Source organism: Trichosurus vulpecula, chromosome 3 (genome assembly GCF_011100635.1).
Source record: "Trichosurus vulpecula isolate mTriVul1 chromosome 3, mTriVul1.pri, whole genome shotgun sequence".
In the NCBI taxonomy this organism is placed as follows: domain Eukaryota; kingdom Metazoa; phylum Chordata; class Mammalia; order Diprotodontia; family Phalangeridae; genus Trichosurus; species Trichosurus vulpecula.
The window spans coordinates 402,777,534-402,849,622 of NC_050575.1; the positions used below are offsets into that span (position 1 = coordinate 402,777,534).

General features: G+C 40.6%; 3 protein-coding genes and 1 pseudogene across 3 annotated transcripts in view; all 4 read left to right on the plus strand.

Moving 5' to 3' along the window:
* Nucleotides 1–275: 275 nt before the first annotated feature.
* On the plus strand, nt 276–35,456 carry LOC118842724 (zinc finger protein 665-like). Its single transcript, XM_036750100.1, has 7 exons — nt 276–381; nt 7,839–7,965; nt 9,303–9,395; nt 32,710–33,177; nt 33,256–34,456; nt 34,830–35,277; nt 35,361–35,456. Exons 1-7 carry the CDS (start codon nt 334–336, stop codon nt 35,454–35,456), a joined length of 2,481 nt encoding a protein of 826 aa, XP_036605995.1. The 5' UTR covers nt 276–333.
* LOC118841326 (zinc finger protein 665-like) lies at nt 14,211–15,797 on the plus strand. Its single transcript, XM_036748705.1, has 2 exons — nt 14,211–15,474; nt 15,562–15,797. Exons 1-2 carry the CDS (start codon nt 14,211–14,213, stop codon nt 15,729–15,731), a joined length of 1,434 nt encoding a protein of 477 aa, XP_036604600.1. The 3' UTR covers nt 15,732–15,797.
* A 23,570-nt stretch (nt 35,457–59,026) lies between the features above and the next one.
* On the plus strand, nt 59,027–61,964 carry LOC118842725 (annotated as a pseudogene).
* Nucleotides 61,965–71,205: 9,241 nt separating this feature from the next.
* LOC118841743 (interleukin enhancer-binding factor 2-like) overlaps nt 71,206–72,089 on the plus strand; it is a 1,324-nt gene continuing 440 nt past the window's right edge. Inside the window, exon 1 of the mRNA XM_036749336.1 lies at nt 71,206–72,089. This exon is cut by the window's right edge and continues 440 nt beyond it. Coding sequence (XP_036605231.1) covers nt 71,269–72,089 — 821 coding nt within the window. The 5' untranslated portion in view covers nt 71,206–71,268.

Consider the following 72,089-nt stretch of genomic DNA (forward strand, 5'->3'; position numbering starts at 1 on the left):
TGGGGGTCCAGGTCCCATACCCAGTTAGAGGAAGATATCTTATTCAGGAGCCACTGAGGCTCTGACTGTTCTCGTCCCTTCTGGGATCCCAAGCCCCTTCTGCCTCTTGGTTATCTGAAGGAGAATGGGGGAAAGGAATGGGAAAGAAGAGGAGTAGGAGAGGGTGGGACCATCTTCTTTTCCAGGCTGGACCCTATCTGGGGGTTTCATTCTCTGTCCTGAGGGCAGGGCCTCACCCTCTCTAAATCCGTGTAGACCAGCATCTTGCCTGGGGATCCTTCTCCCTCCCCTGCTGAGTCTGCAGAAGACCAAGGCCTGGCCCAAGCAGGGAGCATGGAGCCAGAGGGAATGGTCCCTGGGAGCTGCAGACCCCCACCCCAGGTGAGTGCACTCTGTCTACAGACTTGACCAACATCCCCAAAAGAGGCCACTTCCAGAGACAAAGAGCATTGTCTATGATGCTGGCAATCCCCTACCTATGGATTGTTTCTTTGCCAAAACAGGCAGGAAATTGAAAACAGTAGTCACAGCACCACCCTGTTCTCTGTGCTTTGAACTGATTCATGGCACATTGGCATCACAATCACTACCTCGTACCCCCACCCCTAATTGTTGCCCTCCTCTGTGCAGGTTTTTCTTTAAGTTTTTTCTCATGATCCCTGTCACAAGGAAGACCACTTCACACATTCCTCTCTGTTCTGTAGGGGTCTTGTCTTTGCTCCTTTATCCATGCCTAGCACCCCTGCCCCACATGTCCATAGAACTGCTTCCCCCTCTGCCTTTGCCTCTTTGGCCCAAATCTCCTTGCCAGACCTGGAAGACAGGATGCTTTGCTTATTCTCCAGGGTATAAGCTGCATAAACAGCTCTGTCTGGTGCATCCATCTGGTGCACACTGACTGGCCCCTGTCTTGTAGCTGGTTTGACTCTCAAGGCCACACTGAGCAGGCAGTGAGGGGTGAAGGGAGCAAATACTATGAGAAGGAGCTGGGGATGTTCCTGACCTCCTGCATACTCTGGTCCAGTGTTTCTGGAAAATATGGAAACTCAAGAAAACAGGTTAAGTTGGCTTGTGGGTAACATTCACATGGAGAAAGGCCCTTACCAGAGATATCTGGAGGAGGCCAAAGAAAAGAATACCTTCTTAAGGCCCTTACCAGAGGTATCTGGAGGAGGCCAAAGAAAAGAATAACTTCTTTAGCTGTTAGTTAATTAGCATTTGTTAAGGGCCTAGTACTTCCCTTGAGAGGATATGGGGAAAGGGCCAAGTTGGGGAACTATTCAAAGTTCTGGGAGTTTTCTTTTTCAATGGTAGAAAGGGGGATACTGAAGGAAATGGTCAGTTCTTGTCAAGGAGGTGTGTTGACCTGAAAGTTTCGTTGAAGGAGGCAAACAGGCTAGGTGATATGTGAATCCATATTGTTTATTCCCTTAAAGCTAGCAGATACATACATGTATAAAGCCAGAGAAAGTCTGACTTCCTAAACAGAAGAATGAGAAGGTTTAAGTACATTTTCAGAATAGTCACAACTCAGCATGCCTGTGTTACTCAATTTTATGATCTCCATGTATGTTTAACCATGAGAGAAGAAAAGGACTTTTCTAAATTGAATAGGTTGTAAATACAATAAGACAAGAGAGTTGACAAGGGTCAGTTGAAACTACAACCCAGTGTTTCTGTGTTTAACATTCCATAACATTGTATATTGCCCATAAAATATTAAGTAAGATAGTTTCTTGGGTTAAGGGTCTCATCCTTAATGCCTAATAGACAGAGGAAAGAATGTTCTTTTTTTTTTTCAAGTTCTTATTTTTTCTTTTTTTTGAAATTTATTTAATATATTTAGTTTTCAGCACTGATTTTCACAAAAGTTTGAAGTACAAATTTTTTTCCCTGTTTCTATCCTCCCCCCACTCCAAGATGGTGTATATTCTGGTTGCCCCATTCCTCAGTCAGGCCTCCCATCTGTCACCCCACTCCCCTCCCATCCCCCTTTCTCTTCTTCTCTTGTAGGGCAAGATAAATTTCTGTGCCCCATTGCCTGTGTTTCTTATTTCCTAGTTGCATGCAAAAACTTTTTTTGTTGTTGTTGTATTTGAACGCCTGTTTTTAAAACTGAGCTCCAAATTCTCTCCCCTCTTCCCTCCCCACCCACCCTCCCTAAGAAGGCAAGCAATTCAACATAGGCCACATGAGTATCATTATGTAAAAGCCTTCCACAATACTCATGTTGTGAGAGATTAACTATGTTTTGCTCCTTCCTAACCTATCCCCCTTTATTGAATTTTCTCCCTTGACCCTGTCCCTTTTCAAAAATGTTTGTTTTTGATTACCTCCTCCCCCCTCCCCCGGCTGCCCTCATTTCTGTCATCCTCCTTTTTTTTTTATCCTCTTCCTCCTTCTTTCCTGTGGGGTAAGATACTCAATTGAGTGTGTATGGTATTCCTTCCTCAGGTCAAATCTGATGAGAGCAAGATTTACTCATTCCCCCTCACCTGCCCCCTCTTCCCTTCCTGTAGAAGCACTTTTTCTTGCCACTTTTATGCAAGATGATTTAGCCCATTCTGTCTCTCCCTTTCTCCCTCTCTCAATATTTTCCTCTCTTATCCCTTAAATTGATTTTATTTTTTTAGATATCATCCCTTCATATTCAACGCACCTTGTGCCCTTTATGTGTGTGTATATATATGTTTACATATATATGCATGCATACCTACATATATACACACATAGACACATATGTACATATATGTATATGCATATTCCTTTCAGCTACTATGATATTGAGGTCTCATGAATCATACACATCATCTTTCTATGTAGGAATGTAAACAAAACAGTTCAACTTTAGTAAGTCCCTTATGATTTCTCTTTCTTGTTTACCTTTTCATGCTTCTCTTGATTCTTGTGTTTGATTATACTCAGTTTTTGTGAGCATGTGATGCTTGGTCATGATCCTAGTTCCTTTGTCTTGCTGAAGATCACATTCCACACCCTCTGATTATTTTTAATGTAAAAGCTACTCACTTTTGTGTTAGCCTGGATGTGGCTCCATGACATTTAAATTGCTTCTTTCTGTCTGCTAGTACTCTTTTCTCCTGGATGTGGGAGCTCTGGAATTTGGTTGTAATATTCCTGGGAGTTTCCATTTTGGATCTTTTTTAGGAGGTGATTGGTGGATTCTTTCAATTACCCCCTGGCTCTTAAGAGATCAGTTCTCCTTTCTTTGATAATGTCTTTGCCAAGAAATTAGCAAATGGGGTCATGGAGGATCAGACATGACTGAAGCAACTGAACAACAATAATCACATCTATATAGAATGTATTGTAGAGTATTGTGTAAGATGTAGGTACAATCCTAATTTCCTTCCTCACTGCTTTCCAGTTTTCTCAGCAGTTTTTTTTTAACTATATAACGGGTTTTACCCTAAGTATTCTTTTTTCCACTTTATCAATCATGGAGTTACTGAGTTCTAATGATTCTGAATCTCCTTTGTTTAATCTGTTCCATTCATTTATCTCCCTCTTCCCCTCTCTCTCTCTCTCTCTCTCCCTGTCTCTCTCTCTCTCTCTCTCTCTCTTTCTCTCTCTCTGTCTTTCCCCCCAGTACCACAGGATTTTGATGACCAATGCTGTATACTCTAGTGTGATGTCTGGAAGTGCTCTTACACCTCTGTCCTTAATTCTAATCATCATTCCCCTTTATATTATTGTAGGTCTTTCATTTTTCGAAATGAATTTTGTTATTTTCTTCAGCCCTGTGAAACATCTCCTTCATAATTTTGTTGTTATTATCGATGTTGTGGTTCAGTCATATCTAAATCTTTGTGACCCCATTTGGCGTTTTCTTGGCAGAGATATTGGAGTGTTTGTTTTTCTTTCTCCAGCTCATTTTTCAGATGAGGATACTCAGGGAAAGGGAGTTTAAATGACCTGCCCAGGACTACATAGCTAATAAGGGTCTGAGGCTGAATTTGAACTCAGATTCCTGACTCAGGCCCAACATTCTATCCACTCTGCCTGCTAGCTGCCCCCATAATTTCAATAGGATAGTATTAAATGTGTAAGTATCATTGTTCCATCACCATTTGAGCTTGAATCTTTTGTTGTTCCTGAACCCATTTCCATTCTTATTTTATTATGGCGTGAAAGGATATATTGATAATTTCTGCTTTTTTACATTCTGCCCTAGTCCATGGTTAATTTTTGCAAAAGTTTCATTGGGTGCACAGAAACAAAAATGTCTTCAGTTCTGTTTTTCTTTCTAAAAATACTTGACTCTTTTTTAGCATTGAACATTCATCCCCTTTTGTCCCACATCGCTAAGCTCCTATTTGGAGGACAAATCTCCCTGGGCTCCATACTGGGCTTCACTGCTCTCTGGAACATATTCTTCTATTACCTTCTCATTTCTAGTGGGTTTGGAATAGTCTTGCATATTTCTCTGTCCTTTCCATTGTATTTGAAAGTCTTTCCTCGGATGGTTTTTAGAACTCTCCTAGCATCAAGGACCTGACCGTCTAAAAGAGGAAAACAACAGAAAAAAAATGATGAAAACAGGTTGGAGTGTGGAGCAGATACCCCAGTTCAGGTTCTCAGAGAAGTCCCAAAGATGTTGAGCCAGATGAGAAATGAGATTTGTGAAATGAGCTTTCTCCTTAAATGGAGGTTTGGAGTTCATGGTGAGAGGTGGATGTGGGAGGCTTGCAAAGGAAACAGATTTTGCATAGCTTTTGCTGGGTGTGAGTTAGGGAGTCAGAGATCAGTTCTGAATCTATGAGGACAGCCTTCCTGCAATGAAAGCCCATTTGATGAGTACTATGAAATGAAGAGTAGTGACTCAAGAGAGCCCAGTGCAAAACAAGAATTATAAATTCTTGGGAATCTTAAAGGTCAAAAAAATACCTTAATTGTTCCAAAGTAAAATAATAAATTAAAGGAAGTTAGAAGTGAGATGTTGAAAAATGGACCGTAATTAAGGTGTTTTCAAAAAGAAAACACATTGATAAAACATAAAAGACAGTGTTGTACATATGATGGAAAATTATTCCCAAATATCAGAATTTTTGATAAAGTGTATCATATCCTAATGGTGGAAATGGAAGGCCCTCACATTCCAAGCACCTTGGCCAAACACAAATTGTGCATGTAGCAGATTGGAAATATAGATGACTGATCCCAAGTATCAAGGCATTTTCCAATTTAGCCCACCTCTCCTATATATGGTCCATTCTCCTGACTTTTGTCCTTCCAAGTTTCCAGAGTTCTAGAGGTATGTTTAGATCTTCTTTTTCTCTGGAGGAAAATGTCAATATCTTTCTCATGCATTAGCTGAAATACAACCTATATTGATTAAATTTAGCTTTTAATGTATGAAGGAGCCCTCCATAATTACTCTTGTTTCTATGTAACTAAATAACAGTATATGGATCAGTTCTCTGATGCTTCTGCTAATTTTGGTCTGGCAACAACACCAAGAAAAAGGTTTTCTGAATGGTCAAGGATATCGAGGGAATAGATAGGAAGAAAAAAAAAAAACAAGGGAGGCAGTGTAATCATACCAAATCTCAAATTCTGTTATAAAGCCATAATTATCAAAACATTCTGGTTCTGGTTAAGAAATCAAGTGATGGATCAGTGGCCTAGATTAGGCATAAATTACCTTATAGTAAATGATCCTGGCAATCTGGTATATGATAAACAGAAAGATCTTAGCTTTTGAAACAAAAACTCATTATTTCACAAAAACTTCTGGGAAAACTGGAAAACACTATAGAAGAAACTAGATATACACCCACATCTCACAATGTATACCAGAATAAAGGCCAAATGGGTACATGATTTAAACATAAAGGGTAATACCATAAATAAATTAGGAGAGCATGGAATCATTTATCTGTCCTGTCTATGCATAAGATAAGAATTTATGAACAAACAAGTGATAGAGAATAATACAAAATGTAAAATCCCTAATTTTCATCACATAAAATTAAAAAAGTTTTAACACAAACAAAACTAGTGCAAACAAAACTATAAGGAAAGTAGAGATGTGGGGAAATTTTTTTTCCAACAAGTATCTCTGATAAAGGTTTCATTTCTTCAAAATATAGAGAACTGAGTCTAATTTATTGAAATACAAGTCATTCCCCAAACAATAAATGGTCAAAGGTTATAAACAGGTAGTTTTCAGAATAAGAAATCAAAGGCATCTATAATCATATGAAAAAAGGCTCTAAATCACAATTGGTTAGAGAAATGCAAATTAAAACAACTCTGAGGCACCAACTCATACCTATGAGATTGGCTACTATGTTACAAAAGGAAAATGATGGAGGTTGGAGGAGATGGTAGAATTAGGAAGTGATCCAATCATTCTAGAGAGCCATTTGGACCTGTGCCCAAAGGACTATACAAGTGTGCATAGCCTTTGATCCAACAACACCACTGCCAGGTTTATAGCCCAAAGACATCAAAATAAAGAGGAAAGGCCCTTTTTGTACAAAAATATTTGCAGCAGCTCTTTTTGTGGTGGCTATGAAAGGGAAATTGAAGAGATGCCCATCAATTTGAGAATGGCTAAACAATCTGTAGTATATGATTGTAATGGAGTATTGTTGTGCTATTAGAAATGGTAAAGGTGATGATTTCAGAAAAACCTGGAAAGACTTAGTTGAACTGATGCAACATGAAGTGACCAGAACTAGGAGAACATTATATACAGCAAGAGCAATATTGTTCAATAAAGAACTGCGAATGACTTAGCTATTCTCAGCAATACAATGATCCAAGAAAATCTCAAAGGACTAATGAGGAAGCATACTACCTGCCTCCAGAGAAAGAACTGATACTGTTTGTATACAGACTGGGGCCTGCTATTTTTCTCCATCTTTCTTACATTCTTTTTTTCAAGTCATTCTGTACAAAGTAAGTAATACGGAAATGTTTTACATGGTTGCACATGTATAACCTATATCTTTTTGCTTACTATGTAAATTGGGGGTGAAAGGATAGAAGACACATTGTACTTTAACCCTGACATAGTGATGTCATTTTGGTCCACTTTGAGCACCAAAAACAACAAAAATGACCAACCATGTAACTAAATATTATAGTAAGGAAATACATGGTATTGACAAAGGAAAGCAATCATAAAGTGAAGGCGTAAGATGTTTTGTCCATGACATAGAATATTCAGGTACCCTCAAGCCCTCAGTTTAACAACAGATAACTCTCCTTCACTTGGCCAGAAAGTCTCATCTCCCTCAGTTCAGTCCAGATTGTAATTTGTGTGTCTTATGAATCATTTTCATGTCTTATCTAGATAAGACTTTGTTTGAGGGTCTTTGGAAATTAACTAGATCTTTTCTTTTACTTTCCTCTCTTTTCTATAATCAAACATTATGCTCCTGCCCTCCTCCCAAAATTACTGTACTTGACTGCTTCTCACAAAATTCACAGAATTTTATTTATACGGTATTGCTTTTATCAGTATTGATAAGGAAGAACTTTTACATCATCTTCTCTGTTTCTCCTCCAGAAATCCTTCTACCTAAGAGATAAAACACATACTTTGTCCCAGATGCTATAGAGAGACACATTCCACAGTAAGACATTCCTCCACTTTATTCCAATTGATCATATCAAATACTTTTCCCAATATTTCCCTGAGCTCTTAATGACTATGATTTAAGTGTTGATTCTGATACTCTACAAGGCTATGACTTTTAGGTAAATCCCCTTTCTGTGCTTCAGTTTCCTCTTCTCACTGGATGAGGGTTAGACTGCATGAATTCTGGAGTCTTTTTCAGGTCGAAATCTTGTGACTCTTGCTAGTTTAGGAGTTGGTGACATTCCAGGATGTGGCTGTAGACTTCACCCCAGAGGAGTTGAGCCTGTTAGACCGTCCTCAGAAGGAGTTGTACAAGGAGGTCATGTTGGAGAATGCCCAGAACTTGCACTTCGTGGGTAAGGACATTTGCCCTAGTCACTCTGAATGTGCTATCAAAGGGAATATCCTCATCAATCAGTGTGCTGGCTTTGGAGCATTTATCCGTTACCAGAAAGGGAAAAGTGCTGATGTCCTGTATCCTAGAGACAGGGTCCTCCTGTTCCGTGGTTTTCCTATAAAAGGTCAATACATTGTGTGAAGACAATATGAAGGTTTCCATGTTGCTCCTGAAGCTCCTGAGTCTCTTGTCAGTTCTAGGTAGTTTGAGGTCAAAGATGAGATGAATGTTGAAGCATCTGAGATGTAGAACTAATCCCTTGGGTTATTTAGTCCAACTCTTCCTGGACATGAATTTTGTCTGCCAAATCTCTAAAAACTGCTTGACCAGCTTTTCTTAGCAACCACTTCCTTTTTGGGACGGGCCAAGTATTTAGGATATCCTTCTTTTTGAGAAGCATGCAATTTGTAGCTCACAGCTCCTAGTTGTACTTAGTCTCACACATTTGTCCTTAATCTTCCTTTCCTTTGTCTCCACATTCCAGCAGAGATGGTGGGAAAGGAAGGGAATAAGGCTTTCTCTTCACCTGCTGTTCACCAGCTGTTGTGCTAAGTGCTTTCTTTAAAATATTATGTTATTTGGTGATATTATTATTCCCTTTTGACCTTTGAGAAAACGGAAGCAAACAGAGGTTAAGTGACTTTTCCAAAGGCACACAGCTAATAAATTGTCTGAGGCTAGATTTAGACCCTGGCATTTCTGACTCCAGGCCCAGGGCTCTTTCTATTGCACTACCAGCTCCCTCTAATTTCTAGATAATGGAAACTATGAAGAAAGTGCACCAAGATCAAATTTTCTCATTCCACATTGGCTCCATGACCTTCTCCCCCACATCTCCCCAAAGCTCCCCAAAATAAATGTAATTTAAACCATGCTTAAGGACTTCTGGGGACCATCCTGTGTTCCTTGCTTGCATGCCACTATCAATGGCAGGAAGAACAGACTGGCCAAAAATCAGAATTTGAGTAACTAAGGTTCATTGAGTTCCTGAACAGGCAGTGACTCCCTGAGTGAACAGTAGCAAGGTTTTTATAGGTTTCAGGGAGTGAGGAGTTGGGTAGGAGACAGAGCCAAAGCTGATTCATCAAGGACAAATTTGCTGGAGCTGAAGGCTGATCTGGTACATCCTATTTTGGTTACATGAATTACAGCCATGAATGGGAGAATAAGTCAGATATGTGTTAATATGATGGAGTGATCCTCAAAACGGAGTAGCTTTGTATGTACACTGTTTTCGCTAAAGACAACTAAATTCCAAGTTTTTGTCCATGCTCATCCCTGATTCCCCATACTCAGGGATTCCAGTTCCCAGAGAATATTTGATGTATTCTGAGGAAAGTGAAGCACCATGGATGCTGGAAGAAGAAGGCCAGCAGAGCTGCTGTCCAGGTGAGTGAGGTGAAAGCAGGTATGTGAGAGGTGTGAGTACAATAGGCTTCTGAGTGTTGTAGCAAAGGCAGTGCTGGATTTGAGTGCAGAACACCTGACTTGGAATTGTTTTTCTGACATTTTCAGCCTGTGGACAAGTCACTAAACCCCACGGTGTCTCAATTTCAGCTTTTGTAAAAAAAGGAAGTGGGACGCCATGGGAATTAAGCTCTCTCCCAGTTACAAATCTATGATCCTAAAAAAAGTCATTGTTTGGAAATTGGGGCCCTGGAACTTCCCAGAAAGTGCAAAAGGGGGTTAGGCTTTCCAATATGGGCTCTTTCTTAGACTTTCTTTAAGTCAGTGAACATTTGTGAAGTTCCTGCCTTGTTCCAGACCCTCTGCTAAGCCCCAGGGATATAAAGAGATACAAGGATCATCCCCTACTCTCTTGGAGTTCAGACTGTTGTGGCAGATGACATGCCAACATTAATGTAGAATCCTGTTATGGACAAGAGAAATTGGAGCTCATTGGGACAGTGAAGGCACTAAAGTGAAGGAGGACTGCAAGGTGGGCTGTAGCTGTGGCTTCAGGGAAGGCAGGGTGAGCATTCTAGGTGTGGAGATGACATAGAAAACCACAGGGTCAGGAGGTGGAGTGTCCTGTTCACAGAACAGAAGGGAGGCCCACACTTCTGGATTATAGTATGTTTGGTATGGATATGAGTTGAAAGAAAATTAGCAGGTTAGGAGAGGGTTAGGTGATTAAGAGCCATAGAGAGGATTTTATATTTGATTCTTTTCCCAGGGAGCCACTGGAGGTTGTTGAGGACATGGTGACATGGTCAGTCTAGAACTTTAGGATAAATGGTGGAGGCATGACCAGAGTCGGGGGAGACTTAAGGCAGCTGGAGCAAGTAGCAGTTTCTTGTAACACGTCAGGTAACAAGCAGTAGCAGTGCTGGGAGAGAAGGGGTGTATGGGAAAGGTGTTACCTGGGTGGAATCATAGGACTGTGCAGCAGATTGAATATTGGGCTCAAGAGTGTGTGTTAGCTTGAAGGATTAGGAGGATGCCTTGGACAGCATTAGGAACGTAGGAAGATGGCAAGGATGGGGGAAAGAAAATGAGTTTGTTTTGTGGAACAATGAGAGGAGTGTCACTAAAAGAGAGAGAAAGGAGGGTGATTGACTGTTAAAGGCTGCAGAGAAGGCAAGAAGAAAGAGGGTGAAGAAATGGTCAGTGGATTTAGCAACTTTGAGGTTTTGGGTAAATTTGGAGAGAGGAATTTCAGTTGAAGAAGAAATTGGGAGCTAGGTTGCAGAGAATTTAAGAGAAAACAGGAAAGGAGGTGGAGGCACCACTTGTAACTAGGTATGTCCAGCTGTTTAGCTAAAAAATGTAAGAAAGATATTAGAAACCATGTCTTGGGTTGAATGGATCAAGTGATTGTGTTTTTAGGATTAGAGAGAGATGGTTTTATTTGTGGTGTCAGAAAGGAAAAAAAAAGTATTTAATATATGGGAAATGAGAATAAGATAACTTTTGATAAGTATCCAGTTCTTTCAATAAACACAAGACAGATTTCTCTGCTGAGAAGGTGAGTGGGAGGTGAACAGTGGGAGCAGGTAGTGAGGGATTGTTGGGAAAAAATGAAAAGAATTGGAAAAGCTGCTGTGGTGAAGGAGATGGGGAGTCAGTTATGTGGTTTTCTGTCATTTCAGTCATTTCTGACTCTTCATGTTGCCATTTGGGGTTTTCTTAGCAAAGATCCTGGAGTCATTTGCCATTTCCTTTACAGTCTCATTTTACACATGAGGAAACCAAGGCCAAGAGGCCTGAGTCACTTGAACAGGATCTCAAAGCTAGTAAGTGTGTGAGGCTGGATTTAAACTTGGTCTTCCTAACCAGTGCTCTCTCCAGCCTACCATGTAGCTGCCCCAAGGGAGTTAGTTAGGAAGATGTCAAAGAATACCCTTGCCACAGTGAGGTGTAGCCTGAACTTACAGAGGGTAAATTTGTAGTGGACCCAGGCAGCCTGGTTTTATGCTTTTTTCTCTTTTCATTCAGCAGCATCTAAGGACTAGCAAAGGCTGTTGCCTGACTTAGAATTAATCTAAGGCTCTTCTCTACACAAATTATCAAGCTGTGTCCCTCCTTTGATCTCTGAGGCTCAGTCTTTGGGCCATTCTTGGAGAATGGTTGGCCAGATTCATTGAGTTGACAGGCACTCTGAGTCTGGGGAAGTGGGAAGTAGAAATTCCCAGGTGTTTCATAGTATGGGTTGCTTCAGGAGCCTAAAAAAAGTGTCTGGCATCTTCACTATTGGTCTGGTTAAGTCCCATCAGTGTTAGAATGAGACCAAGATCACTCAAATAGGAGATAAGGTGCTTGAAAGAGACAGAAACAGGGCTGAGGCCAGAAGCTGCATTTGCCAAGTAAGACAGACCAGAGGTAGAAGCTTGGCCCTGGTGTCAGCCTTGGGTCCAGTCAGCCAGTCAATAAGTATGGATTAAGCACCTCCAGCTTTCTAGGCCCCTCGCCAAGCTTTGAGAAGGGAAATGCCAATCCCTGCTGTCAAGGAGCTCCCAATCTGGCATACAAACATGGAGATGGTTGAGAATATGCAACAGATGAGGAAGCTTGGTCTTAGCTGAGCCAGTGAAAGCAGAGTGTTTTGGAGTGTAAAGACATCTACTTGAGTGGGCCACAGTGGGATATAAGAGAACTCAAGGAGTGAAGCTAGTAATAGTTTAAGAAGGAGAATAGAATTAGGGACGAAAGAGTCAGAATGAAAAGAAGAATGAGAAAAATTTCAGGTACCCCTCAGAGATATTGCAGATTCAGGTCCAGAGTTCTGCAGTAAAGTGAATATTGCAATCAAGTGAGTGACCAGAATTTTTGGTTTTTCAGTTCATACAAAAGTTATGTTTGCAACAAATTTTTGTGTATTACATACACAATACTTTTTTGTTTTTGAAAAGTACATATTTTAATTTAAAAATATTTTATTGGTAATTAAAGCTTGCTATCATCTGAGTCTTCAGTGAAACTTAATCTTCTTGCTGGTGGAGGCTCTGGCCCAATTCATGGCACCTGACTGATCAGGGTGGTAGTTGCTCAAAGTTGTAGGTTGCCATGTGAATTTCTTTTTTTTTTTAATGTTTATTTTTTTTATTTAATATATTTAGTTTTCAGCATTGATTTTCACAAGAGTTTGAATTACAAATTTTCTCCCCATTTCTACCCTCCTCCCCACTCCAAGATGGCATATATTCTGGTTGCCCTGTTCCCCAGTCAGCCCTCCCTTCTGTCACCCCACTCCCCTCCCCTTTCCCCTTCCTTTCCTGTAGAGCAAGATGAATTTCTACCCCCCATTGCCTATGTATCTTATTTTCTAGTTGCATGCAAGAACTTTTTTTTTTTGGTTTTTGAACATCTGTTTTTAAAACTTTGAGTTCCAGATTCTCTCCCCTCTTCCCTTCCCAGCCACCCTCCCTAAGAAGTCAAGCAATTCAACATAGGCCACATGTGTATCTTTATGTATAACCCTTCCACAATAGTCATGTTGTGAAAGACTAACTATATTTTGCTCCTTCCTAACCTATCCCCCTTTATTGAGTTTTCTCCCTTGACTGTGTCCCCTTTAGAAAGTGTTTGTTTTTGATTACCTCCACCCCCATCTGCCCTCCCTTCTATAATCCTCCCCCTTTTTTTTTATCTTCTTCCTTCTTCTTTCCTGTGGGGTAAGATACCCAATTGAGTATGTATGCTCTCTCATGAGAGCAAGATTCACTCATTCCTCCCTCACCTGTCTTCTCTTCTCTTCCTGCAGAACTGCTTTTTCTTGCCACTTTTATGCGAGATAATTTACCCCATTCTATCTCTCCCTATGTCCCTCTCTCAATATATTCCTCTCTAATCCCTTAATTTGATTTTATTTCCTTTAGATATCTTCCCTTCATCTTCAACTCAGCCTGTACCCCCTCTCTCTCTCTCTCTGTGTATATATATACACATACATACATATTTGCTATGTGAATTTCTTAAAATAAGGCAAGAGTGAAGTTTGCCACAGAGATTGACTCTTGTTTTCCCTTGAAATTACAGCTTCATTGTAGGGTTATGAATTGGACTAATTTCAATATTTTTCTGTCTCAGGAAATTAGGAAGACCCAAAAAGAGGGAGAGAAAAGTCAAGAATGCAAAACTAAAATTTTTTTTTCCTAAACAAAACAGAACAAATGTAAGGGCAATCAAGAAAGACCATCTAATTCCATGGAGAGAACATCCCCATTTGCATGGTTCGACGTCTAGTTACACCTGCAGGGTTATTGGTCAGGTCACTCAGCTATTCTGAGCTCATGGCCTGAGTTGAGAATATAATAAGCATGCTGGGTCTTCCAGTGTCACAGGTATTTGTAGGGATCCCATGTGATTGTGTATGAAGTTCTTTGTAAGTTATCTTGCAGATGGGAGCTAATGGCACTTTCAAATGATTTATTCTGTCCACTTCACTTTGAAGACTTTTCACCTGGGGAAGTAGGACATACCTCAGTTAGTTTACTTTCTTGCTATGGAGGGAAAGGATTATAATTATATGTGTGTGTACATGTGTCTGTATGTATTTTTTGCTGTTTTTTTCTTGTAGAAGGAGAGATTAGACCTGAAATGAGAGAGCCTACTGGAAAGCTGAGGATTTCTGTAAAAGAAAGTCACAAAGAAAGCTTCATGTGTGATGATCCCTGTGACTTCACTGGGAGAAAAATCTGTGCTGTATTTCACAGAATCCACAGAGGAAAGAAATCTTATAATTATCATCATTGTGGGAAAGACATGAATCAACAGTCATCCCTGATTTGCCAACAAAAAATTCATACTGGAGAAAAACCATACGAGTGTCACAAATGTGCTGAACCTTTCAGTGAACACTCATCCTTCATTATTCATCACAGTGTTGACAGCGGCAAGAAACCTTATGAATGTAATCAGAGTGGAAAGGCTTGGAGTTACAGCTCTAGTCTTGCTGTACATCAGAGCATCTGCACTGGAGAGAAACCATATGAATGTGATAAATATGGAAAGGCTTTCACAGAGAGCTGCAATCTTGGTGTACATCAGAGAATCCACAACCTGCAGAAACCTTATGAATGTAATCAGTGTGGAAAGGCTTTCACACAGAGCTCCAGTCTTGCTGTACATCAGAGAATCCACACTGGTGAGAAACCATATGAATGTAATGAATGTGGAAAGGCTTTCAGAGAGAGCTCCACTCTTGCTAAGCACCAGAGAATCCACACTGGAGAGAAACCTTATGAATGTAATCAATGTGGAAAGTCTTTCAGAATCAGCTCCAATCTTGCTGCACATCAGAGAATACACACTGGGGAGAAACATTATGAATGTAATCAATGTGGAAAAGCTTTCAGAATCAACTCCAAACTTGCTGCACATCAGAGAATCCACACTGGGGAGAAACCTTATGAATGTGATCAATGTGGAAAGGCTTTCAGAATCAACTCCCAACTTGTTGCACATCAGAGAATCCACACTGGAGGGAAACCTTATGAATGTAATCAATGTGGAAAGGCTTTCAGAGAGAGCTCCACTCTTGCTAAGCATCAGAGAATCCACACTGGGGAGAAACCTTATGAATGTAATCAGTGTGGAAAGGCTTTCACAGATAGCTCCAATCTTGCTAAGCATCAGAGAATCCACACTGGGGAGAAACCTTATGAATGTGATCAATGTGGAAAGACTTTTAGAATCAACTACAGTCTTGCTGTACATCAGAGAATCCACTCTGGGGAGAAACCTTATGAATGTAATCAATGTGGAAAGGCTTTCAGAATCAACTGGAAACTTGCTGCACATCAGAGAATCCACACTGGGGAGAAACCTTATGAATGTGATCAATGTGGAAAAGCTTTCACACAGAGCTTCAAACTTGCTGCACACAAGAGAATCCACACTGGGGAGAAACCTTATGAATGTAATCAATGTGGAAAAGCTTTCAGAATCAACTCCAAACTTGCTGCACATCAGAGAATCCACACTGGGGAGAAACCTTATAAATGTGATCAATGTGGAAAGGCTTTCAGTGTAAGGTATAGTCTCGCTGTACATCAGAGAATCCATGCTGGAGATATACCTTAGTAATGTAATCTGTGTGTAAAGGCTTTCACAGATTGCTGCAGTCTTACTGCGCATCAGAGAAGCCACACTGGGGAGAAACCTTATGAATGTAATCAATGTGGAAAGGCTTTCAGAGAGAAATCCAAATTTGCCCTACATCAGGGAGTGCACAATGGGGAGAAACCTTATGAATGTAATCAATGTGGAACGGCTTTCACATAGAATTCCAGTCTTGATCGACATCAGAGAATGCACATTGTAGAGAAACCTAATGCCATAAAAACTTATGTAGACTCTCACTTTAGTATACAAATGTGATGCAAGCAAAGACCAAGAGCCATAATTTCTGGATTTAATTAATTAATGATTAATGATTAATTAGATTAATTAATACATGAGCTCTCCCCAAGGTAGGGAAGAGAGAATGTGCGAGAATGCAGAAGGAAAGAGATGTGGAAGTGCTTCTGTTAAGAAGCAGATAGGGATGCAATAGATTACAGTTAACCTTACACATCACAACTTTCTTCTTGGCAGTTTCAATATAGAGTAGTTCAGCATCAGAAATTAAGTGGGAATTTTGTGGAAAGCACAGATGACACACAAAGAATGGGAGATGACACAGAGCTATGACCAAATCCTTAATCCAAATTTTAAGGTACTGCAAACACCCCATAGAAGAAAATGAGGAAATTCAGACTTCATCTCTGGTACTAATAGAAGGACTAAAATATTTCATGCAGATTTAGCAGATTGCTGGGGTGTAGCGCCCCTAGTCTCCATTATGTGGAAGGTATAACGGTAATTATAAATCAATGACAGGATTGCCTTTTGGGCAGTGATTGCTCATAATATGAATAAACAGAATAAGATAAAGAATAATAACTAGGGAGATTCAGGTTTTAGTTCTTGGGAATCTAAAAAATTAAGAAAAGTCTAATAAATTAATTGTACAGAAGCCCAATAATATAAATATAAATATTAAGGAAGTTACAAGTGAAATATAGATTAAAATGTAACATAAATCAGATATTTTAATAAGAAATCAAAATGCAAAAAAGTGCAAAGAGATTTTTATTGACAAGAAAGGAATAGAACTTTGAATAAAGTGAATCTTATCATTCTGTTTGAAATGGAAGAGCACCATATGCCAAGTACTTTGACCAAGTCTGTGTCTCCTGGTATCAGGTTTGAAAAATAGGTGAGCCCTCCCAAACATTAAAGGATTTGCAGAAGTGGCCACTCTCTTATACTATGCATCAGCCTGAGTCTTGACTCCTGATCCTAATCTTCTAGATTTCTGGCAACTAGTTTAAGTAATTGTTTTTCATAAATATGCTGTCCAAGTCTTTTCTATGCATTAGCTCTCACCCCAATTGATAAAATATTACATTTTTAATGATTGAACCCTTCTTTCCCCACATTGTTACTCTCAATTCTCTATTAATATTAAAGTGACTGAAATGTGGGGATTAAAAATTACCCAACCTAACAGAAATTGAGGTAGAGCTCTGACTCAACGGCACTTTATTAAAGGGCTTGTGGCCTTCTCTAATGAAGTGGACCTCCAATCATCTTCCCTCTCTCAGATGTCCCCTTCCTCCTGGGCCTTCATTTTATAGTGCTTGATATCCAGACAATATAGGTACAGGTGACTAAAACTATACAGTCTTATTGGTAGCTAGACCCTACCCTTGACACTCCAGGAAGGTCTACACAAAATACAGAATCCCATTGGTTATGAGGAACATTTTATACCATTTTATATCATTTTTGTAATTTCGATAAAGGCCAGGGCCTGAAACAATGATCAACTGGAAGAAGAGCCTGGACCTGGGCTTCTTTGTTCTCTGAAGTTTGCTCAGGGAATACCTTTTTCTTTTGTCAACACGGCCAGATTGGGCTAACCTAAGAACTTTCTTTCCCGTGTTAAGTATGAAAAGGATGAGACCCTAATCCCAAGAAACTACCTCGCCTAATATTTTATGGGCATTTATGGAATGTTAATGGTAAATTAAACACGAAAATGCTGGGTTGTAGTTTTACCTGGTGCTTGTCAAGACTCTTATTGTACTTACAACCTATTCCATTAAGGAAAATCCTTGTCTTATATCATGGTTAAGCATTGTGGAACATTTTATACCATTTTATATCATTTTTGCAATTTCAATAAGACCCAGAGCCTGAATTAATGATCAGCTGGAAGAGCCTGAACCTGGAGTTCTTTGTTCTCTATAGTTTGCTCAGAGAATATCTTTTCTGGGTCAACCAGGCCAGATCCAGCTGACCTAAGAACATTCCTTCCCCTGTTAATCATTAAGGGATGAGACCCTAATCCTGAGAGACAACCTCACTTAATATTCTACGGGTGTATAAACCCATTCCATTAAGGGTCTTGTGGTTAAACATACATGGGGATCATAAAATTGAGTAACATGCTGAATTGTGATGGCTCAAAAAAATATAGAAACCTGTTCATTCCTCTGTACAAGTCAGTCAGACTCTCTCTGGCTCAATCCATGATCATGTCTGTCCACTATGCTTAAATGGAATGAATGAATAAATGCCTAAGCAATAGAAATTTTTCTATCCCCTGGTCTGTTTGCCTCCTTTAAGCAAACTTTCAGGGTGGAGAGTTAAAAAATGACAACAAATGACAAATCATCACCTGGTCAGTCACCCTCTGCCTGTTTGCACCTGGTAGCCCTCATGTCCTGGCAATAGGGGAGGTGCTGAGATGTGATGGCCTATCCCATTTTACTGCCCTGAATCTAGCCAGATTGTCTTTATGTCATTACAACATACATCCATAAAAGCTGGCTTCATCTTGAATTCCTTCCTGACCTAAGGGGATCAACTCCTCAATGTGTTTCTACCTTGAAGTAGTATACTAGGCTCCTTTTAATTGTCCATGTTTTACATTTTGCCTTTTTAATTAGGGTGAAAGCCTAAATGGAGAATTTACCAGGTCCTTTGTACTTTTCTCAAAGAGTAAATTATTATTGTTCATTTTAAAGCAAAAAATACCCAATTAAATAGAGAACAGTTTGGAAACATTGTAACCACAGTCTTACAACTGAATTGATGATTTCCCAGCATTCAGATCTAAACACCAAGTCCTTTTCTAAGAGTACAATTGCATATCTGTCTCGAAATCTTTTTTTCAAATTAAGACCATGTATATGATGGTTCCCTCAAATCCCCAAATGAGACAAATTTGGACCGTAATAACAACATAAACAATGTTACAATGTTAACACATGAAACCAAATTGCCCTCATCATTCATTCGTTTGATTAACTTGGTTAGAATTATCTTTGATGTTTGACGTTCTAGGCTGATTACAGGCAGAGACGGGAATTCTGATCCAGTTACATTTGATTCTTATTCCTTCACCTCCTAAACACAATCCCTTAAATGTCGGATTTTAAGTGTACTTAGCTGGTCAAATACCCCATTTATTCTGCTGGGATCCGACTTTAAAGGAGCCACATTCTAATTTAAATTAGGAGAAATGTGCTAATCAAACTGACCATTTGGTGAACAACCTGCATTCTGAAGCAAAGCTCTGTTTGGCTGTTAATGCCTTGCTTGCCTGGAAATCTCCAGGTTGCCTCTTCCTTGTTTTCCCCCTCCCAACTCCTAAAGTCCTGAATCTTTCCTCCAAAGAGAAATCAGGTGGTAGGGTGATGGGGGAAGAGGAGTTCTCAGAAATGACCAGCAGGGAGTGTGGTGGCCGAGCTTTGGGGTGGAGTTTGGACGCTTGGGAGGAGTCTAGGGCCAAAGAGAGGCAATCCCAGTGGCGGGGCGCAGGCATTCCTGGTGATGGAAGGCAGGGCTTGGGGAGGAGACCAAGAAAGTGTCCTGCGCACCTGGCCCTGGGCGGGATTGGAGGAAACCTCCTTTACTGCAGCCTCAGAGGCTGGGAGGACCCTTCCAGAGTGGGCTGGCTGAAAACCGGAAGTTGTGCTGAGCCTGCTCCGCCTTCTGCGGTTGGAGCTGAACTTTCTTTGCCTGACCTGGAGCTGAGCTGTCACTGCCTTCTTCGGTCAGAGCTGAGACCACACTGTCTTCACTTGGACCTGTGATCTCTGCTTTCTGGGTGCAGGTCCCAGGTAGGTCTGAGCCAGCCCCTCACACACCTTTTGGCTTCTGCTTGCTGTTTATACCATTGGGTCTCATGCTCCTCCTCTGACCCTGTGGTGAGTCTAGCTCCAGGTCCACGTGGAGCAATCCTCCCTCCCTGTCATGGCTACTGGACAAGCTTCCCGCTGCTAACTCCTTTCCAGACTCCCAATGGCTTCTCAAAAGTCTGGGGTCACCCTCCCCAGATTTGATTGGGTCCCCTTTTCCCAAAATTCAGACCTTACCTGCACGGTCCCAGGAATCCTGCCTTAAGTGAAAGACAAGTGAAGCGCTTGAGTGAACCTCAAATGCAAGGGTAAAGGGCCACCATGAAAGGACAATGGAAAGGATTATTGAGTATGTAGGTGGGGATGTGTAGGAAATTTCTGGATCTGGGTGGCTTTTTGGGGGTCTAGGTCCCATACCCAGTTAGAGGGAGATATCTTATTCAGGAGCCACTGAGGCTCTGACTGTTCTCGTCCTTTCCGGCATCCCAAGCCCCTTCTGCCTTTTGGTTCTCTGAAGGAGAATGAGGTAAAGGAAGGGGAAAGAAGAGGAGTAGGAGAGGATGGGACCATCTTCTTTTCTAGGCTGGACCCTACCTCGGGGTATCATTCTCTGTCCTGAGAGCAGGGCCTCACCCTTTCTAAATCCGTGTAGACCAGCATCTTGCCTGGGGATCCTTCTCCCTCCCCTGCTGAGTCTGCAGAAGACCAAGGTCTGGCCCAAGCAGGGAGCATGGAGCCAGAGGGAATGGTCCCTGGGAGCTGCAGACCCCCACCCCAGGTGAGTGCACTCTGTCTACAGACTTGACCAACATCCCCAAAAGAGGCCACTTCCAGAGACAAAGAGCATTGTCTGTGATGCTGGCAATCCCCTACCTATGGATTGTTTCTTTGCCAAAACAGGCAGGAAATTGAAAACAGTAGTCACACCACCACCCTGTTCTCTGTACTTTGAACTGATTCATGGCACATTGGCATTACAATCACTACCTCGCACCCACACCCCTTTTTGTTGTCCTCCTCTGTGCAGGTTTTTCTTTAAGTATTTTCTCATGATCCCTGTCACAAGGAAGACCACTTCACTCATTCCTTTCTGTTCTGTAGGGGTCTTGTCTTTGCTCCTTTATCCATGCCTAGCACCCCTGCCCCACATGTCCATAGAACTGCTTCCCCCTCCCCCTTTGCCTCTTTGGCCCAAATCTCCCTGCCAGACCTGGAAGACAGGATGCTTTGCTTATCCTCCAGGGTATAAGCTGCATAAACAGCTCTGTCTGGTGCGTCCATCTGGTGCACACTGACTGGCCCCTGTCTTGTAGCTGGTTTGACTCTCAAGGCCACACTGAGCAGGCAGTGAGGGGTGAAGGGAGCAAATACTATGAGAAGGAGCTGGGGATGTTCCTGACCTCCTGCATACTCTGGTCCAGTGTTTCTGGAAAATATGGAAACTCAAGAAAACAGGTTAAGTTGGCTTTTTGGTAACATTCACATGGTGAAAGGCCCTTACCAGAGATATCTGGAGGAGGCCAAAGAAAAGAATACCTTCTTAAGGCCCTTACCAGAGATATCTGGAGGAGGCCAAAGAAAAGAATACCTTCTTAAATTGATTTTATTTTTTTAGATTTCATCCCTTCATATTCAACTCACCTTGTGCCCTTTGTGTGTGTATATATATATATATATGTATACATATATATGTTTATATACGTACATATATACACATATATGTATACACATATATAAATATGCATATTCCTTTCAGCTACTATGATATTAAGGTCTCATGAATCATACACCTCATCTTTCTGTGTAGGAATGTAAACAAAACAGTTCAACTTTAGTAAGTCCCTTATGATTTCTCTTTCTTGTTTACTTTTTCATGCTTCTCTTGATTCTTGTGTTTGATTATACTCAGTTTTTCTGGGCATGTGATGCTTGTTCCTAATCCTAGTTCCTTTGTCTTGCTGAAGATCACATTCCACTCCCTCTGATTATTTTTAATGTAAAAGCTACTCACTTTTGTGTTAGCCTGGATGTGGCTCCATGACATTTGAATTGCTTCTTTCTGTCTGCTAGTACTCTTTGATCCTGGATGTGGGAGCTCTGGAATTTGGTTGTAATATTCCTGGGAGTTTCCATTTTGGATCTGTTTTAGGAGGTGATTGGTGGATTCTTTCAATTTTCATTTTACCCTCTGGCTCTTAAGAGATCAGTTCTCTTTTCTTTGATAATGTCTTTGCCAAGAAATTAGCAAATGGGGTCATGGAGGATCAGACATGACTGAAGCAACTGAACAACAATAATCACATCTATATAGAATGTATTGTAGAGTATTTATCTCCCTCTTCCCCTCTCTCTCTCTCTCCCCCTGTCTCTCTCTCTCTCTCTCTCTGTCTTTCCCCCCAGTACCACAGGATTTTTATGACCAATGCTGTATACTATAGTGTGATGTCTGGAAGTGCTCTCACACCTCTGTCCTTAATTCTAATCATCATTCCCCTTTATATTATTGTAGGTCTTTCATTTTTCGAAATGAATTTTGTTATTTTCTTCAGCCCTGTGAAATATCTCCTTCATAATTTTGTTGTTATTATCGATGTTGTGGTTCAGTCATATCTAAATCTTTGTGACCCCATTTGGGGTTTTCTTGGCAGAGATATTGGAGTGTTTGTTTTTCTTTCTCCAGCTCATTTTTCAGATGAGGATACTGAGGGAAAGGGAGTTTAAATGACCTGCCCAGGACTACATAGCTAATAAGGGTCTGAGGCTGAATTTGAACTCAGATTCCTGACTCAGGCCCAACATTCTATCCACTCTGCCTGCTAGCTGCCCCCATAATTTCAATAGGATAGTATTAAATGTATAAGTATCATTGTTCCATCACCATTTGAGCTTGAATCTTTTGTTGTTCCTGAACCCATTTCCATTCTTATTTTATTATGGCGTGTAAGGATATATTGATAATTTCTGCTTTTTTACATTCTGCCCTAGTCCATGGTTAATTTTTGCAAAAGTTTCATTGGGTGCACAGAAACAAAAATGTCTTCATTTCTGATTTTCTTTCTAAAAATACTTTACTCTTTTTTAGCATTGAACATTCATCCCCTTTTGTCCCACATCGCTAAGCTCCTATTTGGAGCACAAATCTCCCTGGGCTCCATACTGGGCTTCACTGCTCTCTGGAACATATTCTTCCATTACCTTCTCATTTCTAGTGGGTTTGGAATAGTCTTGCACATTTCTCTGTCCTTTCCATTGTATTGGAAAGTCTTTCCTCAGATGGTTTTTAGAACTCTCCTAGCATCAAGGACCTGACCGTCTAAAAGAGGAAAACAACAGAAAAAAAATGATGAAAACAGGTTGGAGTGTGGAGCAGATACCCCAGTTCAGGTTCTCAGAGAAGTCCCAAAGATGTTGAGCCAGATGAGAAATGAGATTTGTGAAATGAGCTTTCTCCTTAAATGGAGGTTTGGAGTTCATGGTGAGAGGTGGATGTGGGAGGCTTGCAAAGGAAACAGATTTTGCATAGCTTTTGCTGGGTGTGAGTTAGGGAGTCAGAGATCAGTTCTGAATCTATGAGGACAGCCTTCCTGCAATGAAAGCCCATTTGATGAGTACTATGAAATGAAGAGTAGTGACTCAAGAGAGCCCAGTGCAAAACAAGAATTATAAATTCTTGGGAATCTTAAAGGTCAAAAAAATACCTTAATTGTTCCAAAGTAAAATAATAAATTAAAGGAAGTTAGAAGTGAGATGTTGAAAAATGGACTGTAATTAAGGTGTTTTCAAAAAGAAAACACATTGATAAAACATAAAAGACAATGTTGTACATATGATGGAGAATTATTCCCAAATATCAGAATTTTTGATAAAGTGTATCATATCCTAATGGTGGAAATGGAAGGCCCTCACATTCCAAGCACCTTGGCCAAACACAAATTGTGCATGTAGCAGATTGGAAATATAGATGACTGATCCCAAGTATCAAGGCATTTTCCAATTTAGCCCACCTCTCCTATATATGGTCCATTCTCCTGACTTTTGTCCTTCCAAGTTTCCAGAGTTCTAGAGGTATGTTTAGATCTTCTTTTTCTCTGGAGGAAAATGTCAATATCTTTCTCATGAATTAGCTGAAATACAGCCTATATTGATTAAATTTAGCTTTTAATGTATGAAGGAGCCCTCCATAATTACTCTTGTTTCTATGTAACTAAATAACAGCATATGGATCAGTTCTCTGATGCTTCTGCTAATTTTGGTCTGGCAACAATACCAAAAAAAAGGTTTTCTGAATGGTCAAGGATAGCGAGGGAATAGACAGGAAGAAAAAAAAAAAAGGAAGGCAGTGTAATCATACCAAATCTCAAATTGTGTTATAAAGTCATAATTATCAAAACATTCTGGTTCTGGTTAAGAAATCAAGTGATGGATCAGTGGACTAGATTAGGCATAAATTACCTTATAGTAAATGATGCTGGTAATCTGGTATATGATAAACAGAAAGATCTTAGCTTTTGAAACAAAAACTCATTATTTCACAAAAACTCCTGGGAAAACTGGAAAACACTATAGAAGAAACTAGATATACACCCACATCTCACAATGTATACCAGAATAAAGGCCAAATGGGTACATGATTTAAACATAAAGGGTAATACCATAAGTAAATTAGGAGAGCATGGAATCATTTATCTGTCATGTCTATGCATAAGATAAGAATTTATGAACAAACAAGTGATAGAGAATAATACAAAATGTAAAATCCCTAATTTTCATCACATAAAATTAAAAAAGTTTTAACACAAACAAAACTAGTGCAAACAAAACTATAAGGAAAGTAGAGATCTGGGGAATTTTTTTTCTGACAAGTATCTCTGGTAAAGGTTTCATTTCTTCAATATATAGAGAACCGATTCTAATTTATCGAAATACAAGTCATTCCCCAATCAATAAATGGTCAAAGGTTATAAACAGGTAGTTTTCAGAATAAGAAATCAAAGGCATCTATAATCATATGAAAAAAGGCTCTAAATCAGAATTGGTTAGAGAAATGCAAATTAAAACAACTCTGAGGCACCAACTCATACCTATGAGATTGGCTAATATGTTACAAAAGGAAAATGATGGAGGTTGGAGGAGATGGTAGAGTTAGGAACTGATTCAATCATTCTGGAGAGCCATTTGAACCTGTGCCCAAAGGACTATACAAGTGTGCATAGCCTTTGATCCAACAACACTACTGCCAAGTTTATAGCCCAAAGACATCAAAATAAAGAGGAAAGGCCCTTTTTGTACAAAAATATTTGCAGCAGCTCTTTTTGTGGTGGCTATGAAAGGGAAATTGAAGAGATGCCCATCAATTTGAGAATAGCTAAACAATCTGTAGTGTATGATTGTAATGGAGTATTGTTGTGCTATTAGAAATGGTAAAGGTGATGATTTCAGAAAAACCTGGAAAGACTTAGTTGAACTGATGCAACATGAAGTGACCAGAACTAGGAGAACATTATATACAGCAAAAGCAATATTGTTCAATAAAGAACTGTGAATGACTTAGCTATTCTCAGCAATACAATGATCCAAGAAAATCTCAAAGGACTAATGAGGAAACATACTACCTACCTCCAGAGAAAGAACTGTTATTGTTTGTATACAGACTGGGGCCTGCTATTTTTCTCCATCTTTCTTACATTCTTTTTTTCAAGTCATGGTGTACAAAGTAAGTAATACGGAAATGTTTTACATGGTTGCACATGTATAACCTATATCTTTTTGCTTACTATGTAAATTGGGGGTGAAGGGATAGAAGACACATTGTACTTTAACCCTGACATAGTGATGTCATTTTGGTCCACTTTGAGCACCAAAAACAACAAAAATGACCAACCATGTAACTAAATATTATAATAAGGAAATACATGGTATTGACAAAGGAAAGCAATCATAAAGTGAAGGCGTAAGATGTTTTGTCCATGACATGGAATATTCAGGCAGCCTAAAGCCCTCAGTGTAACAACAGATAACTGTCCTTCACTTGGCCAGAAAGTCTCATCTCCCTCAGTTCAGTCCAGATTGTAATTTGTGTGCCTTATGAATCATTTTCATGTCTTATCTAGATAAGGCTTTGTTTGAGGGTCTTTGGAAATTAAGTAGATCTTTTCTTTTACTTTCCTCTCTTTTCTATAATCAAAAATTATGTTCCTGCCCTCCTCCCAAAATCACTGTACTTGACTGCTTCTCACAAAATTCACAGAATTTTATTTATATGGTATTGCTTTTATCAGTATTGATAAGGAAGAACTTTTACATCATCTTCTCTGTTTCTCCTCTAGAAATCCTTCTACCTAAGAGATAAAACACATACTTTGTCCCAGATGCCATAGAGAGAAACATTCCATAGTAAGACATTCCTCCACTTTATTCCAATTAATCATATCAAATACTTTTCCCAATATTTCCCTGAGCTCTTAATGACTATGATTTAAGTGTTGATTCTGATACTCTACAGAGCTATGACTTTTAGGTAAATCCCCTTTCTGTGCTTCGGTTTCCTCTTCTCACTGGATGAGGGTTAGACTGCATGAATTCTGGAGTCTTTTTCAGGTCAAAATCTTGTGACTCTTGCTAGTTTAGGAGTTGGTGACATTCCACGATGTGGCTGTAGACTTCACCCCAGAGGAGTTGAGCCTGTTAGACCGTCCTCAGAAGGAGTTGTACAAGGAGGTCATGCTGGAGAATGCCCAGAACTTGCTCTTCTTGGGTAAGGACATTTCCCCTAGCGACTCTGAGTGTGCTATCAAAGGGAATATCTTCATCCCTCAGTGTGCTGACTTTGGAGCATTTATCCATTACCAGAAAGGGAAAAGTGCTGATGTCCTGTGTCCTAGAGACAGGGTCCTCCTGTTCCCTGGTTTTCCTATAAAAGGTCAATACGTTGTGTGAAGACAACATGAAGGTTTCCTTGTTACTCCTGAAGCTCCTGAGTCTCTTATCAGTTCTAGGTAGCTTGAGATCAAAGATGAGAGGAATGTTGAAGCATCTGAGATGTAGAACTAATTCCTTGGGTTATTTAGTCCAACTCTTCCTGGACATGAATTTTGTCTGCCAAATCTCTAAAAACTGCTTGACCAGCTTTTCTTAGCAACCACTTCCTTTTTGGGAAGGGCCAAGTATTTAGGATATCCTTCTTTTTGAGAAGCATGCAATTTGTAGCTCACAGCTCCTAGTTGTACTTAGTCTCACATATTTGTCCTTAATCTCCCTTTCCTTTGTCTCCACATTCCAGCAGAGATGGTGGGAAAGGAAGGGAATAAGGCTTTCTCTTCACCTGCTTCACCAGCTGTTGTGCTAAGTGCTTTCTTTAAAATATTATGTTATTAGGTGATATTATTTTTCCCTTTTGACCTTTGAGAAAACAGAAGCAAACAGAGGTTAAGTGACTTTTCCAAAGGCACACAGCTAATAAATTGTCTGAGGTTAGATTTAGACCCTGGCATTTCTGACTCCAGGCCCAGGGCTCTTTCCATTGCACTACCAGCTCCCTCTAATTTCTAGATAATGGAAACTATGAAGAAAGTGCACCAAGATCAAACTTTCTCATTCCACATTGGCTCCATGACCTTCTCCCCCACATCTCCCCAAAGCTCCCCAAAATAAATGTAATTTAAACCATGCTTAAGGACTTCTGGGGACCATCCTGTGTTCCTTGCTTGCATGCCACTATCAATGGCAGGAAGAACAGACTGGCCAAAAATCAGAATTTGAGTAACTAAGGTTCATTGAGTTCCTGAACACGCAGTGACTCCCTGAATGAACAGTAGCAAGGTTTTTATAGGTTTCAGGGAGTGAGGAGTTGGGTAGGAGACAGAGCCAAAGCTGATTCATCAAGGACAAATTTGCTGTAGCTCAAGCTGATCTGGAGCATCCTATTTTGGTTACATGAATTACAGCCATGAATGGGAGAATAAGTCAGATATGTGTTAATATGATGGAGTGATCCTCAAAACGGAGTAGCTTTGTATGTACACTGTTTTCGCTAAAGACAACTAAATTCCAAGTTTTTGTCCATGCTCATCCCTGATTCCCCATACTCAGGGCTTCCAGTTCCCAGAGAATATTTGATGTATTCTGAGGAAAGTGAAGCACCATGGATGCTGGAAGAAGAAGGCCTGAGGAGCTGCTGTCCAGGTGAGTGAGGTGAAAGCAGGTATATGAGAGGTGTGAGTACAATAGGCTTCTTAGTGTTGTAGCAAAGGCAGTGTTGGATTTGAGTGCAGAACACCTGACTTGGAATTGTTTTTCTGACATTTTCAGCCTATGAACAAGTCACTAAACCCCATGGTGTCTCAATTTCCCCTTTTGTAAAAACGGAAGTGGGACACCATGGCAATGAAGCCCTCTCCCAGTCATAAATCTATGATCCTAAAAAAAATCATTGTTTGGAAATTAGGGTCATGGAACTTCCTTGGAAGTGCAAAAGGGCGTTAGGCTTTCCAATATGGGCTCTTTCTTAGACTTTCTTTAAGTCAGTGCACATTTATGAAGTTCCTGTCTTGTTCCAGACCCTCTGCTAAGCCCCAGGGATATAAAGAGATACAAGGATCATCCCCTGCTCTCTTGGAGTTCAGACTGTTGGGGCAGATTTCATGCCAACATTAATGTAGAATCCTGTTATGGACAAGAGAAATTGGAGCTCATTTTGACAGTGTAGACACTACAGTGAAGGAGGACTTGAAGGTGGTCTCTAGCTGTGGCTTCAGGGAAGGCAGGGTGAGCATTCTAGGTGTAGAGATGACATGGAAAACCACAAGGTCAGGAGGTGGAGTGTCCTGTTAACAGAACAGAGGGGAAGCCCATACTTCTGGATTATAGTATGTTTAGTGGGGATATGAGTTGAACGAAAATTTAGCAGATTAGGAGAGGGTTAGGTGATTAAGAGCCATAGAGAGGATTTTATATTTGAACCTTTTCCCAGGGAGCCACTGGAGGTTGTTGAGGACATGGTGACATGGTCAGTCTAGAACTTTAGGAAGATGATCTTTGATAAATGGTGGAGGCATGACCAGAGTCAGGGGAGACTTAAGGCAGCTGGAGCAAGTAGCAGTTTCTTGTAACACGTCAGGTTACAAGTCAGTAGCAGTGTTGGGAGATAAGGGGTATATGGGAAAGGTGTTACCTGGGTGGAATCATAGGACTGTGCAGAAGATTGAATATGGGGCTCAAGAGTGTGTGTTAGCTTGAAGGATTAGGAGGATGCCTTGGAGAGCATTAGGAACGTAGGAAGATGGCAAGCATGGGGGAAAGAAAATGAGTTTGTTTTGGGGAACAATGAGAGGAGTGTCACTAAAAGAGAGTGAGAAAGGAGGGTGATTGTTAAAGGCTGCAGAGAAGGCAAGAAGAAAGATGGTGAAGAAATGGTCAGTGGATTTAGCAACTTTGAGGTTTTGGGTAAATTTGGAGAGAGGAATTTCAGTTGAACAAGATATTGGGAGCTAGATTGCAGAGAATTTCAGAGAAAACAGGAAATGAGGTGGGGGCACCAGTTGTAACCAGGTATCCCCAGCTGTTTAGCTGAAAAATGAAAGAAAGATATTAGCAACCATGTCTTGGGTTGAATGGATCAAGTGATTGTGTTTTGAGGATTAGAGAGAAATGGTTTTATTTGTGGCAGTAGGGAGGGAGTCATTAGTGTAGGAGAGACTAGAAAGTACCAAAACAGGGGATGCTGAAGAGGCAGCATCATGAGGAAGATGGTGTCCTGGAATGGGATGATTTGCACATCAAGTGGAAAGTGGAAAGCAGTTTGCTTTATCTAGCAGAAAGAGGCCATTTCATCTGCTAGTGGTGTCAAAAAGGAAAAAAAAAAGTATTTAATATATGGGAAATGAGAATAAGATAACTTTTGATAAGTATCCAGTTCTTTCAACAAACACATACAAGACACATTTCTCTGCTGAGAAGGTGAGTGGGAGGTGAACAGTGGGAGCAGGTAGTGAGGGATTGTTGGGAAAAAATGAAAAGAATTGGAAAAGCTGCTGTGGTGAAGGAGATGTGGAGTCAGTTATGTGGTTTTCTGTCATTTCAGTCATTTCTGACTCTTCATGTTGCCATTTGGGGTTTTCTTAGCAAAGATCCTGGAGTGATTTGCCATTTCCTTTTCAGTCTCATTTTACACATGAGGAAACCAAGGCCAAGAGGCCTGAGTCACTTGAACAGGATCTCAAAGCTACTAAGTGTGTGAGGCTGGATTTAAACTTGGTCTTCCTAACCAGTGCTCTCTCCAGCCTACCACGTAGCTGCCCCAAGGAAATTAGTTAGGGAGATATCAAAGAATACCCTTGCCACAGTGGGGTCTACCCTGAACTTACAGAGGGTAAATTTGTAGTGGACCCAGGCAGCCTGGTTTTATGCTTTTTTCTCTTTTCATTCAGCAACATCTAAGGACTAGCAAAGGCTGTTGCCTGACTTAGAATTAATCTAAGGCTCTTCTCTACACAAATTATCAAGCTGTGTCCCTCCTTTGATCTCTGAGGCTCAATCTTTGGGCCATTCTTGGAGAATGGTTGGCCAGATTCATTGAGTTGACAGGCACTCTGAGTCTGGGGAAGTGGGAAGTAGAAATTCCCAGGTGTTTCATAGTATGGGTTGCTTCAGGAGCCTAAAAAAAGTGTCTGGCATCTTCACTATTGGTCTGGTTAAGTCCCATCAGTGTTAGAATGAGACCAAGATCACTCAAATAGGAGATAAGGTGCTTGAAAGAGACAGAAACAGGGCTGAGGCCAGAAGCTGCATTTGCCAAGTAAGACAGACCAGAGGTAGAAGCTGGGCCCTGGTGTCAGCCTTGGGTCCAGTCAGCCAGTCAATAAGTATGGATTAAGCACCTCCAGCTTTCTAGGCCCCTCGCCAAGCTTTGAGAAGGGAAATGCCAATCCCTGCTGTCAAGGAGCTCCCAATCTGGCATACAAACATGGAGATGGTTGAGAATATGCAACAGATGAGGAACCTTGGTCTTAGCTGAGCCAGCGAAAGCAGAGTGTTTTGGAGTGTAAGGACATCTACTTGAGTGGGCCACAGTGGGATATAAGGGAACTCAAGGAGTGAAGCTAGTAATAGTTTAAGAAGGAGAATAGAATTAGGGAGGAAAGAGAATCAAAAGAAGAATGAGAAAAATTTCAGGTACCCCTCAGAGATATTGCAGATTCAGGTCCAGAGTTCTGCAGTAAAGTGAATATTGCAATCAAGTGAGTGACCAGAATTTTTGGTTTTTCAGTTCATACAAAAGTTATGTTTGCAACAAATTTTTGTGTATTACATACACAATACTTTTTTGTTTTTGAAAAGTACATATTTAAATTTAAAAATATTTTATTGGTAATAAAAGCTTGCTATCATCTGAGTCTTCAGTGAAACTTAATCTTCTTGCTGGTGGAGGCTCTGGCCCAATTCATGGCACCTGACTGATCAGGGTGGTAGTTGCTCAAAGTTGTAGGTTGCCATGTGAATTTCTTTTTTTTTTTAATATTTATTTTTTTTATTTAATATATTTAGTTTTCAGCATTGATTTTCACAAGAGTTTGAATTACAAATTTTCTCCCCATTTCTACCCTCCTCCCCACTCCAAGATGGCATATATTCTGGTTGCCCTGTTCCCCAGTCAGCCCTCCCTTCTGTCACCCCACTCCCCTCCCCTTTCCCCTTCCTTTCCTGTAGAGCAAGATGAATTTCTACCCCCCATTGCCTATGTATCTTATTTTCTAGTTGCATGCAAGAACTTTTTTTTTTTTGGTTTTTGAACATCTGTTTTTAAAACTTTGAGTTCCAGATTCTCTCCCGTCTTCCCTTCCCAGCCACCCTCCCTAAGAAGTCAAGCAATTCAACATAGGCCACATGTGTATCTTTATGTGTAACCCTTCCACAATAGTCATGTTGTGAAAGACTAACTATATTTTGCTCCTTCCTAACCTATCCCCCTTTATTGAGTTTTCTCCCTTGACTGTGTCCCCTTTAGAAAGTGTTTGTTTTTGATTACCTCCACCCCCATCTGCCCTCCCTTCTATAATCCGCCCCCCCTTTTTTTTATCTTCTTCCTTCTTTCCTGTGGGGTAAGATACCCAATTGAGTATGTGTGGTATTCCCTCCTCAGGTCAAATCTGATGAGAGCAAGATTCACTCATTCCTCCCTCACCTGCCTTCTCTTCTCTTCCTACAGAACTGCTTTTTCTTGCCACTTTTATGCAAGATAATTTACCCCATTCTATCTCCCCCTATGTCCCTCTCTCAATATATTCCTCTCTCATCCCTTAATTTGATTTTATTTCCTTTAGATATCTTCCCTTCATCTTCAACTCACACTGTATCTGCTCTCTCTCTCTCTCTCTCTCTCTCTCTCTCTCTATATATATATATATATATATATACACACATACATATATACATACATACATATTCGCCATGTAAATTTCTTAAAATAAGGCAAGAGTGAAGTTTGCCACATCAATTGACTCTTGTTTTCCCTTGAAATTAAAGCTTCGTTGTAGGGTTACGAATTGGCCTAATATCAATATTTTTCTGTCTCAGGAAATTAGGAAGACCCAAAAAGAGGGAGAGAAAAGTCAAGAATGCAAAACTAAAAATTTTTTTTTTCTAAACAAAACAGAACAAATGTAAGTGCAGTCAAGAAAGACCATCTAATTCCATGGACAGAACATCCCCTTTTGCATGGTTGGAGGTCTAGTTTCAGCTGCAGGGTTATTGGTCAGGTCACTCAGCTATTCTGAGCTCATGGCCTGACTTGAGAATATAATAAGCATGCTGGGTCTTCCAGTGTCACAGGTGTTTGTAGGGATCCCATTTGATTGTGTGTGAAGTTCTTTGTAAGTTAAGTTATCTTGCAGATGGGAGCTAATGGCACTTTCAAATGATTTATTCTGTCCATTTCACTTTGAATTCTTTTCACCTAGGGAAGTAGGATATAGCTCAGTTAGTTTACTTTCTTGCTATGGAGGGAAAGGATTATAATTATGTGTGTGTGTGTACATGTGTCTCTGTATATATTTTTTGCTGTGTGTTTCTTGTAGGAGAGATTAGACCTGAAATGAGAGAGACTACTGGAAAGCTAAGGATTTCTGTGAAAGAAAGTCACAAAGAAAGCTTCATGTGTGATGGTCCCTGTGACTTCACTGGGAGAAAAATCTGTGCTGTATTTCACAGAATCCACAGAGGAAAGAAATCTTATAATTGTCATCATTGTGGGAAAGACATGAATCAACAGTCATCCCTGATTTGCCAACAAAAAATTCATACTGGAGAGAAACCATACGAGTGTCACAAATGTGCTGAACCTTTTAGTGAACACTCATCCTTCATTATGCATCACAGTGTTCACAGTGGCAAGAAACCTTATGAATGTAATCAGAGTGGAAAGGCTTGGAGTTACAGCTCTAGTCTTGCTGTACATCAGAGCATCTGCACTGGAGAGAAACCATATGAATGTGATAAATATGGAAAGACATTCATGCAGAGCTCGAACCTTGCTCAACATCAGAGAATCCACAAAGGTGAGAAAGCTTTTGGATGTAATCATTGTGGAAAACCTTTCAGATTTAAAAGCCATGTGGATCAGGGAATCCACACTGGGGAGAAACCTTATGAATGTAATCAATGTGGAAAGCCTTTCAGAATCAGCTCCAGTCTTGCTGTACATCAGAGAATCCACACTGGGGAAAAACTTTATAAATGTAATCAATGTGTAAAGGCTTTCACAGAGAGCTGCAATCTTGGTGTACATCAGAGAATCCACAACCTGCAGAAACCTTATGAATGTAATCAGTGTGGAAAGGCTTTCACACAGAGCTACAGTCTTGCTGTACATCAAAGAATCCACACTGGGGAGAAACCATATGAATGTAATGAATGTGGAAAGGCTTTCAGAGAGAGCTCCACTCTTGCTAAGCACCAGAGAATCCACACTGGGGAGAAACCTTATGAATGTAATCAATGTGGAAAGGCTTTCAGAGTCAGCTCCAATCTTGCTGTACATCAGAGCATCCACACTGGGGAGAAACCTTATGAATGTAATCAATGTGGAAAAGCTTTCAGAATCAACTCCAAACTTGCTGCACATCAGAGAATCCACGCTGGGGAGAAACCTTATGAATGTGATCAATGTGGAAAGGCTTTCAGAATCAACTCCCAACTTGTTGCACATCAGAGAATCCACACTGGAGGGAAACCTTATGAATGTAATCAATGTGGAAAGGCTTTCAGAGAGACCTCCACTCTTGCTAAGCATCAGAGAATCCACACTGGGGAGAAACCTTATGAATGTAATCAATGCGGAAAGGCTTTCACAGATAGTTGCAATCTTGCTAACCATCAGAGAATCCACACTGGGGAGAAACCTTATGAATGTGATCAATGTGGAAAGGCTTTTAGAATCAAATACAGTCTTGTTGTACATCAGAGAATCCACTCTGGGGAGAAACCTTATGAATGTAATCAATGTGGAAAGGCTTTCAGAATCAACTGGAAACTTGCTGCACATCAGAGAATCCACACTGGGGAGAAACCTTATGAATGTGATCAATGTGGAAAGGCTTTCAGACAGAGCTTCAAACTAGCTGTACACAAGAGAATCCACACTGGGGAGAAACCTTATGAATGTAATCAATGTGGGAAAGCTTTCACAATCAACTCCAAACTTGCTGCACATCAGAGAATCCACACTGGGGAGAAACCTTATGAATGTGATCAATGTGGAAAGGCTTTCAGTGTAAGGTATAGTCTCGCTGTACATCAGAGAATCCATGCTGGAGATATACCTTAGTAATGTAATCTGTGTGTAAAGGCTTTCACAGATTGCTGCAGTCTTACTGCGCATCAGAGAAGCCACACTGGGGAGAAACCCTTATGAATATAATCAATGTGGAAAGGCTTTCGGATTTAGAAGCCACTTTACTGTACATCAGGGAATCCACACTGGGGAGAAACCTTATGAATGCAATCAATGTGGAAAGGCTTACACAGAGAGCTCCATTCTTGCTCAACATCAGAGAATCCACACTGGAGAGAAACCATATGAACGTAATCAATGTGGAAAGACTTTCAGAGAGAAATCCAAATTTGCCCTACATCAGGGAGTGCACAATGGGGAGAAACCTTATGAATGTAATCAACATGGAAATGCTTTCACAGAGAGTTCCAGTCTTGGTGTATATCAGAGAGTCCACAATGGGCTGAAACCTCGTGAATGTTATCAGTGTGGAATCCACACTGAGGAGAAACCATATGAATGTAATGAATGTGGAAAGGCTTTCAGAGTCAACTCCCAACTTGTTGCACATCAGAGAATCCACACCGGAGGGAAACCTTATGAATGTGATAAATACAGAAAGTTATTCACACAGAGCTCAAACCTTACTCAACATCAGAGAATCCACACTGGGGAGAAACCTTACGAATGTAATCATTGTGGAAACACATTCAGATTTAAAAGCCATCTTAGTGTACACCAGAGAATTCACACTGGGGAGAAGCCTTATGAATGTAATCAATGTGGAAAAGCTTTCAGGTTCAACTCCAAACTTGCTGCACCTAAGAGAATCCACACTGGGGAGAAACCTTATGAATGTAATCAATGTGGAAAGGCTTTCAGAAAAAACTTTTGTCTTATTAGACATAAGAGAAGCACACTGGAGAGAAACCTTATGAATGTAATCAGTGTAGAAAGGCTTTCACAGAGAGTTCCATTCTTGCTGTACATCAGAGAATCCACACTGGGGAGAAACCTTATGAATGTAATCGATGCAGAAAGGCTTTCACATAGAATTCCAGTCTTGATCGACATCAGAGAATGCACATTGTAGAGAAACCTAATGTCATAAAAACTTATGTAGACTCTTACTTTAGTATAGAAATGTGATGCAAGCAAAGATCAAGAGCCATAATTTCTGGATTTAATTAATTATTGCCAGTGAATAATTAACAAAAGAATGGTTGTTTAGTTATCTCCTGTCAACCAAAGACTAATCATGAAGTCCTGTCAACGCTTATATGCCTTAGATAAGTGGGTGTAACCAACAGGTGTAAAACAATTCTAATTGGTTAAAACCTAATGAGAATGAGTATTATAATGAGTTGTTGACATATTCTACTGAGTGGATGGGGGATATGTCTCATGACTCCATCTTGGATGGGGAGTCTTATCTCTATCCAGATCTGTCTGACTAAAACACAATGGGCCCAAATTCACCTAGACTTACGTTTTGGTGAGATCTAAACTTTCCCAGCAGGCTAAGTCTTATCCAAGATTTCATCTCATTGTTATCCCTGCCTTTCAGAGGTTGGCTGAATCACCTACAGGGGCTGATTTCTGAATGAGGAAGCGGAAAGATGGCATATGCTTAATCCTGATTCAATAATTGGTCACTAATATGAGAGAAATAAACATTTCTCTCACATCACAGAATCCATTCTAGAGGACATATCTCATTAATATAATCAATATGAAAGATGTTCAGGCACAGTCATTCCTTATTTCCCATCAGAATTCACATGTAGTAGAAATCATATTCCTGAAATGAATGTGGAAAGACATTCAGATGGACTATAGAACTTGCTAGACATCAGAAATTTTGCCTTATGAACAAGTCCTGTGTGGATTCAGTTGGATAGGTCTACAGCTAGAGATCATCTCTCTCTTTACATCAAGGATTCATAGTGGAGAGAAGACTTACGAATGTGTTCAAGGTGGACTTGCCTTTTCCTGGAAGAGGCAAGTCACTAGATACCACAATATTAACATGGGAAGGAAGCCTGATAAAAGTAGTAATTGTGGGAAGCCCTTTACCTGGAGCTCATAAATTTGTGTACATTATGTACTCCATTGTGTACATTGGAGTAATCTTCCTGGAGATAAAACTTACGGATTTAATCAATGAGGGATGGCCTCTCCCTGCAGCACAGACCTCACTAGACATTACATATTTCATATAGTGCATGAAGCCCTAAAAATGGATTGAATTTTTCTCTGAAATCCCAAGGTCTCTCATGACTCTCCTGAAATATTCCATGGCCCCCTAGGGTAAAGCCTGCCACTGTCTTGCTCACTTAACTGCACTCTCCTCCCAGTATAGTGAGACACCTTTCGTGCTTGCCCTCCAAGATGTCCTAGGCTGGTAATCTGCCTCACTGCTCCAAAGCTGGCTCTGAGCCATTATTTTAAGGTTGCTTGGAAGGAAATTTGGAAGAGCCCAGGAAAGTTACTGCCTTACCTTGCCATGTTGGCTCCAGAAGTCCTCCTGCCCATTTTTGTAGGAAATATTGCCTTGGTAGCTGAAATTTTCTTGAAAATATCTCGTCTTTCCCATTCATTTCATTTCTTCTATTTCTTTGTATTCCTCATTTAAAAAACCTTATCTCCTTGCTCTTCTGTAGAATTTTAAATTCATTTGTCTGTGTCTTCTCCCTTACTATTCTCCCTTTCCTTCTTTCCTCAGCTATTTGTAAGGCCTCATCACACAGCCATTTTGCGTTCTTGCTCTTCTTTTCCTTTGGAATATGTTTAGTTGTTGCCTCCTGTACGATATTAAGAACTTCTCTCAGTGGTTCTTTAGGTACTCTATGTAGCAGACCTAGTCTCCTGAGTCTATGCATCATGTCCAACTCCTATCGATAAGCAATGTTATTCAGGTTATATCTGTAGGGTCTACTGGTTTTCCCTGTTTTCTTCAATTAGATTCTGAATTTTGCAATAAGAACCTCATGATCTGAGCCTCAGTCAGCTCCAGGTCATGTTTTCACTAAGTGTATGGGACAGCACCGCCTCTGCCTTTTCCCTAGAAATTGTTTTGGGTTTTCAGAGAACTGAGGAACTTTGGCCTCTTTGGAGTCAGTGTTTGGAAGATAGACTTGTTACTGTGATGTTGAATGGCTTTCCTTGGATTTGAACATTACTTGACTATACAATGGAAAAATCTTGCTGGAGATAGAGCTTAGGGATCTACTTAACAAGGTTAGGCCTCTTGCTCCAGATCTCATTAGATTTCCCACTATAAGAGACCTCATTAAACATCCAAAATTACTTACTGTGATAAAAGTCCTATAAATATCATTGCTTTTTCTCCTTGAATCCTGATGTTTCTCATTACTCTTCAATAATATTCCTTTGAATTTGTATTCTGGAATTTCTTTAGCTATTCAACCTTTGATGGATATTCATATTGTTTCTTGTTCTTTGCCTGCACAAAAGTTCTGGTATAAATATTTTGTTAACTGACTGCGGTCAGTCTAGATCATTAATATAGCTGAACAAAGTGATTTTCTATGTAAGATAATTTGGAAAATATATTCAACTGAATTGATGTCATTTATTTGGCAACATGTTTTTGTTTTAAATCTGTCTTATCAAAACAAGAAGATTTTTTTAAACTTTTAAAATTTATTTTTTATTTATGGTTAACAACACTCAATTCTGCAAGTTTTTGAGTTCCAAATTTTCTCCCACTCATTCTTCCCACCCCCCCCCCAAGATGGTATGTAATCTGATATAGGTTCTACATAAGCCTTTGCATTAGACTTATTTACACAGTATTCGAGTTGTAAAGAATTACAACCAATAGAATGAATCATGAGAAAGAAGAAACAAAATCAATGAAGAAGAAAACAGAGAGAGAGGAAATAGTTTACCTCAATCTGCATTCAGATTCCATAATTCTTTCTCTGGATATGAACAGCTTTTTCTGTCATAGGTCATTGGGTCTCCAGGCCCAACATTCTATCCACTCTGCCTGCTAGCTGCCCCCATAATTTCAATAGTGTAGTATTAAACCTGAAAATTTGGTTGAAGGAAACAACAGAGCTAGGTGATAGAAAAATCCATGTTGTTTATTATTTTCCCTTAAAGCATAGCAGAGCTAGTTTACTTGTACGTACAAGGAGTCAGAGTATAAACTCTGGCTGCCTGAACAAAGCAATGAGAAAACTTATATACGTTATTTTAGCAGAGCTAGCAAGCCTGTATGACCTCATTTTTATGACCCCCATGTATGTTTAACCATGATACAACAAGAGGATTTTCCTTCATGGAATAGAGTTGTAAAGGATGTTGACAAAAGTCAGTTGAAACTACAGCCCAGCGTCTCTGTGTCTCATTACATTCCATAACATAGTATATACCTGTAGAATATTAAGCAAGGTAATCTCTCTTGGGGTTAGGGTAATGTCCTTAGGTCAGTCTAATCTGCCCTTGTTGACAAAGGTAAGGGTATTTATTACCTGAGCAAACTTTTAGAGAAAACAAAGAAGCCCAGGTCCTGGATCTTCATCCAGTTACTCATTAAATCAGGCTCTGGGTCCGTGTGAGAATTAGAAATGATATAAAATAGTATATTTTCCACAATTGTAACCACAGTCTTACAACTGAATTGGTAATTTCCCAGCATTCAGATCTAAAGACCAAGTCCTTTTCTAAGAGTGCAATGGCATATCTGTCTCGAAATCTTTTTTTCAAATTAAGACCATGTATATGATGGTTCCCTCAAATCCCCAAATGAGACAAATTTGGACCATAATAACAACATAACAATGTTACAAAATTGCCCTCATCCTCCATTCGTTTGATTAACGTGGTTAGAATTATCTTTGATGTTTGACGTTCTAGGCTGATTACATTCAGAGAGGGGGATTCTGATCCAGTTACATTTGATTCTTATTCCTTCAGCTCCTAAACACATGCCCTGACGTTCCATATTTTAAGTGTACTTCCCATTAAAGCCGGCTCTGCCCTTAGCTGGTCAAACGCCCCACTTATCCTGTTGGGATCCGACTTTAAAGGAGCCACATTCTAATTTAAACTAGGAGAAATGTGCTAATCAAACTGCCTGCATTTTTTGAACAACCTCCATTCTGAAACTAAGCTCTCTTTGGCTGTGAATGCCTTGCTTGCCTGGAAATCTCCAGGTTGCCTCTTCCTTGTTTTCCCCCTCCCAACTCCTAAAGTCCTGAATCTTTCCTCCAAAGAGAAATCAGGTGGTAGGGTGATGGGGGAAGAGGAGTTCTCAGAAATGACCAGCAGGGAGGGTGGTGGCCGAGCTTTGGGGTGGAGTTTGGATGCCTGGGAGGAGTCTAGGGCCAAAGAGAGGCAATCCCAGTGGCGCGGCGCAGGCATTCCTGGTGATGGAGGGCAGGGCTTGGCAGGGGGACGAAGATAGGGTCCTGCGCACCTGCCCTGGGCGTGATTGGAGGAAACAGGCTTACTGCAGCCTCAGAAGCTGGGAGGTCCCTCCCAAAGTGAGCTGGCTGAAAACCGGAACTTGTGCTGAGCCTGCTCCGCCTTCTCCCGTTGCAGCGGAACTTTCTCTGCCTTCCCTGGAGCTGAGCTGTCTCTGCCTTCTTCCCTCAGAGCTGAGATCACCCTGTCTTCACTTGGACCTGAGATCTCTGGCTTCTGGGTGCAGGTCCCAGGTAGGTCTGAGCCAGCCCCTCACACACCTTCTGGCTTCTGCTTGCTCTTTATACCATTGGGTCTCATGCTCCTCCTCCTGTGAGCCTGTGGTGAGTCTAGCTCCAGGTCCACGTGGAGCAATCCTCCCTCCCTGTCATGGCTACTGGACAAGCTTCCCGCTGCTAAGTCCTTTCCAGACTCCCAATGACTTCTCAAAAATCTGGGGTCACCCTCCCCAGATTTAAGATTGGGTTCCCTTTTCCCAAAATTCAGACCTTACCTGCAGGGTCCCAGGAATCCTGCCTTAAGTGAAAGACAAGTGAAGCGCTTGAGTGAACCATAAATGCAAGGGTAAAGGGCCACCATGAAAGGACAATGGAAAGGATTATTGAGTATGTAGGTGGGGATGTGTAGGAAATTTCTGGATCTGGGTGGTTTTTTGGGGGTCCAGGTCCCATACCCAGTTAGAGGAAGATATCTTATTCAGGAGCCACTGAGGCTCTGACTGTTCTCGTCCCTTCTGAGATCCCAAGCCCCTTCTGCCTCTTGGTTATCTGAAGGAGAATGGGGGAAAGGAATGGGAAAGAAGAGGAGTAGGAGAGTGTGGGACCATCTTCTTTTCCAGGCTGGACCCTATCTGGGGGTTTCATTCTTTGTCCTGAGAGCCGGGCCTCACCCTTTCTAAATCCGTGTAGACCAGCCTCCTGCCTGGGGATCCTTCTCCCTCCCCTGCTGAGTCTGCAGAAGACCAAGGCCTGGCCCAAGCAGGGAGCATGGAGCCAGAGGGAATGGTCCCTGGGAGCTGCAGACCCCCACCCCAGGTGAGTGCACTCTGTCTACAGACTTGACCAACATCCCCAAAAGAGGCCACTTCCAGAGACCAAGAGCATTGTCTATGATGCTGGCAATCTCCTACCTATGGATTGTTTCTTTGCCAAAACAGGCAGGAAATTGAAAACAGTAGTCACAGCACCACCCTGTTCTCTGTACTTTGAACTGATTCATGGCACATTGGCATCACAATCACTACCTCGTACCCCCACCCCTAATTGTTGCCCTCCTCTGTGCAGGTTTTTCTTTAAGTTTTTTCTCATGATCCCTGTCACAAGGAAGACCACTTCACTCATTCCTCTCTGTTCTGTAGGGATCTTGTCTTTGCTCCTTTATCCATGCCTAGCACCCCTGCCCCACATGTCTATAGAACTGCTTCCCCCTCCCCCTTGGCCCAAATCTCCTTGCCAGACCTGGAAGACAGGATGCTTTGCTTATCCTCCAGGGTATAAGCTGCATAAACAGCTCTGTCTGGTGCATCCATCTGGTGCACACTGACTGGCCCCTGTCTTGTAGCTGGTTTGACTCTCAAGGCCACACTGAGAAGGCAGTGAGGGGTGAAGGGAGCAAATACTATGAGAAGGAGCTGGGGATGTTCCTGACCTCCTGCATACTCTGGCCCAGTGTTTCTGGAAAATGTGGAAACTCAAGAAAACAGGTTAAGTTGGCTTTTTGGTAACATTCACATGGTGAAAGGCCCTTACCAGAGATATCTGGAGGAGGCCAAAGAAAAGAATACCTTCTTAAATTGATTTTATTTTTTTAGATATCATCCCTTCATATTCAACTCATCTTGTGCCCTTTGTGTGTGTGTATATATATGTATACATATATATGTATATATACCTACATATATACACACATAGACACAGATATGTGCATATATGTATACACATATATAAATATACATATTCCTTTCAGCTACTATGATATTGAGGTCTCATGAATCATACACATCATCTGTCTATGTAGGAATGTGAACAAAACAGTTCAACTTTAGTAAGTCCCTTATGATTTCTCTTTGTTGTTTACTTCTTCATGCTTCTCTTGATTCTTGTGTTTGATTCTACTCAGTTTTTCTGGGCATGTGATGCTTGGTCATAATCCTAGTTCCTTTGTCTTGCTGAAGATCACATTCCACATCCTCTGATTATTTTTAATGTAAAAGCTACTCACTTTTGTGTTATCCTGACTGTAGCTCCATGACATTTGAATTGCTTCTTTCTGTCTGCTAGTACTCTTTTCTCCTGGATGTGGGAGCTCTGGAATTTGGTTGTAATATTCCTGGGAGTTTCCATTTTGGATCTTTTTTAGGAGGTGATTGGTGGATTCTTTCCATTACCCTCTGGCTCTTAAGAGATCAGTTCTCTTTTCTTTGATAATGTCTTTGCCAAGAAATTAGCAAATGGGGTCATGGAGGATCAGACATGACTGAAGCAACTGAACAACAATAATCACATCTATATAGAATGTATTGTAGAGTATTGTGTAAGATGTAGGTACAATCCTAATTTCCTTCCTGACTGCTTTCCAGTTTTCTCAGCAGTTTTTTTTTAACCATATAACGGGTTTTACCCTAAGTATTCTTTTTTCCACTTTATCAATCATGGAGTTACTGAGTTCTAATGATTCTGAATCTCCTTTGTTTAATCTGTTCCATTCATTTATCTCCCTCTTTCTCTCTCTCTCTCTCTCTCTCTCTCTCTCTCTCTCGTCTCCCCCTTTCCCCCCAGTACCACAGGATTTTGATGACCAATGCTGTATACTATAGTGTGATGTCTGGAAGTGCTCTTACACCTCTGTCCTTAATTCTATCATCATTCCCCTTTATATGATTGTAGGTCTTTCATTTTTCGAAATGAATTTTGTTATTTTCTTCAGCCCTGTGAAATATCTCCTTCGTAATTTTGTTGTTATTATCGATGTTGTGGTTCAGTCATATCTAAATCTTTGTGACTCCATTTGGGGTTTTCTTGGCAGAGATATTGGAGTGTTTGTTTTTCTTTCTCCAGCTCATTTTTCAGATGAGGATACTGAGGGAAAGGGAGTTTAAATGACCTGCCCGGGACCACATAGCTAATAAGGGTCTCCGGCTGAATTTCAACTCAGATTCCGGACTCCAGGCCCAACATTCTATCCACTCTGCCTGCTAGCTGCCCCCATAATTTCAATAGTATAGTATTAAATGTGTAAGTATCATTGTTCCATCACCATTTGAGCTTGAATCTTTTGTTGATCCTGAACCAATTTCCATTCTTATTTTATTATGGCGTGAAAGGATATATTGATAATTTCTGCTTTTTTACATTCTGTCCTTGTCCATGGTTAATTTTTGTAAAAGTTTCATTGGGTGCACAGAAACAAAAATGTCTTCAGTTCTGATTTTCTTTCTAAAAATTCTTGACTCTTTTTTAGCATTGAACATTCATCCCCTTTTGTCCCACATCGCTAAGCTCCTATTTGGAGGACAAATCTCCCTGGGCTCCATACTGGGCTTCACTGCTCTCTGGAACATATTCTTCCATTACCTTCTCATTTCTAGTGGGTTTGGAATAGTCTTGCATATTTCTCTGTCATTACCATTGTATTCGAAAGTCTTTCCTCGGATGGTTTTTAGAACTCTCCTAGAATCAAGGCCCTGACAGTCTAAAAGAGGAAAACAACAGAAAAAAAAATGATGAAAACAGGTTGGAGTGTGGAGCAGATACCCCAGTTCAGGTTCTCAGAGAAGTCCCAAAGATGTTGAGCCAGATGAGAAATGAGATTTGTGAAATGAGCTTTCTCCTTAAATGGAGGTTTGGAGTTCATGGTGAGAGGTGGATGTGGGAGGCTTGCAAAGGAAACAGATTTTGCATAGCTTTTGCTGGGTGTGAGTTAGGGAGTCAGAGATCAGTTCTTAATCAATATGAGGACAGCCTTCCTGCAATGAAAGCCCATTTGATGAGTACTATGAAATGAAGAGTAGTGACTCAAGAGAGCCCAGTGCAAAACAAGAATTATAAATTCTTGGGAATCTTAAAGGTCAAAAAAATACCTTAATTGTTCCAAAGTAAAATAATAAATTAAAGGAAGTTAGAAGTGAGATGTTGAAAAATGGACCGTAATTAAGGTGTTTTCAAAAAGAAAACACATTGATAAAACATAAAAGACAATGTTGTACATATGATGGAGAATTGTTCCCAAATATCAGAATTTTTGATAATCATATCCTGATGGTGGAAAAGGAAGGCCATCACATTCCAAGCACATAGACCAAACACAAATTGTGCATGTAGCAGATTGGAAATATAGATGACTGATCCCAAGTATCAAGGCATTTTCCAATTTAGCCCACCTCTCCTATATATGGTCCATTCTCCTGACTTTTGTCCTTCCAAGTTTCCAGAGTTCTAGAGGTATGTTTAGATCTTCTTTTTCTCTGGAGGAAAATGTCAATATCTTTCTCATGAATTAGCTGAAATACAGCCTATATTGATTCAATTTAGCTTTTAATGTATGAAGGAGCCCTCCATAATTACTCTTGTTTCTATGTAACTAAATAACAGCATATGGATCAGTTCTCTGATGCTTCTGCTAATTTTGATCTGGCAACAACACCAAGAAAAAGGTTTTCTGAATGGTCAAGAATATCGAGGGAATAGATAGGAAGAAAAAAAAAACAAGGGAGGCAGTGTAATCATACCAAATCTCAAATTGTGTTATAAAGCCATAATTATCAAAACATTCTGGTTCTGGTTAAGAAATCAAGTGATGGATCAGTGGACTAGATTAGGCATAAATTACCTTATAGTAAATGATCCTGGCAATCTGGTATATGATAAACAGAAAGATCTTAGCTTTTGAAACAAAAACTCAGTATTTCACAAAAACTCCTGGGAAAACTGGAAAGCACTATAGAAGAAACTAGATATACACCCACATCTCACAATGTATACCAAAATAGAGGCCAAACGGTTACCTGATTTAAACATAAAGGGTAATACCATAAGTAAATTAGGAGAGCATGGAATCATTTATATGTCCTGTCTATGCATAAGATAAGAATTTATGAACAAACAAGTGATAGAGAATAATACAAAATGTAAAATCCCTAATTTTCATCACATAAAATTAAAAAAGTTTTAACACAAACAAAACTAGTGCAAACAAAACTATAAGGAAAGTAGAGATCTGGGGAAATTTTTTTTCCAACAAGTATCTCTGATAAAGGTTTCATTTCTTCAAAATATAGAGAACCGAGTCTAATTTATTGAAATACAAGTCATTCCCCAAACAATAAATGTTCAAAGGTTATAAACAGGTAGTTTTCAGAATAAGAAATCAAAGGCATCCATAATCATATGAAAAAAGGCTCTAAATCACAATTGGTTAGAGAAATGCAAATTAAAACAACTCTGAGACACCAACTCATACCTATGAGATTGGCTAATATGTTACAAAAGGAAAATGATGGAGGTTGGAGGAGATGGTAGAATTAGGAACTGATCCAGTCATTCTGGAGAGCCATTTGGACCTGTGCCCAAAGGACTATACAAGTGTGCATAGCCTTTGATCCAACAACACCACTGCCAGGTTTGTAGCCCAAAGACATCAAAATAAAGAGGAAAGGCCCTTTCTGTACAAAAATATTTGCAGCAGCTCTTTTTGTGGTGGCTATGAAAGGGAAATTGAAGAGATGCCCATCAATTTGAGAATGGCTAAACAATCTGTAGTATATGATTGTAATGGAGTATTGTTGTGCTATTAGAAATGGTAAAGGTGATGATTTCAGAAAAACCTGGAAAGACTTAGTTGAACTGATGCAACATGAAGTGAACAGAACTAGGAGAACATTATATACAGCAAGAGCAATATTGTTCAATAAAGAACTGCGAATGACTTAGCTATTCTCAGCAATACAATGATCCAAGAAAATCGCAAAGGACTAATGAGGAAGCATACTACCTACCTCCAGAGAAAGAACTGATATTGTTTGTATACAGACTGGGGCCTGCTATTTTTCTCCATCTTTCTTACATTCTTTTTTTCAAGTCATTCTGTACAAAGTAAGTAATACGGAAATGTTTTACATGGTTGCACATGTATAACCTATATCTTTTTGCTTACTGTGTAAATTGGGGGTGAAGGGATAGAAGACACATTGTACTTTAACCCTGACATAGTGATGTCATTTTGGTCCACTTTGAGCACCAAAAACAACAAAAATGACCAACCATGTGACTAAATATTATAGTAAGGAAATACATGGTATTGACAAAGGAAAGCAATCATAAAGTGAAGGGAGAAGATGTTTTGTCCATGACATAGAATATTCAGGTACCCTCAAGCCCTCAGTGTAACAACAGATAACTGTCCTTCACTTGGCCAGAAAGTCTCATCTCCCTCAGTTCAGTCCAGATTGTAATTTGTGTGTCTTATGAATCATTTTCATGTCTTATCTAGATAAGACTTTGTTTGAGGGTCTTGGGAAATTAACTAGATCTTTTCTTTTGCTTTCCTCTCTTTTCTATAATCAAAAATTATGCTCCTGCCCTCCTCCCAAAATCACTGTACTTGACTGCTTCTCACAAAATTCACAGAATTTTATTTATACGGTATTGCTTTTATCAGTATTGATAAGGAAGAACTTTTACATCATCTTCTCTGTTTCTCCTCCAGAAATCCTTCTACCTAAGAGATAAAACACACACTTTGTCCCAGATGCCATAGAGAGAAACATTCCATAGTAAGACATTCCTCCACTTTATTCCAACTGATCATATCAAATACTTTTCCCAATATTTCCCTGAGCTCTTAATGACTATGATTTAAGTGTTGATTCTGATACTTTACAAGGCTGTGACTTTTAGGTAAATCCCCTTTCTGTGCTTCGGTTTCCTCTTCTCACTGGATGAGGGTTAGACTGCATGAATTCTGGAGTCTTTTTCAGGTTGAAATCTTGTGACTCTTGCTAGTTTAGGAGGTGGTGACATTCCAGGATGTGGCTGTAGACTTCACCCCAGAGGAGTTGAGCCTGTTAGACCGTCCTCAGAAGGAGTTGTACAAGGAGGTCATGCTGGAGAATGCCCAGAACTTGCTCTTCTTGGGTAAGGACATTTCCCCTAGCCACTCTGAGTGTGCTATCAAAGGGAATATCTTCATCCCTCAGTGTGCTGGCTTTGGAGCATTTATCCATTACCAGAAAGGGAAAAGAGCTGATGTCCTGTGTCCTAGAGACAGGGTCCTCCTGCTCCCTGGTTTTCCTATAAAAGGTCAATACGTTGTGTGAAGACAACATGAAAGTTTCCTTGTTACTCCTGAAGCTCCTGAGTCTCTTATCAGTTCTAGGTAGCTTGAAGTCAAAGATTAGATGAATGTTGAAGCATCTCAGATGTAGAATTAATCCCTTGGGTTATTTAGTCCAACTCTCCCTGGACATGAATTTTGTCCACCAAATCTCTAAAAACTGCTTGACCAGCTTTTCTTAGCAACCACTTCCTTTTTGGGAAGGGCCAAGTATTTAGGATATCCTTCTTTTTGAGAAGCATGCAATTTGTAGCTCACAACTCCTAGTTGTACCTAGTCTCACACATTTGTCCTTAATCTCCCTTTCCTTTGTCTCCATATTCCAGCAGAGATGGTGGGAAAGGAAGGGAATAAGGCTTTCTCTTCACCTGCTGTTCACCAGCTGTTGTGCTAAGTGCTTTCTTTAAAATATTATGTTACTAGGTGATATTATTATCCCCTTTTCACCTTTGAGAAAATGGAAGCAAACAGAGGTTAAGTGACTTTTCCAAAGGCACACAGCTAATAAATTGTCTGAGGCCAGATTTAGACCCTGGCATTTCTGACTCCAGGCCCAGGGCTCTTTCCATTGCACTACCAGCTGCCTCTAATTTCTAGATAATGGAAACTATGAAGAAAGTGCACCAAGATCAAACTTTCTCATTCCACATTGGCTCCACGACCTTCTCTCCCACATCTCCCCAAAGCTCCCCAAAATAAATGTAATTTAAACCATGCTTAAGGACTTCTGGGAACCATCCTGTGTTCCTTGCTTGCATGCCACTATCAATGGCAGGAAGAACAGACTGGCCAAAAATCAGAATTTGAGTAACTAAGGTTCATTGAGTTCCTGAACAGGCAGTGACTCCCTGAATGAACAGTAGCAAGGTTTTTATAGGTTTCAGGGAGTGAGGAGTTGGGTAGGAGACAGAGCCAAAGCTGATTCATCAAGGACAAATTTTCTGGAGCTGAAGGCTGATCTGGTACATCCTATTTTGGTTACTTGAATAACAGCCATGAATGGGAGAATAAGTCAGATATGTGTTAATATGATGGAGTGATCCTCAAAACGGAGTAGCTTTGTATGTACACTGTTTTCCCTAAAGACAACTAAATTCCAAGTTTTTGTCCATGCTTATCCCTGATTCCCCATACTCAGGGCTTCCAGTTCCCAGAGAATATTTGTTGTATTCTGAGGAAAGTGAAGCACCATGGATGCTGGAAGAAGAAGGCCTGAGGAGCTGCTGTCCAGGTGAGTGAGATGAAAGCAGGTATATGAGAGGTGTGAGTACAATAGGCTTCTTAGTGTTGTAGCAAAGGCAATGCTGGATTTGAGTGCAGAACACCTGACTTGGAATTGTTTTTCTGACATTTTCAGCCTGTGGACAAGTCACTAAACCCCACTGTGTATCAATTTCCCCTTTTGTAAAAAAGGAAGTGGGACACCGTGGCAATTAAGCTCTCCCTCTATGATCCTAAAAAAAGTCATTGTTTGGCAGTTGGGGTCATGGAACTTCCCTGAAAGTGCAAAAGGGGGTTAGGCTTTCCAATATGGGCTCTTTCTTAGACTTTCTTTAAGTCAGTGCACATTTATGAAGTTCCTGCCATGTTTCAGACCTTCTGCTAAGCCCCAGGGATATAAAAAGATACAAGGATCATCTCCTGCTCTCTTGGAGTTCAGACTGTTGGGGCAGATGTCATGCCAACATTAATGTAGAATCCTGTTATGGACAGGAGAAATTGGAGCTCATTGGGACAGTGAAGGCACTAAAGTGAAGGAGGACTGGAAGGTGGTCTCTACCTGTGGCTTCAGGGAAGGCAGGGTGAGCATTCTAGGTGTGGAGATGACATGGAAAACCACAGGGTCAGGAGGTGGAGTGTCCTGTTCACACAACAGAAGGGAAGCCCATACTTCTGGATTATAGTATGTTTAGTGGGGATATAAGTTGAAAGAAAATTTAGCAGATTAGGAGAGGGTTAGGTGATTAAGAGCCATAGAGAGGATTTTATATTTGATCCTTTTCCCAGGGCTCCACTGGAGGTTGTTGAGGACATGGTGACATGGTCAGTCTAGAACTTTAGGAAAATGATCTTTGATAAATGGTGGAGGCATGACCAGAGTCGGGGGAGACTTAAGGCAGCTGGAGCAAGTAGCAGTTTCTTGTAACACTTCAGGTTACAAGGCAGTAGCAGTGCTGGGAGAGAAGGGGTGTATGGGAAAGGTGTTACCTGGGTGGAATCATAGGACTGTGCAGCAGATTGAATATGCGGCTCAAGAGTGTGTGTTAGCTTGAGGGATTAGGAGGATGCCTTGGAGAGCATTAGGCACATAGGAAGATGGCAAGGATGGGGGAAAGAAAATGAGTTTATTTTGGGGAACAATGAGAGGAGTGTCACTAAAACAGAGAAAGAGAGAATGGAGGGTGATTGACTGTTAAAGGCTGCAGAGAAGGCAAGAAGAAAGAGGGTGAAGAAATGGTCAGTGGATTTAGCAACTTTGAGGTTTTGGGTAAATTTGGAGAGAGGAATTTCAGTTGAACAAGAAATTGGGAGCTAGGTTGCAGAGAATTTAAGAGAATACAGAGGAAAGGAGGTGGGGGCACCAGTTGTAACTAGGTATCTCCAGCTGTTTAGCTGAAAAATGGAAGAAAGATATTAGATGCCATATCTTGGTTTGAATGGATCAAGTGATTGTGTTTTGAGGATTAGAGAGAAATGGTTTTATTTGTGGCAGTAGGAAGCAGTCATTAGTGTGGGAGAGGCTAGAAAGTACCAAAAAAGGGGATACTGGAGAGGCAGCATCTTGAGGAAGATGGTGTCCTGGAATGGGATGATTTGCACATCAAGTGGAAAGTGGAAAGCAGTTTGCTTTACCTAGCAGAAAGAGGCCATTTCATCTGCTAGTGGTGTCAAAAAGGAAAAAAAAAAGTATTTCATATATAGGAAATGAGAATAGGATAACTTTTGATAAGTATCCAGTTCTTTCAACAAACACATACAAGGCACATTTCTCTGCTGAGAAGGTGAGTGGGAGGTGAACAGTGGGAGCAAGTAGGGAGGGATTGTTGGGAAAGAATGAAAAGAATTGGAAAAGCTGCTGTGGTGAAGGAGATGGGGAGTCAGTTATGTGGTTTTCAGTCATTTCTGACTCTTCATGTTGCCATTTGGGGTTTTCTTAGCAAAGATCCTGGAGTGATTTGCCATTTCCTTTTCAGTCTCATTTTACACATGAGGAAACCAAGGCCAAGAGGCCTGAGTCACTTGAACAGGATCTCAAAGCCAGTAAGTGTGTGAGGCTGGATTTAAACTTGCTGAGTTGTGATGGTTCAAAAAAATATAAAAACCTGTTCATTCCACTGTAGAAGTCAGTCAGACTCTCTCTAGCTCAATCCATGATCATCTTTGTCCACTATGCTTAAATGGAATGAATGAATAAATGTATAAGGAATATAAATTTTCTATCACCTAGCTCTGTCTGCCTCCTTTTTTGCCTCTAACTTTAAGTTAGACAGCATACATGGGGATCATAACATTGAGTAACACAAAAACATGCTGAATTATGACTGTTCTAAAAATATAAAAACCTGTTCTTTCTTCTGTACAAGTCAGTCAGACTTTCTCTGGCTCGGTCCCATGCATGTATGTCTGTCTGCTCTGCTTAAGGGAGTAAATGAATAAATGCCGAAGTAACAGAAATTTTTCTATCCCCTAGTCTGTTTGCCTCCTTTAACCAAACTTTCAGGGTGAACAGTTAAAAAATGACAACAAATGATAAATCATCACCTGGTCAGTCAGAGTTTTCTTTTTCCATGGTAGAAAGGGGGATACTGAAGGAAATGCTCAGTTCTTGTCAAAGAGGTATGTTGACCTGAAAGTTTCGTTAAAGGAGGCAAACAGGCTAGGTGATATGTGAATCCATATTGTTTATTCCCTTAAAGCTAGCAGATACATACATGTATAAAGCCAGACAAAGTCTGACTTCCTGAACAGAAGAATGAGAAGGTTTAAGTACATTTTCAGAACAGTTGCAACTCAGCATGCCTGTGTTACTCAATTTTATGATCTCCATGTATGTTTAACCATGAGAGAAGAAAAGGACTCTTCTAAATTGAATAGGTTGTAAATACAATAAGATAAGAGAGTTGAGAAGGGTCAATTGAAACTACAACCCAGCGTTTCTGTGTTTAACATTCCATAACATAGTATATGCCCGTAAAATATTAAGTAAGATAGTTTCTTGGGTTAAGGGTCTCATCCTTAATGGCTAATAGACAGAGGAAAGAATGTTCTTATGTCAGCCTGATCTGGCCTTGTTGACATAGGAAGAGGTATTCTCTGAGTTTACTCAGAGAACAAAGAGGCCCAGGTTGAGACTCTTCTTCTGGTTAATTAGTTCAGGCTCTTCCTCTGGTTAATCAGTTTAGGCTCTGGCCCTTGCTGAAGTTACTAAAATGATTTTAAATGATTATTAGTTATCAGGCTCAAAGGCACAGACACAATGGAGGGACTTACTTCCTCCCCAAAATCCACTTTTGACCATCTTCACAGCAGGCCTACAGGGTAGGTGTTCTTATTTGTTTTATTTCACAGTTCAAGAATGTGAGGCCAACAGAGGTTCCATGACTTAGCAGCCAGGGTCACATAACTAGTCAGTGTCTGAGGCTGGATTTGAAGTCACATCTTTATGATCTCCCATTTTATAGCTTCATCAACAATGTATTAGTGTGGCCATTTTCCCACAACTCCTTCAACATTGACTGGTACTATTTTTTGTCATTTTTGTCAGTTTTGCAGAGCATGAGATGAAACCTCAGTGTTGTTTTGGTTTACTATTCTCTTATTGGTGATATAGAGCATTTTTTTCGTATGGTTGGGAATACTTGGTAATTCTTTCTGAGAATTTTGTGTTCCTGTCCTTTGACCATTTATCTATTGGGGAATGGCTAAATGATGTTTTTCAGTTGTTTCACTCATATCTGACTCTATGTCATACATTGGGGTTTTCTTGGCATAGATACTGGAGTGGTTTGCCATTTCTTTCTCCAGTGCATTTTACATAGGAGAACCCTGGCAAACAGGGTGAAGTGACTTGCCCAGGGTCACATTGCTAATAAGTTTGTGAGGCTAAATTTGAACTCAGATCCTCCTGATTCCAGTCCTGACACACAGTGGTTAATTATCTCCTGGAACCTACAGACCAGGTCACTGGGTGGGGGGAACAGGAACAAAGGTCCTGGGTGATCAAAAGATTCAGTCAGGATATCCTTAAGTGTAATAATCTTATTGACATTCCTTGGTGGAGTCATGGAGCCCCAGGGATATCTACTAGACCTAGTCTCTTTGGAACCACAGGGCAAGGTCTCCTACAGGCTCAGATGTCCACTCCTCACACGGGGCTCCCAGAACGCATGTGATTTGATAATTAAGAGAAAAAAACACAACATTGGTCCCAGCTACACAGGGCCAAGTTCAAACAAATACAATAACTAGTTCAGTATCCCAGCCACACAGGGCTCAGTACAAACAATTACAATAAAGTTTTTCCCATAATTCACAAACTGCACAATTACATTGACTCAGGTACAGACCAATTACTTAGATGATTCACAACAGAGGGGGAGATTTGCATGTCACATGTTTTACATTTACAAATTAGATAACAAGAAAACTGAAACATGAACCATAGGAAGTAATGCAATCATCATTAACAATCATATATAACATCATAAACTTTTAGCCATGCCATGTCTTTTGATGGCATTTAGAAAATAACCCACAAACTATTCTTAACAAAGCTAAAAATAGACATCTATCTCCTTCTCTTTCCTTAAAGCAAATTAAACCTTAAAAACTGGAATTCATTAACTAAGTTGGTGCCAAATGTCCTCATTCTTAAACATTGCACAGATTTCCTAGATATTTCAAAGTTCCTTAGTCAAAAAGTGTTGTAATGTGGAGGACACTTAGTTTTATAATTACATACCCAATTAAATTAGCTTTATCACAATAAGAAAGTCTACCAGGACTTTAAAAGCTTTGTCCATAGGAATCCCTCTACCTTGAAAAACTTTTACACAAGATTGAATACCCAAATGTCCTTGGTTCAGTTAACAACCTCAATTTCTTAATTAAGTATAATTCTTAATCTAACAACATTCAGATTATAAGAGAAATTATTTTCTAACAGCATAGGTAATGCGATGTTAACCAATTTGCATATTATAACAAATTTAGAAATAAGTACACCACAGGCAATTATCATGCATTTAAAACTTGAAACAGATTCTAATTAATTACCAATCTAGTGATCATAACTGAGTTGGATAAGCAAATCAAATCTGGTTCATAACCACTGGTGGTAACATTTTAATTTCTAAGGCCCAGTTCTCTCAGCATTGAAAAAGAAAAGATTACTGTTTATAAAATCACATTTTAACAAAATAGTTGATTTATAACAAGAACAATTTCAACTGAACTTCCAGACAAAACTTGGAGGTAATAATTTCTTAGGTTACAGCAATTGTCCAACTTCTTAACCTAATGCAATTCTAACAAAATATTTTTATATTACAGAAATGTAACGATGCCCTAAACATTATTATGTATGTAAAATTTGAACGACTCATTTCAGTCTAGGTAGATGCATTTCTAAACCAAATATGACAGTTTAAAATTACCAACTTTTGGAATTGTTGATCCTATTACTTCTGGTATTTTTATATTAATACATTAACATCGTAAATACACTTTATTTAGCTGTATATTCTTCAGCACCACTACCTCTGGCCCAGGTATTAGGAACTTTTGCCTGGCCATGAATGAACTTATGAAGGAAAGAGAAACTTAATTTGCATCCACTTTTTCCAAGCTTCATCTTATACAAAAATGCCTGAAAGGATTTTTTTTTGAACTCCCAAGGAAGATAAGAGGGAGTGGTCCTTAAGAGCACATGGCTGGCAACTCCCCCACTCATTCTTTTTACCAGGCTAAAATATTTCTGTTTCCCTTTCAGCCTGCTGTCTCAGATAAAAGGAAAAATCCCTTTCAGTTTTCTAAGGGCTTCTCCCTAGGTGGAGCCTGGCAGCCTCTTGAGGGCAAAGGAGCCTACCCTTCCAAGCAGTAACTAACCAGCCCAATTTCTTTACAAGTTTCCTTTTAGCTTCAGCTCCCATAATCTTTCAATGTGTAGGGTGGGGGAAGGGTGTGGCCAGGAGCACATGGCAGCTAAGAGGAGCACATTGACTCCTGGCTAGCCAGGTGATCTCAAGCTGCTATTCTACAACCCCCCAAAATTCCTTTACACAAGTTTCTATCTCTCTCTTTCACAAATTTACTTTTTAAAACTTTGCCACAAGGACGGGCTACAAAGGTACCCAGTGGCACAGGACTGACTGTCAGTCTGAGAATTTCTGTCCCTCTCCTTCTTTTGCCCGGGGGGGTGAGGTGGGGGGGGGAAGGTGATTTAAGTTTTCCCTACAGTTCTCCTGCATTCTCTTCTAATCTGATCTGGGAGGAGAGGAGGTTGTTTTAACTGCTCTAACTTTTACTGCAGTCCTATCTTGGTCAGAGACTGGACAACAATAGTGAAAAGGTCTCAATGATTGTAATTCAAGTAAACTTCACATTTTGCTTATTCCCAAAGAACCATTTTTGTACTTGAATCTAAGGGAAAAGATTCCCTCCTAATTGTAATCAGAGACTAAGACAAATGCGAGAGTCCCACTGAAGACTTTAACCGAGGTTTTTTTTTTTAGCCAGAAGACATTCATTGGGAGGAGGTGTTTCAGCAAGAGTGAGCTCCTGGAATTACTTTACAATTTCAGGAGTCTTTTCTCCCAAAATTCAACTAACCAATTTCCAAACTTTTTAACAATTTAAAAACCAGAATCTGCCAAAATTTTAACCCGTTCCTGCCGTAGTTCCACGTTGGCCAAACGGGAGCCACAAGGAAAGGAGTATGTTTCCCTAGTTGCAGCCTGAAATCTTTGGCTGCCTAAGTTTCCGATTTTTTAACAAAGCATAGACATGTCACAATTTTGACATAGACACACGAACAGAGACAAACTCGAAACGTAACAAAAAACACAGTGTGGATCAAATTGAAGGCTAAACAGGTCCCCTCAGAGGAAAGAAAATAAACCAGGTTTCCTCTTCAAAGAAAACACCCCAATCTTCCCACACCCCAACACAAAACAGAAAACCAATAGCATGGGTTAATTGAAGGCTAAATAGGTACCCTCAGAGGAAAGAAAATGAACCATGTTTCCTCTTCAAGGAAAATACCCCCAATCTTCCCACACCCCAAACAGACCAATAGCATGGGTTAATTGAAGGCTAAACAGGTACCCTCAGAGGAAAGAAAATGAACCATGTTTCCTCTTCAAGGAAAATACCCCCAATCTTCCCACACCCCAAACAGACCAATAGCATGGGTTAATTGAAGGCTAAACAGGTCCCCTCAGAGGAAAGAAAATAAACCAGGTTTCCTCTTCAAGGAAAACACTCCCAATCTTCCCACACACCAATGGGGAAGAAGGCATCCCAGCCCCCCCCAGCTCAGTACCACTGCCTTGTTAGGGTTATCGTGATAACAAAGACCAAATGGCTAGCCCCAAAAACAGAAACCTTACCTCTAGAGGTCTGAAAACCAGAATTCTCCGTAGGCTGAAAAGGGACAGGTCAGCAAAGAGCCCATTCTCTGAGACTACACATCAGAGTCCTAGGAAAAGAAATCCCCAGGAGCTGGCCCTCTGAAGCGAGAGAAGGTGGATCAGGGGCAGAGACTCCCTGTTGAGGTCCGAAATTCTGTGTGTGTCTCCAGGGCGGTAACACATAATGCTGCCTCATCTCGCTGGGGCCTCCAAAAATGTTGCACCAGAAGCAAAGGAGACACGCCACAGAATTAAGTTTTAAATGGAGAATTTATTAGCCGGCGGCCACTGGGGCTACTACCCAAATCAATGGCCCCCTGTTGGGGTGCAGGTGTGACTTATATAAGACATGTGGGAGTACAGTGGTTAATCATCTCCTGGAACCTACAGGCCAGGTCACAGGGTGGGGGGAACAGGAACAAAGGTTCTGGCTGATCAAAAGATTCAGTCAGGTTATTGTTAAGTGGGATAATCTTATTGACATTCCTTGGAGTCACAGACCCCCAGGGATATCTACTAGACAGAAAGGGTCTGCCAGGTTATCCTTCAGTGGGATGGTCCTATCTATTGACATTCCTTGGAGGAGTCACAGGGCCCTAGGGATTTCTGCTAAATGCCAGAGAGATCTCAGTCCATTCTTTCTGGGGGTGCTTGTCAGTAGCTAGGGGTTTCTCAGGGGTTCCTAATTTTTCCAGTATTACACTATGTCTTGGGTTGAATGGATCAAGTGACTGTGTTTTGAGGATTAGAGAGAAATGGTGTTATTTCTGGCAGTAGGGAAGGAGTCATTAGTGTGGCAGAGACTAGAAAGTACCAAAAAAGGGGATGCTGGAGAGGCAGCATCATGAGGAAGATGGTGTCCTGGAATGGGATGATTTGCACACCATGTGGAAAGTGGAAAGCAGTTTGCTTTATCTAGAAGAAAGAGACCATTTCATCTGCTAGTGGTGTCAAAAAGGAAAAAAAAAAGTATTTAACATATGGGAAATGAGGTAAGATAGCTCTTGATAAGTATCCAGTTCTTTCAACAAACACATACAAGGCACATTTCTCTGCTGAGAAGGTGAGTGGGAGGTGAACAGTGGGAGCAAGTAGTGAGGGACTGTTGGGAAAGAATGAAAAGAACCAGAAAAGCTGCTGTGGTGAAGGAGATGGGGAGTCAGTTATGTGGTTTTCAGTCATTTCTGACTCTTTATGTTGCCATTTGGGGTTTTCTTAGCAAAGATCCTGGAGTGATTTGCCGTTTCCTTTTCAGTCTCATTTTACACATGAGGAAACCAAGGCCAAGAGGCCTGAGTCACTTGAGCCGGATCTCAAAGCTAGTAAGTGTGTGAGGCTGAATTTAAACTTGGTCTTCCTAACCAGTGCTCTCTCCAGCCTACCACGTAACTATCCCAAGGGAGTCAGTTAGGGAGATGTCAAAGGATACCCTTGCCACAGTGAGGTCCACCCTGAAATTACAGAGGCTAAATTTGTAGTGGACCCAGGCAGCCTGGTTTTATGCTTTTTTCTCTTTTCATTCAACAGCATCTAAATACTAGCAAAGGCTGTTGCCTGACTTAGAATTAATCTAAGGCTCTTCTTTATATAAATCATCAAGCTTTGATCTCTGAGTCTCAATCTTTGGCCCATTCTTGGAGAATCGTTGGCTAGAGTCATTGAGTTGACAGGCACTCTGAGTGTGGGAAAGTGGGAAGTAGAAATTCCCAGGTGTTTCATCGTATGAGATTCTTCAGGAGCTACAAGTCTCTGGGATCTTCACTATGGGTCTGGTTAGGTCCCATCAGTGTTAGAATCAGACCAAGATCACTCAAATAGGGGATAAGGTGCATGAAAGAGACAGAAACAGGGCTGAGCCCAGAAGGTGCATTTGCCAAATAAGACAGACTAGAGGTAGAATCTGGGCCCTGGTGTCAGCCTTGGGCTGAGTCAGCCAGTCAATAAGTATGGATTAAGCACCTCCAGCTTCCTAGGCCCCTCACCAAGCTTTAAGAAGGGAAAAGCCAGTCCTTGCTGTCAAGGAGCTCCCAATCTGGCATACAAACATGGAGATGGTTGAGAATATGCAACAGATGAGGAACCTTGGTCTTAGCTGATCCAGTGAAAGCAGAGTGTTTTGGAGTGTAAAGACATCTACTTCAATGGGCCGCAATGGGAAATAAGGGAACTCAAGGAGTGAAGCTAGTAGAAGGAGAATAGAATTAGGGAAGAAAGAGTCAAAATCAAAACAAGAATGAGAAAAATTTCAGGTACCCCTCAGAGATATTGCAGATTCAGTTCCAGAGTTCTGCAGTAAAGTGAATATTGCAATCAAGTGAGTCACCTGAGTTTTTGGTTTTTCAGTTCATATAAAAGTTATGTTTGCAATAAATTGTTGTCTATTACATGCACAATACTATATTGTTTTTGAAAAGTACATATTTTAATTTAAATATATTTTATTGGTAATAAAAGTTTGCTATGATCTGAGTCTTCAGTGAGTCCTAATCTTCTTGCTGGTGGAGGCTGTGGCCCAATTCATGGCTGCTGACTGATCAGGGTGGTGGTTGCTCAAAGTTGTAGGTTGCCATATGAATTTCTTAAAATAAGGCAACATTGAAATTTGCCACATTGATTGACTCTTCTTTTCCCTTGAAATTAAAGCTCCATTGTAGGGTTATGAATTGGCCTAATTTCAGTATTTCTGTGTCTCAGGAAATTAGGAAGACCCAAAAAGAGGGAGAGAAAAGTCAAAAATGCAAAACTAAATTTTTTTTTCTAAACAAAACAGAGGAAATGTAGGTGCAATCAAGACAGACCATCTAGTTCCGTGGACAGAACATGCCCATTTGTATGGTTGGAGGTCTAGTTTCAGCTGCAGGGTTATTGATCAGGTCACTCAGCTATTCTGAGCTCATGGCCTGACTTGAGAATATAATAAGAATGCTGGGTCTTCCAGTGTCACAGGTGTTTGTAGGGATCCCATTTGATTGTGTGTGAAGCTCTTTGTAAGTCAAGATATCTTGCAGATGGGAGCTAACGACACTTTCAAATGATTTATTCTGTCCATTTCACTTTGAAGTCTTTTCACCTGGTGAAGGAGGATATAGATCAGGTAGTTTACTTTTCTTGGTATGGAGGGAAAGGATTATAATTATATGTGTGTGTACATGTGTGTCTGTATATATTTTTTGCTGTTTGTTTCTTGTAGGAGAGATTAGACCTGAAATGAGAGAGACTACTGGAAAGCTAAGGATTTCTGTGAAAGAAAGTCACAAAGAAAGCTTCATGTGTGATGGTCCCTGTGACTTCACTGGGAGAAAAATCTGTGCTGTATTTCACAGAATCCACAGAGGAAAGAAATCTTATAATTGTCGTCATTGTGGGAAAGACATGAATCAACAGTCATCCCTGATTTGCCAAGAAAAAATTCATACTGGAGAGAAACCATATGAGTATCACGAATGTGCTGAACCTTTCAGTGAACACTCATCCTTCATTATTCATCACAGTGTTGACAGCGGTAAGAAACCTTATGAATGTAATCAGAGTGGAAAGGCTTGGAGTTACAGTTCTAGTCTTGCTGTACATCAGAGCATCTGCATTGGAGAGAAACCATATGAATGTGATAAATATGGAAAGGCATTCACACAGAGCTTGAACCTTACTCAACATCAGAAAATCCACAATGGTGAGAAACTTTTTCGATGTAATCATTGTGGAAAAGCTTTCAGATGTAAAAGCCATCTTGCCATACATCAGAGAATCCACAGTGGGGAGAAACCTTATGAATGTATTCATTGTAGAAAGGCTTTCAGATACAACTCCCATCTTGTTGCACATCAGAGAATCCACAATGGGCAGAAACCTTATGAATGTAAGCAGTGTGGAAAGGCTTTCACACAGATCTCCGGTCTTGCTAATCACCAGAGAATCCACACTGGGGAAAAACCGTATGAATGTAATGAATGTGGAAAGGCTTTCATAGCGAGCTCCGATCTTGCTAAGCACCAGAGAATCCACACTGGAGAGAAACCTTATGAATGTAATCAATGTGGAAAGGCTTTCACACTGAGCTTCGCTCTTGCTCAACATCAGAGAATCCACAATGGGCAGAAACCTTATGAATGTAAGCAGTGTGGAAGGGCTTTCAGACAGTTCCCCAGTCTTGCTGTACATCAGAGAATTCACACTGGGGAGAAACCGTATGAATGTAATGAATGTGGAAAGGCTTTCATAGCGAGCTCCAATCTTGCTAAGCACCAGAGAATCCACACTGGGGAGAAACCGCATGAATGTAATGAATGTGGAAAGGCTTTCATAGCGAGCCCCGATCTTGCTAAGCACCAGAGAATCCACACTGGAGAGAAACCATATGAATGTAATCAATGTGGAAAGGGTTTCAGACAACACTCTGGTCTTATTACACATCAGAGAATCCATACTGGGGAGAAACCTTATGAATGTAGTCAATGTGGAAAAGCTTTCAATTCTAGCTCCAATCTTGCTGTCCATGAGAGAATCCACACTGGAGAGAAACCTTATGAATGTATTCATTGTAGAAAGACTTTTAGAAAAAACTCCCATCTTGTTCAACATCAGAGAATCCACGATGGGCAGAAACCTTATGAATGAAAGCAGTGTGGAAAGGCTCTCACACAGATCTCCACTCTTGCTGTACATCAGAGAATCCACAATGGGCAGAAACCTTATGAATGAAAGCGGTATGGAAAGGCTTTGACACGGATCTCCACTCTTGCTAAGTACCAGAGAATCCACACAAGACATATAATTTCTGGATTTAATTAATTATTGCTAGTGAAGAATAAAAGAATGGTTGTTTAACTATCTCCTGTCAACTGAAGAGAAATCATGGAGGCCTGTCAATACTTATATGCCCTTAGATAAGTGGGTATAACCAACAGGAATAAAATAATTCTGATCACTTAAAACCTAATGAGAATGAGTATTATAATGAGCGGTGGGCATTCTACTGAGTGGCTGGGGGATATGACTCATGACTCTTATCTTGCACAGAGAGACTGATCTCTATCTAGAGCTGTCCAAATAAAACACAATGGGCCTGAATTCACCTAGAGTAAAATGTCTTTACCTTTTGGTCAGATCTAAACTTTTCCAGTTGGCTAAGTCTTGTCCAAGATTTCATCTCATTATTATCTCTGCCTTTCAAAGGTTGGCTGAATCACCTATAGGGGCTGATTTCTGAATGAGGACAGGGAAAGATGGCAAATGCTTAATACTAATTCAATAATTCATTATTAACATGTGTGAAATAATCATTTCTCTCACATCAGAGAATTCTAGAGCACATTTCTCATTAATATAATCAACATGAAAAGTGTTCAGGCTAAAGGCATTCCTTATTTCCCATCAGAATTCACACGTGGTAGAAATCATATCCCTGAAATGAATGTGGAAAGACATTCACATGGTCTATAGAACTTGTCAGACATGGACAAGTTCTATGTGGACTCAGTTGGGAAAGTCTGCAGCCAGAGATCATCTTTTCCTTTACATCAAGGATTTGTAGTGGAGGGAACACTTATGAATGTGCTCAATGAGGACTTGCCTTTTCGTGGAAGTGGCAGGTCACTAGGTATCAACAATATTCACGCTGGAATGGAGCCTGATAAAAGCAGTAATTGTGGGAAGGCCTTCACCTGGAGGTCATAAATTCGTGTACAGTATGTACTCCAATGTGCACATTGGAGTAATCTTCTTGGAGATAAAATTTATGGATGTAATTAATGAGGGATGGCCTCTCCCTGCAGCACAGACCTCACTAGACATTACATATTTCCTATAGTTCATGAAGCTTTAAAAATTTAAAATTTTCTTTGAAATCCCAAGGTCTCTCATGACTATCCTGGCCCCGTAGGGTGAAACCTGCCACCAGCTTGCTCACTTAACTCGACTCTCCTCACTATAGTGAGATACCTTTCCTGCTCACCCTCCAAATCTGCTTCACTACTCCAAAATTTTCTCTGAGCCATTATTGTAAGGTTGTTTGAAAGGGGATTTGGATGAGCCCAGGAAAGTTACTGCTTCACCTTGCTATCTTGGTTCCAGAAGGCCTGATGGCCATTTTTGCAGGACATATCCCCTTCATAGCTCAATTTTTTTTTAAAAGATCTCTTGTCTTCTGCATTCATTTGTGTTCTTCTATTTCTTTGTATTGCTCATTTAGAAAAAAAAACCTTATCCTTGCTATTCTCTGAAATTCTGAATTCATTTGGCTATATCTCCTCTCTTTCTCTTCCTTTCCTTCTTTCCCCTGCTATTTGTAAGGCCTCATCGTTCAGCCATTTTTGCCTTCCTCCTCTTCATTTTCTTTGGAATATATTTAGTTGTTGCCTCCTGTACAATATTAAGAACTTCTCTCTATGGTTCTTTGGGCACTCTGTCTACCAGATCTAGTCCCCTGTGTCTATGCATCACTTCCAACTCCTATCCATAAGCAATGTTATTTAGGTTATATCTGTAGGGTCTAATGTTTTTCCCAGTTTTCTTCAATTAGATTCTGAATTGTGCAATAAGAACCTTATGATCTGAGCCTCAGTCAGCTCCAGGTCATGTTTTGACTGACTGTATGGGACATCACTACCTCTGCCTTTTCCCTAGAAATTGTTTTGGGTTTTCAGAGAACTGAGGAACTTTGGCCTCTTTGGAGTCAGTGTTTGGAAGATAGACTTGCTACTGTGTTGTTGAATGGTTTGCCTTGGATTTGAACAGTACTTGACTATACATTGGAAAAAGCTTGCTGGAGATAGAACATAGGGATCTACTTAACAAGGTTAGGCCTCTTGCTCCAGACCTCATTAGATTTCCCACTATAGGAGACCTCATTAAACATCCAAAATTACTTACTGTGATTAAACTCCAGTAAATATCATTGCTTTTCCTCCTGGAATCCTAATGTTTCTCATTATTCTTCAATAATATTTCTTTAAATTCATATTCTGAAATTTCTTTAGCTATTCAACATTTGATGTGTACTTAATTTGTTTCTTGTTCTTTGCTTGCACAAAAAGTTCTGGTATAGATATTTTGATAACTGACTGCAATCATTCTATAGTATTAAAATCATAGCTGGACAAAGTGATTTTCTATGTAAGAGAATTTGGAAAATATATTCAACTGAATTGATGTCATTTAATTGGCAACATGTTTTTGTTTTAAATCTCTTATCAAAGAAGAACCGGCAACCAGGACTGGGAACCAGATCCAAGCAGGGCTCTTCTCAGCAATACAAGGTTCCAAAAGACTCATGATGGAAAATGCTATCCACATCAAGAGGAAGAATTATGCAGTCTGAATGCCAATTGAGGCAAACTATTTGCTCTCTCCGTGTTATTTTCTTGGTTGGTTTTGTTTCTTCTTTCTCATGATTCATTCTATTGGTTATAATTCTTCTTTACAACTCAAACATTCTATAAATAAGTCTAATGTGAAGGTATATGCAGAATCTATATGAGATTATACACCATCTTGGAGGGGAGGGGGAAGAAGGAGGAGGGGGAGAAAATTTAGAACTCACAAACTTCTGGAACTGAGTGGTATAAAGGTCCCAGGCCCTGTCCATTCCCTTTAGGACAAAGAGCAGGCAAATGGTTTCACTACTACTCAAGAGCCTTCTAGTCAGCCTCTGTCACTGCAAAGAAGAGGGGATTGGCTTACCTCCTAGATTCATCTCAATCCCCATCCTCACAATGTTCTCAGACTTTCCTTCACTCTCATGCACCCAATCCGAGGAGTGGGCTTGCATATAGTATTAGCATTTGCTTACATTGGATTTCTTTACAAGAATTTTCTTACATGCAATGAAGCCACAGTGAAGCCTATAGAAAGGTAATTTCAGTTCATATGGAAGGTGAGACATGGGCAGACAGGGAAATTAGATTTCCTATAAGGGGAGGTGCTTGAGTTCAGCCTTAAAGAATACTAAGGATTCTCAGAGTCAGGCATGTGTAGAGTGTATTTCAGTAATGAGGCATAGCCTGGGCAAAGGTGTGGAGACAGGAGATGAAATACCACTTGTGATGGTGGGCAAGACAGCTCTTTAGTTTTGATTGTAGAAGAAATAAAGGAGTATATTTTGTAATTAGTCTGGAAAGGGGTGCTGAGCTAGCTGGTGAAGGCTTTAAATGACAGAGTGGTTTGTATTTTATCCTAAAGAACCAAATAAACCATTCAGATTGAATCAGTCAGTCTGTCAATAAACATTTATTAAGTACTTTCCATGTGTCAGGCACATGGGGAGTGCTATGGTGAGATCTCGGTCCAGTTAAAGGACCAGAGACCCTCAGGGCTTTTCCCTGAATTTCATTTGATATATACTTTCAGAGGCCTGGGAAGGAACTGCCTTTTTATCTATTGGTCCAATAAAATGAAGGTCTTTTCAAAATTATCTAATAAGGAGGAAAGAATGAGGAAGAGTGAAGGAAGAAGGAATCTTACCTCTGGATGTACCATCCCAGTAAGAGGCTGACATGGGGATAGAGGACTGAGGCTCCAGCAGACAAATGGTTTTTTTTTCAGTTGACCATCCATTACCTGGTCCAGCACCCCATTATCTAGATCTAGATACCCCAAAGGCTGCTACTACTTTACAGAACAAAGAAGCTTCTTTACCTAGAAGTGTGTGTGAGATAGTTTGTATTTGTATAAGTGTTCCCTATATCCACTGGGACTGACATCTCGGAGACAGCCACAACCCCAACTGTCAGGTGAACTGCATTCTCTGTACCTGTATGTGATTCTTCATGGAAATTCATTTCACTGACTGTGTAAATTAAAAAGGGGATATTTGGGTTTTATGTTCAAACCTCAGATCATCAACCTGTTAGCCATGCCAATCAATAAAACTGGTTCCATTGAGAAATCTTCCCATCTCCATCCTCCTACTGTGGGGTTGACCCAGTGATTGAACGTCATGGAGTGTGTTAAGAGTAAGGATTTTAGGGAAAGAGGCAAGGCTGATATCCCTGGATGCTGCTACACAGTTTAATATAGAAATTGGCTCACTACCTCCTCTCCTAGGCATATGCTTAATAGGGGACCGATGCTCTATATAGAGGGACAGCTTATGTTTTAGTGTTCATCCAGCAATCCCCCTATCTGAAGAGTTGCCTGTAGGCTTACGATGAAGATTACATTCTGTGTCGGTAGGGAAAATGGCCTTTGTTTTCTTTGAGTGACTACGTTTATCTCATTGAGCTTTGCTGGGTGCTGGGCCCCTTTTAGGGCTAACTCCGGGGAGGGCCTAGTTTACATGTCTGGGACAGCAGAGGCTTTTAGACTACGTGGGTTTAGGTCCCCCTCTTTCTGGCAATTCATGGGGCTGGCTAAGGGGAGGTGTTAACTCCAGAGCCATGCCCTATTGGATGTTAACCTAGTCTAGGTGGATGTGAACCTCCCAGGGTTCACCAATTGGCTCTGGTTATCGGCGCTTGATGATATCAAAAACTATAAGAGGAGAGAAGACAGTTTGAAGATCTCTTTTTGGTTGGAGCAGCAGGGGAGCAGTGGCTATCATGACTCTGGGCCAGCCATTGTTCCGAGCTCTCGGGCTGAACCTAGATGTTGGTAACTATGAATTGTATTGGGTCTGTCTGTTAATATTTGTAATTTGCTTGTATTTTGTTTTGAAGTTCGGGGTGCAGGTTTTTTCCCCTGAACTAACTGAATGCTATGCTCCCCTGAACTAACTGAATGCTGTCTGTATGCTGGATTAAAGTAAGCTTGTCAACCCCTTCACCATGCTTTCCTTGGTTAAGCAGATAAAAAGAACCTATGCTTTCCCAGCGTGCCGGCAGCTTTGTGGGTGCTGGCTGTGAGTGGATCTTACAGCCCCACAGAAGCTGCTAGCTGGATTGTTAAAACACTTTCCTGTTTCCTGAAGTTTCCTTAGGAAACTTCATTTTATCCCCTCAGAGCACAGGATCATCACAATTGAGAATGACCATCACTGAGTCCCATGACACTTCCAGTGTGGGAGTTTGGCACAGCACCATGGAATGAGGTGAATTGTGTTGGAATACATTGGAAAAGTCAGTAGAAGTAGACTGGGTGGGATGTTTTGGAAAGATGATTTTGAAAGTTCAGTGAGGTCTGCCCCATTGGCTGCTGATGTCTGCTGATCTTAAGCTGCCTAGATTTCTCTCCATTGCTTTAGGTAAAGTATGATTTGACTTTTTTTGAGACCACTTTGTTCTGTGATCCATGACAAGCTGGGATCTCTGTGACATTTAGAAAGATGGGTTTTAATAGCAAGAATGAACTCCGCATGAAGGAACTCAAAATCAATCCAGAGAATTCTCATCTCAGGCATGTACTAGCTCAGTGATCTTGGGGAGCCACTTAATAAGCTCCTTGATTTCCAGTTGACTCACCTGTAAAAATGAGATGAAGAGATGCTGTAATTTGTAAGTGAAGTTGCTGTTCCCTTGATGCTCATTCTCTGCCTGCCACCTGCCCAGCAAGTTCCTATTGGAGCCCTCCTTGTGGGGGTGGGGGGTAAAGTTGAGACCTTTTTCCACCCTGGCAGCAGGTGAAACACAAGGCTTGCTTATGTTGGTCTAAGAATGTTTTTTTTTTTTTCCGTTTTCTCCATACAGATAACTGAAGTGGGATCTTGCAATAGATTTCTCAACCTTGGAGTAGGCTTGGGATTTGAGAAATCCAGGGACACTGGTTTCCTCAGACAGTGCTGATTGGTAGCAGGAGAGTTTTGTAACTCCTGCATTTGGGAGAAGATAAGTACCTAGTGGGAGGGCCAGCCCAACTACCTGTCAGGCCTGCCCAAAAACATAGAGCCCAAAGGAATTGTTTGTAGAGTGCAGAGCTGTTATGAAATGTCCAATTCCTTTCCTGTGAATTGTTTCTAATATTGGATTCCCACTACCCTGGGAGAGAGTAACAGTGCACCTGTTACTGCTATTCCTTGTTCAAGTCTCTTGTCAATGGACAGTTGGGTATTTTTCCTTTTAAGCAGTTTAGGTACAGGAATCCAATCATTGATGTAGAACTGATTAACATGGTACCTTGAGCAGATTTTCATGTTCCCTATTGGGAAGAGCCAAGAAATGAATCCAAGCTAAGTTTTAAGTGAATTTCCCTTTGAGTGGGGAATAATTGTTGTGAAGATTTTACAGGGAGAGAAAATAAAAATTACTTTTTTTTAAATTTTCTGGAATAAGCAGGAGCATTGAGAGGATGGAAGGGACTTGGGATTTAACCTTGTAGGATTGTGATTACCTAACTCTCAGGAATTCCAGGCCTGGGGCAATAAGTGCCTCTCTCTCCATGCTAGCACAGAATTGTTACCAAATAAGGACAAGAAGGACTGCATAGGGGTTGTTTGTTCCCTGCTCCAGGAAGTGGAAGCTCCTTCCCTCTTCCCTCATTCCTCCTCTTTGATTTCCTGGTTTTTTGTCTAGTTTTTCTTGCCTAGATTGTAAGCCCGCCTCCCAGCCAATGGGGAGGAAAGTGAGTGGTGGTCTGGAAACTCTGGCATTAGGATATAAATTGGTGCTTTGCCTTTGTGAGCCGCCTCCCTCCCCTAGTCCCTCCTAGTGGCAGTGATGCCCAAATCTCTCGAGATTTGTGAAATAAAGATTAATTCAGTTTCTGTCCCTATCTGAGAAGGCTCTGTGATTACTGGGGTTTTCAGGTGGTCTCGCCACCCCACACACCTGGGACTCTTGTGTGCGTGTGTGTGTGTCTGTGTGCGCGCGCGCGCGCGCGCGTGTGTGTGTGTGTGTGTGTGTGTGTGTGTAGAACCAGAGATTGAAGAAAGAGATAAATCCTGCTTTTCCTGCATCCCATACGTTTTGGTGTGTAGTCTCATTATTGTCATTCTCTTGATCTTCTAATTCAACCATGCCTTTAGTTCTAACTGGGAGAGGCCACACTTTTGAGCTTAACTGAGAAATGGAGCATAACAAAATTGGGATTAGTATCCATTGTGAAGTAGAATCAATTATCAAATGATACACCATCATTTTAACCTAAATTAATCTGACCCTTAATTTCTATCCCTTACCAGCCAACAACATGCCTTTACACTTTGCATAAATGTGAGCTATGGTTGAATGCTTGGGCAGGACTTTCTCTATCTCTTTTATCAGTTCACATACTGCCACCTATCTTGAGCTTTCCAAGCTTGTAGAGCAACAGCTGGGAACCTATAGCATCTGGGTCCTGTGGACATGAGAGTTTGGTTAAAGGAGGCAAACAAGCTAGGTGATATGTAAATTCACATTGTTTATTCCCTTAAATCTAATGAAGCTAGCTTACTTGTATGTATAAGGAGCCAGAGCATAAGTTCTGACTGTCTGGACAAAGGAATGAGAAGGTTTAAATACATTTTTATTCCCAACTCAGCATGCCTGTGTTACTCAATTTTAAGATCCCTATATCATAAGAAAGGAAGTTTCTTTGTTGAACAAGACAATTGACAAGGTAGTGTCATTAGGGATTATTATCCCAAAATGGATATGTCCCTAGAACATCAAGATAAAAGAAATTCCAGTGTTCTGGTTGCAGACATCCTGTCACCAACAAGAAAGATACCCCTTGTCAATGTTATCTGGTATCTGAAGTTGCTGACACAGAAAGGGGCATTTTTAGAATAGAGCAAAGCAGATTGGATGATTAGTTCAAGCTTTGTATCTTTTTGGGGTTCAAATAATCTGAAAGGATTGTCAGTCCTTATTTGTCCTTTGTTGGCCTTGTCAAACTCAAAAGACATCCAACAGTCAAGTAGTTGTTGTTCCCCAAATGAAAGGGATTGCAAGGTGGGAAAGCTGCCTGTGGAGACTAGTTGGAGACATTGCACCCAGTGCGAAGAAGTTTTTCAGTAAACAGTTGTGAAGTGCCTACTATGTGTAGGGCACTATGCTTAGCAGAGGTCATGCAAAAAGTACCAAAAAGTAGTGTCTGCCCTCAGGGAGCTCACCATATAAATGAGGATGACCACAAGCACACAAATATGTACACATAAGCTATAGACTGCTATACAGGATATAATTAAAAGAAGAAAGGCACTAGGATGAAGAAGAGTTGAGAAAGGGTTCCTACACTACAGCAGGTGGGATTTTAGTTGAGACTTGAAGGAACCTAGGAGGCCAAAATGAGGAGGCAGAGAATTCCAGCTATTGTGGAGAGCCAGAGAAAATTCCCTGAGCCTAGAGATGGAGTGTCTTCTTCTAGCATAACAAGGAGACCAGTGTTATTGGATCCAAGAATAGGTAGCAGGAAGTAGGGCTTAAGAAGAGTGAAAAAGTTGGCAATGGCTGGGTCATGGTGAGCTGTTAATGCAAAAGCAAGATCCTCAAATGAGAGTGTTTGGGTAGTCACTGATTAATAAGCATTTATTCAGCCCCTAATGTGTGTGAGGCACTGTGTTAAGGCCTGGGAATTCAAATAGAAAGGGAGATTGTCATGTCCCCATGGCATTTACATTTACAAGGGGATGACAACACACCAAAGGAAGAGATTTTGAGCAAAAGATACCAGAGAGTGGGGCATGGTGGCAAAGTCTGTCAGAAATAGTGCAGCCAGGTGTAAAATACAGAGAAATGTGAGGTGACCCTCTCCTTATATGGATGTTTGGAGGACATAAGCTCTCCCCAAGGTAGGGAAGAGAGAATGTGGGAGGAGGCAGAAGGAAAGAGATGTGGAAGTGCTTCTGTTAAGAACCAGATAGGGATGCAATAGATTACAGTTAACCTTCCACATCACAACTTTCTTCATGGCAGTTTCAATATGTACCAGTTCAGCATCAGAAATTAAGTGGGAATTTTGTGGAAACCACAGATGACACCCAAAGAATGGGAGATGATACAGAGCTATGACCAAATCCTTAATCCAAATTTTAAGGTACTGCACACACCCCTAGAAGAAAATGAAGAAATTCAGACTTCATCTCTGGTACTAATAGAAGGGTTAAAATATTTCATGCAGATTTAGCAGATTGTTGGGGTGTAGCCCCCCTAGTCTCCATTACATGGAAGGTATAACGGTAATTATAAATCAATGACAGGATTGCCTTTTGGGTAGTGATTGCTCATAATATGAATAAATAGAATAAGATAAAGAATAATAACTAGGGAGATCCAGCTTTTAATTCTTGGGAATCTAAAAAATTAAGAAAAGTCTAATAAATTCTTTAATTGTACAGAAGCCCAATAACATAAATATAAATATTAAGGAAGTTACAAGTGAAATATAGATTAAAATGTAACATAAATCAGATATTTTAATAAGAAATCAAAATGCAAAAAAGTGCAAAGAGATTTTTATTGACAAGAAAGGAATACAACTTTGAATAAAGTGAGTGTTATCATTCTGTTCGAAATGGAAGAGCATCATATGCCAAGTACTTTGGCCAAATCTGTGTCTCCTGGTATCAGGTTTGAAAAATAGATGAGCCCTCCCAAACATTAAAGGATTTGCAGAAGTGGCCACTCTCTTATGCTATGCATCAGCCTGAGTCTTGACTCCTGATCCTAATCTTCTAGATTTCTGGCAACCAGTTTAAATAATTGTTTTTCATAAATAAGCTGTCCAAGTCTTTTCTATGCGTTAGCTCTCACACCAATTGATAAAATATTACATTTTTAATGAATGAACCCTTCTTTACCCACATTGTTACTCTCAATCCTCTATAAATATTAAAATGACTGAAATGTGGGGATTAAAAATTACCCAGCCTAACAGAAATTGATGTAGGGCTCTGACCCAACGGCACTTTATTAAAGGGCTTGTGGTCTTCTCTAATGAAGTGGATCCCTATCTCAGATGTCCCCTTCCTCCTGGCCCTTAATTTTATAGTGCTTGATATCCAGACAATATAGGTACAGGTGACTTAAACTATAGAGTCTTATTGGTGGATAGACCCTGCCCTTGACACTCCAGGAAGGTCTACACAAAATACAGAATCCCATTGGTTATGAGGAACATTTTATACCATTTTATATCATTTTTGTAATTTCAATAAAGGCCAGGACCTGAAACAATGATCAACTGGAAGAAGAGCCTGGACCTGGGCTTCTTTTTTCTCTGAAGTTTGCTCAGGGAATACCTTTTTCTTTTGTCAACAAGGCCAGATTGGGCTAACCTAAGAACGTTCTTTCCCCTGTTAACTATTAAAAGGATGAGATCCTAATCCCAAGAAACTACCTTGCTTAGTATTTTATGGGCATATATGATGTTATGGAATGTTAATGGTAAATTAAACACAGAAACACTGGGTTGTAGTTTTACCTGGCGCTTGTCAACACTCTTATCTTATTGTATTTACAACTTATTCCATTAAGGAAAATCCTTGTCTTGTAGCATGGTTAAGCATTGTGACATGTAAATTTCCCCCTCTCGCTCTCCGGTTGTTGGCTCCTCAGGGGAAGGGGCGGTTGGCGGGGCCTCCATTGTTCAAGACTGTGGGAACCATGAGGGGTGATACAGGCCGTGGTCGTGGAGGGCGCTTTGGCTCCAGGGGAGGACCAGGAGGAGGGTTCAGGCCATTCGTGCCACATATCCCATTTGATTTCTATGTGTGTGAAATGGCCTTCCCCCGAGTCAAACCTGCACCTGATGAAACCACTTTCAGTGAGGCATTGCTAAAGAGGAATCAGGACCTTGCTCCCAACTCTGCTGAACAGGCATCCATCCTTTCTCTGGTAACAAAAATCAACAATGTGATTGACAACCTGATTGTGGCTCCAGGAACCTTTGAGGTGCAAATTGAAGAGGTCCGGCAAGTGGGATCTTACAAGAAAGGGACAATGACCACAGGTCATAATGTGGCTGATCTGGTAGTGATTCTGAAGATCCTGCCAACATTGGAAGCTGTTGCAGCCTTGGGGAACAAAGTGGTGGAAAGTCTCCGAGCACAGGATCCTGCAGAAGTTTTCACTATGCTGACCAATGAAACTGGCTTTGAAATCAGCTCTGCTGATGCCACAGTGAAGATTCTCATTACAACAGTGCCACCTAATCTTCGAAAGCTGGACCCAGAACTACATTTGGACATCAAGGTTCTGCAGAGTGCTTTGGCGGCCATTCGGCATGCTCGTTGGTTCGAAGAGAATGCTTCTCTGTCTACGGTGAAAGTTCTCATCTGTCTACTGAAGGACTTGAGGATTCGGTTCCCTGGCTTTGAACCTCTCACACCTTGGATCCTTGACCTTTTGGGCCACTATGCTGTGATGAACAACCCTACTAGGCAGCCCCTAGCCCTCAATGTGGCTTACAGGCGATGCCTTCAGAT

Bases quoted from the DNA above. Each gene is read 5' to 3' on its own strand.
- LOC118842724 (XM_036750100.1), top strand. From the start codon at position 334: ATGGAGCCAGAGGGAATGGTCCCTGGGAGCTGCAGACCCCCACCCCAG. The intron at 7,966-9,302 runs GTAAGGACATTT...CCCCATACTCAG, and splicing joins CCAGAACTTGCACTTCGTGG to GGATTCCAGTTCCCAGAGAA. The intron at 33,178-33,255 runs GAATCCACAAAG...ATGTGGATCAGG, and splicing joins GAACCTTGCTCAACATCAGA to GAATCCACACTGGGGAGAAA.
- LOC118841326 (XM_036748705.1), top strand. From the start codon at position 14,211: ATGAATCAACAGTCATCCCTGATTTGCCAACAAAAAATTCATACTGGA. The intron at 15,475-15,561 runs GTGTAAGGTATA...AGGCTTTCACAG, and splicing joins TCAATGTGGAAAGGCTTTCA to ATTGCTGCAGTCTTACTGCG.